A 66,946-nucleotide genomic window follows, 5' to 3' on the forward strand; every position below is an offset into this window, starting at 1 on the left:
TCCCCCTGCCACCATGTGAACAAGCCTGAGCTAGATATTGGAGACTGAGAAACCACGTGGAGAGAGGCCCGGCCATCCTACCAATTCCAGCTGAGGCACCGTGTTGGGTGATGAGGCCGTCCTGGACCATTCACCGCCAGCCAAAGCATTCAGATTCACAGAATTGTAAGACATAATATATGTGTAGTTTTGGGGGTGGTTTGTTGTACAATCAAAGCTAATTCACTCATTCTTTAGATAATTTTTAAAGCATATTGATAACTATCTGGTTGTTTCCAGTCATTGTGCCTTTGTCTCAGTTTTCATTTACTCCTTGGTCCTTTTATTTTTTTTCCAATGAAAAAAAAATTTTAAAGATTTTATTTATTTTTAGAGAGAAGAGAAGGGAGGTAGAAAGAGAAGGAAACACCAGTGTATGGTTGCCTCTTGCACACCCCCCAGTGGGGACTTGACCTGCAACCCAGGCACTGCCCTGACTGAGAATCGAACCAGCAACCCTTAGGTTTGCAGGGCTGGCACTCAATCAACTGAGCTACACCAGCCAGGGCCATAGAAAAAAAAATTAATAGCTAAAAACATATGTTTACAGGGTGATCAATAAAAGACTTTTAAGCATAAAATTGTATCACATTAAGATACAATTTTATGGGAAGTGAAATGGAAAAAATGAATTAAAGGCAAAAATTTAGTACATTTTCTGGCTATTAAAGAAGAGCTTTTGTTTGTTTGTTTCTGAAAGTATATTCTTTTCCCATTACCATTTAGTCCCCCAATACCTGCCCCCTACAATCCCCACACTGGTGTCCATGTCCATGAGTCCTTTTTCCTTTTTCTCAGTCCCTGTACCTCCTAACCTCCCCCACCCTTAGCTGTCATCCTACTCTCTTATGAATCTGACTTTATTTTGCTTGTTAGTTCAGTTTGTTCATTAGATTCCACATATGAAATCCTTGATCCTTTTCGAATGTAAACTCAGGAAAAAAATTCCCTCCAAACAAGCTTGAATGTTTCCTATTACTACAAAAGGAAAACCACAAAACACACTATGTGTATGTGTGTGTTACTGGGAAGTTTACAGCCAAAATGTATTAGTGTTCAGTTCAGAAAGTATGCTGATAAAATTCTCAACTTCCTAATAAAATTATCTTTGCCTTCTACCTGGCAAAGACTACCTTTTAATCTTTATTTTAATTATGCTATATTACTATATATACATCTATTGTAGCCACTTAGAATCATTTCTGAAAATAGACATGTTAAAATTATGAATAGTCTCCTACCTAAACTCAACCTTCTAGCCCCTCACCATGTCACATGTCTCTCTAGGAATGTGACCCATGAAGCTCTCCTTCAGGGCCTTTCCCAGATTTAGAGCCAGATGGCAGCCAAGATAAGAAGCAGCTTGGGTGAGGGCATCTGGGATGTTTTGGAGTGGAGGCTAGCTGACCAAGAGGTTATGTCCAAAACTGGGATTAGTTTCTCTCTAGAGTAGTAAAGGGATGGGCAATGGAGTTTAGAAGCCTTCATTCACATGCTTGCTCTGACATTTATCAACTCACTGCACTTAATTCCCCCATCTACTTTAAGAGGATGGTTATAGTACATGTACATGGCACAGAGTAAACAGTGAAAAAAATGTTAGCTTGTCTGCACTGGTGTGGCTCAGTGGGTTGAATATTGTCCCACAAACCAAAACGTCACTGGTTTGATTCTCAGGCAAGACACATGCCTGGATTATGGTCCAGGTCCCCAGTTCAGGGCATGCGAGAAGCAACCAATTGATGTTTCTCTCACACATCAATGTTTCTCTCCTCTTTCTCTTTCCCTTCCCCATTTCTCTAAAAATAAATAAAGTCTTCAAAAAAAAAGTTAGCTTTTTACTAGTTACCCTGTAATATTTTTCTCCTTCCCCATAAACCTGGCCACTTAACCTCCACACCACCCTGGGGTCCCAGCCCCCAAACCCTCTGGCTTCTACCACTGAGATACGGGGCACTATCTGTCCTGCTCTGGCTGTTCCTTCACACTGTTGATATATCCTGGGCTGCCTGGCTGGCCACGTTGTCCACATGATGAGGGACTCCATGCTATGGCAGTAATGGGACTATCTGTGTGACACTGCCTGTGAGTGGCCATGACAGGATGGCAGGACAGCTGGAGCCTCATGAAGAAAAAGGTGAACAGGGAGGGCTTTGAAAGATACCCCTTCATTTGCATAAGTGGACAGGATGCTGGAACTCCTCAGATGATGGGCAGGAACAGACAGTTAAAACCTCGACAAGGAGTCAGAACTGGGCAACAGGTAACAGACACTCAGGTAAATCAGAATAATAGAATGTATTAATTTCGTGGCATTTATAGACAAAACCTCTGAGCTCTGGAGCATTCAGAGAAGTACCTTGCACAGTTTCTGCTCTCAAGGAGAACCATGGGGAGAGGGCATTTCCAGAAAAAAATGACCAACACCAGGCATTACCTAATGTTAAGTGGATAATATAGAGACTGCACTACAAGAGTTTAAACTAGGGTTGGAAAAATCAGGGAGGGTTTTCTGTAGATCAGCTGAGCTGGCTTGGATGGTGGAGAAAAGAGGGGAGACAGCTGGGAGACAGCTGGGAGACAACAGGAAGAAAGGCCTGCAGGAGAAAAGGAGGCTGTGGACTTGTCTGGAAGGAAGCAGACAGTCCGGCCAAACCAGAGCAGACTTTGACTTGAAAAGGACCAGGAGAGACAGTTTGGGTTATTCTGCAGGTAATGTGGAGTCACTGAATATTTTATAAGTAGAGGAATCTACTCATACAGTTGAAGTTTTCCAGAGTTTTCACCAAAAAAGAACCTTGAAAGAAACATCTAAGAGCACACCCTAGGCCCAGCCTCCTAATATCTTGAGCACTGCTTTGCTTCTATTATCAGCCCTCTTTCCACACCATCCTCACTGTCTCTAAGGGATCATTTCTGCCAGTGCTTATATCCTTTCAGGAGTCGTCTTGCTGCAACTGAAAACACAGTCCAAGCAGCTTAGGCAGGAAAGGAGTTGATCAGCCAGTCCAGGTGACTGATGAGTTAGGCAGTGGGTCTGACTTTCAGGCTCAAACTTGTTGTCAGGCCCCACCGGTGTGCCTCATTTCGTTAGGTGTTGTCCTGCAAAGTGAAAGGTTGCAGGTTTGACTCCCTTTGACTCCTGTGCCTGTGGGTCTGGTCTGGCTTTGGTCCCAAAGACAATGTTTCCTCCCACCTTCCCTTCCCCTCTCTCTAAAAATAAATAAAATCTTTAAAAAAAAACAACAAAAAACCAACTTTTCATCAGGTCTTTTTTTCTTAACTGCTCATTTTACCCCTTTTGTTTAGTTTCATTCTCAGTCTCCATTTGGTGGCCCCAGCAGCAGCTGGTGGTCCTGACAAGGTGGAAAGATGATCCATTCTCCCATGTCAGTCTTACAGGACAAAACTAGACTCTTTTCCACTAGCTCTAGCAAAAACCCTAAGATTACCAAGACTGGACTAGTTTAGGTGACTTGCCCGTCCTGGAGACAGTGTGGCCAAAGAGATGTGTTGCCCTGAAATGACCAGGCCTAAGTCATGAGCAGAATGCCTATGTTCTGGAAAGTCAGTCAGGACTGGAATTACATTTGTTCAAGGTAGGAGTTCATAGCTCTAAACAACCCTACTTCTCCTCTCCTGTCCTCCATACTGGAGGACAGTGGATCTATCTACATGCCACATACCAGACAGGGCCCCTGATGGCTATGGAGACCCTCTGGGGACATTGTACTGCTCTGGCAGGCCCACAGCTGGCCCCTGTATACTCTTCACACACCAATGGCCTCTACACTCCGAGGTCTGGGACCTGGCTAGGGGCCTCCACACCATGATCTTGCTGGTGCCCACTTTACTACCTTCCCTGCATCCATCTTCATCTGATGACTGGCAGGGATCTCAACAGCTGTGGTTGTATTCTTGTGTTCATCACGTTAGTCAACACTGCTGTGAGTCTGTGAATGGCAGAGACTGGGTCTCTCTCCAGGTGAACCGGCTCCTCCGAGTTGCCTTTGCTGACCTCTGTGTGGCCTTTATAGACACCTGGGAGATGACCTCAAGCCTACCCCTGCCCAATAGCATCCTTTTTATTTGCTGTCCCAGTACCTGGAATACCCCTCTCCCAGATCCTTATACAGCCACCTTTCTCCTCATTCAATTCACTGATTAAACATTATCTCCCTGACCATTCTCCCACCCCACAGCCCTAACCCCTTTTCAGCCTACTTTTTTCTTATATCACTAACCACAACCTGTAATTATTTGGTTTACTACTATTTCTGTTGTCGTTTACTCCTTTTTCAATAGAATGTAATATCCACGAGGGACAGGGAGTTTAACTTGTTCACAGTTGTAGCCCAGTAACCTAGAGCAATGCTTGACACACTGCAGGAGTTAAAGTATGTATTGAATGAATTAATGAATGAATAAAGTCAGGTGACTACGGTGTTACTTCTACTCCCTGCACCTTTTCTCAACAACCTGCATCCCATGAGAAATAGGCAACTGGCCAAAAAGTGTCTCTCTCTGCTTTTGCTGATTACATCTACATGACTGTCATTATTCATGCTTCATATTTACATTAGGGCAGTACGACTTTCAATGTAGTTTCCTATTTTTATTTGGGACAACTCTTCCAAGAACACTCTCCCATTTTATTAATGAAGCCCCCAGAGGTGGCACGCATTTTGATCCAGTCCTTGGTACTAGTTCGCAAAAAGTGATATTGGTGAGAGCACCCTATCCTCGCTGGAAAACCAGCCTCCCGGCTCTGGCTGACTAGGGTCCTCCATATCCTAGACGTGAGTTCTTTGGCTGGGGAGTTGGAGGGCCCAGTCTCTCCCAGAGCTTATCCCTGCATTGTGGGATCCTCATTTCCGACCATGGGACCCTGCCAGCTGTTCCCTGGACCCTTTGTTTCTGGGTTCCAGGCTTCCCTGACCACCCTGAAGGGGGCTCCGTGACCAGGCACGACCACGTCGGCAGTGCCTAGGATTCTCTTCCGGCTCCGCTCCTGAGCCACTGGGTCTTCACTCAGGGCCTGCCACGAGTCCCCATCCCCATCGCGTTCAAACACATCGCCCACCACCGCTACGGTGCCCAGAGTCGTGCCCGCCACCACCACGCTCACGTCCCGCTGGCCCCCATGGCCTGGCGTGGCCCACACCTCGAGTCCTGGCCCCAGCCTTAGAGGCTGTTCCTCACTTAGCCCGTGGGGGAGGTAGCGGCCCCCGGGAAGGCAGAAGTCGTGCGAGACCAACAGAGCTGCTCCTGGAAACAGCCCCAGGTTCCCGATATGATCCGAGTGTCCGTGGGTCCCCACCACCAAAGTCACGTCTGCGGGGGCCACGCCCTGCCCTGCCAGGGCCCCGAGGAGCGCCTCCCGAGACCAGGGGCCTCCAGTGTCGACGAGGATGGGGCCACGAGCTGCCTCCTCCAGCGTGGTCTTCGCCTTGCCGCCCTCGGGTGGGGGCTGTCGGTGGCTGACCTGGCCCCGGGCCCGGGGCAGGACAAGGGTCACAGAGCCATCGGCGCGCACAGTGTCACCAACCCCTTCGGGTTCTGCGTAGCCCTGCAGTAGAACCACAACGGAGTAGGGGTCGCCAGGCACCCGCAGAGGTGGCTCCCCATGCAGCGGCTCTGTTCTCACTAGACCGCTCATGACCGGAGAGGAACGAGCTGGGGAAAGAAAGTGGGGCTGTGTAACACTAGCCAGGCCCTTGGGGTTTCCCACACGTCTGACCGCCCCCAAGTGGCATCTCCGAGACTCGGTTCTTTCCCACCCCCTCGCACTCTTAAGGTGCTATCGCCCTCAAACCCCTTCCGAAGATGGTATCTCCCAACCTTTTCTTCCACCTGACACTGCGCGCCCTTCAATGTCTTCAGCCCCTGCCTTGCTCCTCTTGCATGGTAGGTCCACTCATCACCCTCCAAAGGAGGTCTTTTAGTTCCTTCACTGCAGCCGAAGCTACTACCTCCAACCCAATTTTACACCTCTTAGATCTTGCCTCATTCTGGGGAAAGAATGGAAATCAGCAAAGCGCGGGATTTTGGCCTTTCCGAGCTGCCGTAAGCCCCAGTACGGTGGCCGAGAGGACACCACAGTGAATTTTATTCCTAGCGCATTTTCTGGCACACGCGGACAGGGGCAACACAGATCCAAGACTAGGAACTGTGCTCAGCCCGAGTATCCCTGCCAGCTTCTTTGGGCTACATTACAAAGCACCATTAGCTCCTAACAGGACAGAGGCCAACAGCCTTATTCTCCGGAAGGGGCGCTGCCACATCAGCTGGCTAGGAAGAGTGCACCGCAGTTGTTTGAAACTTCAGACTCAGCTTTTTCTTTTTTTAAGTTTACTAGCGCTATAGAAAATGTGGCACCTGTGACTATGTAGTAGGTTCTCGGTGAAATTAATATGAAGTAAACCAAGTACCCCACCTAACATCAGCTTTACCCCATCCCCATCCTTGGTCAGTTTGTTGGCATGTAGCCTCCTGGACGCTGGTGGTGTATGTATATAAGTCGTAGATGATGCCCTTTTGGCTTCCTTGCTGTAAGGGTCTAAAAAAGGCAAAGTGCCCTTCCCAAGGCCCACAACTCCTATGTCATTGTTGATCTCTGGGTAGGTTGGGAGTAGTAGAAGTATTTAAAGGGAAAAGCCTTCAACACTGTCTCCACACACACCTACAATTAAGGGGCTAGAAGGCAGGCAGAGGGCTCATCTGTTGGGGTAACGTGATCACCTACTGTTCACACCTCTCTCCCCATAGCCAAACCATGCAGTACCATCAGGATCCTAGCTGAGACCAGATGAGAGAGAACAATTACAAGCTCTGGGGTGGGTCACACACACACACACACACACACCCTTAAAGCTGTAGAGCAGGGAGAGCTCAGACTTCAGAGTGTTCTTTATGACCCCTGTTTTTTGTGGATACTCAAAAGCAAGGGTCAAAGATCCTCTGGGTCATGCTTGGGGTGGCCTGGTATGTTAGTCATCTCTTCTTCCTTTTCCTTCTCTTCCTCCTCTTGATCTTGCTCCTTCTCCCCTCCTGTCTTTTCTTGCCCATCTGTGATCTTCTCATTTCCAGTCCAAGTTTCCTGTAGACATGCTAGGTTGGGTGATAGAAAACAATTTAGACACTGGTCCTGGGGGTAGAGGATTTTGTAGCCTGGCAGGAAAGGAGCCAGCCCCGACACTTACCAGTTTCAGCAGCTGGGAGCACATGACCTTCACAGAGAAAACGCTGTAGGGGCTGCTCCTGATGGTGGAAGTACCAGTCTCCCACGACGTCTTCAAACTCCTCCAGCATTGTTTCACACTGGGCAAGTGGAAGGGTCAGAAGGGTATCTGCTCTGCTGGGCTTTGGAAACCCTCCTCTTTGCTCTTTACTCCCTGTCTCCCGAGCCCACCTTGGAGAAGCAGGTAGCCAGGAAGTTAAACTTGGCCTACTAGATGTGCGATCCTCATTCATTCAATAAACATTTGTTAGCACCTACTCTATGGAGTAGGTTATTAAACTCTGAGTCTCAGCTTCTGGTCTATCAGATGGGAAATGGGAATCAGGTTGTTGTGAGTGTAAAATGAGGCAGCAGCTGAAATGTGTGTGGCCCTGAATTTGTACATAGTAGGTACTCAATAAGTGGTAGTGCATATTATTAGCCTCCATTATTACTTCTTGATATGCTCCTGGGTGCACCTCAGTCAATGAGTCCTCATTCTGCCCCCTTCTCCCTGCTCAGAGCTATACTTCTCTATGATCTAGCCCCCTTTTGAGTTCTCTTCTCACCACCCTGGGCTGTATCTTATCCTACCTGCTTCTTGAGGAAAGTGACCTCCACACTGGGCTCGTCCCACAGTTCCAGAGGGATCCCCAGATCCACCTTCACCCCCTTCTGCACCAGGCCTTTCAGTGTTGCCATGGTCTCACTCTGCCCCTGAGAGATGAGAATTTGGAATCAGCCCGGTCCACACCCCCACTTCCTCCTTCCCATATCTGCCACATCAATTTTGTAAACTACTGGAGACTGAGAGGTGAGTTTCATGAAGGTGAGATGAGGGAATCTAAAGATGAGAAGGGGACACTCTAGAGCTGGGGAAGATAGGCCCCAGAGGATACAGGTCTGAGAAGTGGAATCCTGCCCTGGGGAAGAGTCTGACCTTGGCATATCTCAGTGAGCCCTTGCGTTCAGCATGAACACTATAATCCAGGATCTGCTCACATACATTCTCCAGGGCCTCTTCTAGCCTTGTCTCTCTGTGGGAAGAGGGGAAACAAAGATTCCCTGAATACTGTACAAGCTCCCAGAGCTTTTTGGGGGCTGGAAGGTGGAGGAGCACCAAGAAGGACTCACGAAATGCTGTAAGGGACATTTCTCTTCCTCTTGCCTGTGTCCAGCACCTGCCCCAGTTCCAGCACCTCTCCAGATCGGCTAGTACGTCTCAGCACTTCCTGTAGCTCCAGGCTCAGCAGCTTACACACTAGATATCCAAGGGGATGTGAGAGATAAACATGCCAGCAACTCATTCAGCAAATGAACAAAGGCAGCAGAGCGTGGTGGTTACAAGTGCAGACTCTGGAGCCAGCCTGGCAGGTTTGCAGTCCTGACTCAGCCACTTAGTAGCTATGTAACAATCCTGCTGTGCCTTGATTTCTTCACCTATAAAATGGAGATAATAATAGTATCACCTCATAGGGGTGTGGTGAGGATTAAACTAAGTCTATGCAAAACCCTTAGTTAGTATAGTGCCTGTACATAGTAAGCACTACATAAGTCTTTACTGTTGTTTTGCAATTATTTGTTGAGCTCTTTCTGGATGAACAACAGCAATACAGAAAGCATTAAGACCCAACATCCCTATCCATGGGCCATTGCCAATGTAGGTGGGGACAGATAAAAAGATGGCAATATGGTGTGACAGATCCTATACTAGGGGGTTTAAGACAAAAAGACAATCTCATTAGGAAATGCAAAATTCACTCAATGGTTACATATTGACTTCCTGCTAGCCTGAGATTTTCTTAAGGATGAGCACTGCATCTGTTTCACCACTGTCTTTCCAGCACCTAGCATGTGACATGGCACATTATGGGTCCCAAGAAAGGGACTGGCCTATACTGAAGTGCCAAGTGAATTAAACACAGGAGCAAGTAACAAAAATGCTTAAAATGTACCAGGCACTATGCAAAGACCTGGGAGACCCAGGTATTCTCTTTCCCTGCAAAGGCTTACAAGACAGTGGGAGGTGACAGATAAGAAAGACTTCCAAAGGAGGTAACAGTTAAACTGGATCTTGAAGAACCACATGCAGAAGGGAAAGGGTTATTCCAGGCAAAGGAAAAATAACCTGCAAAGGCACAGAGATGTAAGAGGATACGACAGGTTCACTGACCACTGAGAAAGTTCAGTGTGATTCAAGCATGAGCACTTTGGGAATGGGAGTTGGGTTAGGGAAATGTAAAGGGTGCATAAAACAAAGATACATTTGCTCTGCCCTAAAAACATGTTGGCTGTATTCTGATTACTGCAGGAGACCTGCACAGATGTTAAAATAAGGACTGACAAGATTGGGTCTTGTTTAGAAAAATTGACAGAGGTGTAGGGAGAACCGTGAGGACGCAAGTGAAAGGAGAGGAGAAATTAGGACCAAGTCTTGAGGAATAGTGATACTGAAATTCAGGTTAAGAGAAAAAGAATCCCGGGAAGAAATTAAAGTCAGGAAAGCAACAAACTAGGGAACCAGAGCACTCAATGGCCACCTTTTAAGTGCCTTCTCCCAGCTGGGCTCCGCACATAATAATGCAGCCACAGAAGATGCCTCTTGCTGTAAAATCCATACCGTACACACCCTTTGAAAAGCCTGCGTGGCCTACTCTTTCATTTATGAGCTTCAAAAGCTGATTTACTCATCCCTGAACCCCCTCAGAAGGGCGCAGGACCTATAATTTGGGAGTGTCTGTGCCGAGGTGGGGCAAAAGAAGTCCACAAGGTATGAGCCTCACACACCGCTCCTGCAGGATCTCCAGATTTAGGTCTAGTGACATGGGGAAAACACACACACACACACACACACACACACACACACACACACACACACTGAAGATGCTCAGTAGAGTGGGTGGCCCAGCGCATATCCCCTGAACTACAATTCCCACAAACCACAGGAGCCCAAGCCAGTCAGAAAAGGCGGGCTCTCTCAGTATGTCTCGTGGGAATTGTAGTGCCATAGTTTGGGGTAATGCTATAGGGTCCCTCCCTTCATCCCATTCGGTTTCCCTCAGGTCTTCAAGGAGAGCGAGTAACCAACCCATCAAGGTCAATTTGGTCCGGCCCAGACAAAGGAGGTGGAGCAGAGGGATGCTAATAGGGACTACTCCCTTCAGATACCTTCGCATTTGCTGGGCAAGCGTTCTGTGTCATCGTCTTCCTTCGGCGTCCCAGGCGAAGCTGGGACGTACACAGTCAAAAAGGAAAGCAACATTCCCAACCGCACAGGTCCCATGACAAGGTGCAGTCCACAACCAACACCCCTCGCCTTCAAACCAACTTGGGGAAGGGAGCGGGCCCTTTTAATTCCGAGGGAGTAGGCGGCAACTTTAACCCAGCAAGGGAGGCGCACGCGCAGTGCCGGCCCCAAAAGGCGTGGGGCTACCGAGAGCTCAGGCCTTTCCCCGCCTCGGTTTTGTGGCGCCTCCCGAAGGTCCTGGCCGCCGGGTAGAGAAGGAATAAGCAGAAGTAATTGCAGCAAAAGTGCTTGCTCCTTACACATACATTGAAACAGTGTTTTTATATCGTTTGAGGCCGTGAATCTAGAGGACTTATTCCGGCTCCGAGAAGGGGTAGTGATCACTCCCAGTCTCTGCCAGGACCTGCTCCTGGAAGGGGCGGGGCCAACATGGCGCCGAGCGCCGGGTGAGCGGCGCTTTGGCGGCGGTGAGAGTTTCTTCCTGCGCCCGGCGCTTCCCTGGCAGGGGAGGGTCGAGTGGTACACGGACTAGACCCCTTGACGGGCCTGTGTGGGGACCCGGAGGAGGACGGTTGGTTGTATGTCCGTACGCGTGGGAACTCTGTGTTTGCATTGGAGGGATGTTGGGGGATGAAGTGGGCTCTGCTCTTTTCGCGCTGGTCCCATTACCTAGGGACCTTCGACCCATTAACCTGTCGGGGGAACTACACACGTATAGCTCAAGTTAACCTTCTCCTGCGAAGTCTTTCTGCCGACTCCACTGATCTGAGGGGCTGTTTTCTGGCAGAGGGTACCGCAGGGTGTTGAAGGATTAGTAGGAGTTCTGCAGGACACTGGGACACGATTGCTTGTATACCCGGCTTCAGGCACAGAGTATGTGTTGAATAAATGTGTTCCCTGCAACTGAGATTTACAAAAGAGAGGGAGAACTGGGATAGTTTGAGAAGAACCAACTTCTCTTTCTCCATCTTCTCACCCCTCCAGCACGACCCCACCCGCCCCCACCTACACCCCACAGTCAACCCTAAACACTTTTGACATTAGTTTTCCTAATGCCAGCTTCAAGCGTGCTACTTTCCTATTGTCCGCCAAGCAGATTCCAAGCTTGGGTTCTTGTTCCTTTTGATACTTGTAGTATGGAATATGTATTGAGCACCTACATCTCTAAACCTCAGTTCATTCATTTATTCAACAGATATGTATTGAGTATCTACAGTGTCTCAGGCAACAGTCAGCAGTCTTTGAATACATCAGTGAACATAACTGACAAAGATCTCTGTCAACACGGTGCAGGACGGGGAGATGTGGTGATAAACGATAAGAAATGGTTATATATGTTAGATGTTAAAAGCCATGGATGGGGAAGAGTGGGGGTGGAGTGTGGTATTAAATAGGATGGTGGGAATAGGCAGCTAGGTTGACACCTGGGGAAGAGCATTCCAAGCAGAAGGAACAGCAAAGGCCATAAAGCAAGAGCATGCCTGTAAGGTTTGAACAGCAAGGAGGACAATGGGGCTGGATCAAGTTGGAAGAATGAAGCAAAGGAGATCAGAGATGTAATGCAGAGGACCTTGTAGACCATAATAAGAATTTTACTCAGTTGTGAATGGGGAGCCATTATGGGGTTTGAGCAGAGAAATTACCCAATTTGATTTATAACTGGACAGAATCACTCTGGTTGCTCTGTTGGAAGTAGATGTAAAGAGCAAAGTTGAAAGCAGGAAGAGCTTATCAGGGGGCTATTGAAGTTATCTGGGTGACAGATGATGGGGACCTGCAGTGAGAATGAAGGAATCAGGTTGCATCACCTAGTGGATTTGATGTGAGGGTTCACATAAAGAATGAGCTCCTGGATGGAGGATGTCTCTATGAAGACAAGGAAGACAGAGGCTGGAGCAGGTGAGGGGGTAAGAGATCAGGGGTTCAGTTTTAGTGGAGATTAAACAGTTTGATATACAAGCCTGAAGCGAAGAAGAGCACTCTGGGTTGGGGATATAAATTTGGCTGTCATCAGCCTATAAGCAATATTGAAAACAGAGGTCACCAAGTGAATACGTGTAGTTAGAGAAGAAAACTAAGACTGAGCCCAGGATTTTCCAACATTAAGCAGGTGAAAAGAAGAGGAAGAACCAGTATTGGAAACAGAGGTAACAGCCATTGAGGTAGGTGGAAAGCCAGGTTTTCCTGGTTGGTGCCACAGTGGAGTGAAAGTTTTCAGAAGGTAGTAGTCAGCTATGCTATGTGCTGCTTTGAGGTTAAAGAAGACAACAGAGAATGGGCTTTGGATTTGGCGATGTGACCTTGAGAGGTTTCAGGGACCTAGTGGGGTTAAAAGCCTGATTGGAGTAGGTTCCAGAGAGATGAAAAGAATTAGAAACAAGTTTAGGAAAACTTTTTCAGGGAGTTTTATTGCAAGGAGGAGCCAAAATATGGGGTATGTCATGTAGAGGAAATGAAAAGATTTTTTAAAATGTATAATTTGATGAAATACATATAACATAAAACTCGCTATCTTAAACCATTTTTAAATGTAGTTTAGTGGCATTAAATACATTCACATTGTGTAACCATCACCACCAACCAGCTCCAGAATTCATGGTTTTTGTTTTGTTTTTTTAATTTATTTTTAGAGTGAGTGAGAGGAACATCAATGTGTGGTTGCCTGTTGCGCACCCCTCCACCAGGGACTGATCTGCAACCCAGGCATGTGCCCTGACTGGGAATCAAATCAGCAACCATTAGGTTTGCAGGCTGGCTCTCAATCCACTGAGCCACATCAGCCAGGGCCAGAATTCTTCGTATTACAAAGCTGAAATTCTATACCTATTAAACAATAGCTCCCCATCACCCTTCCTCCAGCCCCTGGCAACCACCATTCTACTTTCTGACTTGAGTTTGACTACTTTATAAGACCCTCACACAAGTGGATTCATATATTTGTTCTTTTGTGACTGGTTTATTTCACTCAGTATAATGTCCTTAGGGTTCATCTGTGTTGTGGCATGTGTCAGAATTTCCTTCCTTTTTAAGGCTGAATAATATTTCATTGTGTATATATATATTACTTTTTTTAAGATAGGAGAAATAACAGCATTTTGTAAGCTGATGGAAAATGATCTAGTAGGTTGAGAAACTAATGACGCAGGGAGATGGGAGAAATGCTGGAGCAATACTGGAGGTGGCAATATATATATGAACATTTTTTCTATAGTAACCGGTGCTGCTTGGTGGGTAGATGTGGTGGGAGTCTGTAGGTCCCTTCTGATGGCTGAACGTGAGGAAGGAGAAAATGTGGCACAAAGGACAGAGGGAGATTGAGTGCATTGAGGTATAATGTGCTTGTCTGGCAGCATTGAGGGCCCATTTGAAGTTTATGGCCATGTATTTAAAGTGGGAATCAGTCATGAAGGTTGTGGGTTTTTCTCATCACATTGAACTATACAGGTATATAGGCTCAGGGTGGGAGAGTTGTAGTTAACCAATATTGTATTTGTGTCAGTCATGAATGATGATGCAAAAAGGGGCAAGAAAGATGAAGGTATGAGGGAAAGATCTTAGGAAAAAAGTGTTTTCCACATTTCACAGAGAAGAAACCGAAACCAGAGAAAATTTAAGTAATCCGCCCAAGTAAACAACCAGGTAGTGCTAGGTCTGGGATTTAAATTAAGGGCTGAGATCGTTCCACCATACCTCACTTGTACAGTGCCTGGCATAGAATCACAGCTCAGTAAGTTATGTTGAATTGGATGGGATTGCTACCTCCTTGTGTACCCAGCACCGACTCATGTGGGGATGGACAGAAGACACCCAGGAGTTCCTTCCCTCCTCATATCCTTATTGTCCTCCATTTGTTGTGGTCTCTACTGACCAGGTAGCCCCTTTTCTTTGGGTCTAACATTTCATTTTATTTCTTCTGCCCACCCCAACCCTCTGCCAGGATTTGCATCTCTCCACCCTGGGGCACCATCCTTTGGGGGAGGGCGGAGGGGCTCTAGAATGGCTGAGGAAAAGAAGCTGAAGCTCAGCAATACTGTGCTGCCCTCGGAGTCAATGAAAGTGGTGGCTGAGTCAATGGGCATTGCCCAGATTCAGGAGGAAACCTGCCAGCTGCTGACAGATGAGGTCAGCTACCGCATCAAGGAGATTGCACAGGTAACCTGGCCCCTCTGCCCAGCCCAGTATTGTACTGAGGATGATGCCCAGGCCCCCTTCTTCCTCAGGATCTCAGGCTGACATTTGTTCTCCCACCTACAGGATGCCTTAAAGTTCATGCACATGGGGAAGCGGCAGAAGCTCACCACAAGTGACATTGACTACGCGCTGAAGCTAAAGAATGTTGAGGTGATTGGAACACACATGACTGAGATGGGAGGGTGGGTGAGAGCAGTCGTCTCAGATACTGCATTTGCCTTCAGTCATGCCTCTGTGGGCTCCCTTCTTATCTTGGTGTCTCTCTCTCTCTCTCCTGATATAGCCACTCTATGGCTTCCATGCTCAAGAGTTCATTCCTTTCCGGTTCGCCTCTGGTGGCGGCCGGGAGCTTTACTTCTATGAAGAGAAGGAGGTTGACCTGAGTGATATCATCAATACCCCTCTGCCCCGGGTGCCCCTGGATGTCTGCCTCAAAGGTTGGGGGAAAGGAGAGCAGGGTGGCGGGGGAGGAGGGAAAGGAGGAGCAATGCTTATAGGCTTGAGGAAGTTCACAAGGATGAAACCCTCAGTGTAAGATTCCTGGTGAGTTGCAGGAGTGGGAACAGAAATGGAAGCATATTCTGTAGTGTGGAGTGGCTCCCTAATGTCCATGTCCAGCAGTTCAACTTGACACCTTCCTTTCTCACAGCTCATTGGTTGAGCATTGAAGGCTGCCAGCCAGCTATCCCAGAGAATCCGCCCCCAGGTAACCCCCTGTTCAGACCCCACCCCTCTCTATCTCACTCTCCCTTCTTCCTCTACATCTACCACTCTCGTCACTCCTGTTGTGACTACTTTCCCACCAGCTCCCAAAGAGCAGCAGAAGGCTGAGGCCACAGAACCCCTGAAGTCAGCAAAACCAGGCCAGGAGGAAGATGGACCCTTGAAAGGCAAAGGTCAAGGGGCCACACCAGCTGATGGCAAAGGTCAGTACTGCTGGGCCAGTACTCTTCTGGCTCTTGCCCCAAAGCCAGATGGTCATGTCTGAAGTAGGTGAGGTCAGGCTGAGAGCTCAGGTCAGACCACCCCAGAAGGGATCAGCCAACCTAAGGGAAACTGGGTCTCCCTGGGTAGGGAAGTGGAGGAGGGTCAAGATTTGTCTGGTACCAAGGCCTCTTCTGGAGCTTTCTTTTTCAAACCCATCTTGCTATTCCACACAGGGAAAGAGAAGAAGGCACCACCCCTGCTGGAGGGGGGCCCTTTGCGACTAAAACCCCGAAGTATCCACGAATTATCTGTGGAGCAGCAGCTGTACTACAAGGAGATCACTGAAGCCTGTGTGGGGTCATGTGAAGCCAAGAGAGCAGTGGGTCCCACCATCCTGCCATAACCCCAAGACTCCTTCTCTTGGGGATTCCACAAATTCTCCCATGGTATCTGCCCCCACCTCACTCATTCCCCTCCTCCCACAGGAAGCCCTTCAGAGCATCGCAACAGACCCAGGGCTCTATCAGATGCTGCCACGATTCAGCACCTTCATCTCAGAGGGGGTGAGAGGATTCAGGAAGGCCAGGCCCTAGGATGAGGTTCCAGGGGGTGAGGAGGTGGCAGGGGGTGCTCATCTAAAGGGTTTCCCTGCCCTATCACTTCTTCCTGCAGGTCCGTGTGAACGTGGTGCAGAACAACCTGGCCCTGCTTATCTATTTGATGCGCATGGTGAAGGCACTGATGGATAACCCTACACTGTATCTAGAAAAATATGTGAGTGGCCTTGCCCACCCACCTCTCATCCCAGGGTTTGGACACCTCACTGCTACCAACAGGAAGCTATTTATCAGTTAGCTGACTCGCCACTTCTCCCTTAGGTGCATGAATTGATTCCAGCTGTGATGACCTGCATTGTGAGCAGACAGCTGTGCCTGCGGCCAGATGTGGACAACCACTGGGCACTCCGAGACTTTGCTGCCCGCCTAGTGGCCCAGATCTGCAAGCATTTTAGCACAACCACTAACAACATCCAGTCCCGGATCACTAAGACCTTCACCAAGGTGAGCCAGGAGAACAAAGAGCACAGGCCCTTTTACATCTCCACTTCAGGGCTGTTGACAGGACAGTGAGAGCTCTACCCACACCGGTGGTGAGTCAGTTGTGGCTGAGGAAAATGACACTAAAAACAAGGGGCAAAAGTGACACTGAGAACAAAGGGCAGGGGGACTACAATTTGAGCCACATGTATCTGTAATGTCTTAATGATCTATAAGGAAAGTGTATTTATGAAAAACTTGGGCCCTTACCAATTACCCTTCCAGCCCTATTATCTGGATTTATTTTCTGTCCCCTTACAGAGCTGGGTGGACGAGAAGACTCCATGGACTACACGTTATGGCTCCATCGCAGGCCTGGCGGAGCTGGGACATGATGTCAGGCCCTGGGAGAAGCACTGGGGGAGGGAGGCATCATGAAGTCATAGTGGGCAACAACCCCCTCCTTGCATCTGCTTGGGAGATCCTGTGGTGACCCCAGGGCCCCAGCTTCTCCCTTCCTTTTAAACAGGTGATTAAGACTCTGATTCTGCCACGGCTGCAGCAGGAGGGGGAGCGGATACGCAGTGTCCTGGATGGCCCTGTGTTGAGCAACATTGACCGAATTGGAGCTGACCACGTGCAGAGCCTCCTCCTGGTGACCAGAGCCCCTGTTCTCTCCCTGCTTCTTCCCACTAATCCTCTCCCCACCCCCCAACACACATAGGTACAATGTTTAGCAAGCATGTGGTATTGTTTATTCACTTATCCTATCTGTGCCTCATACGTTCAGAGCACACCTCAGAGCACAATGCTATTTTGCAGCTGTAAAGACTGAGGCACAAAGGAGTTAAGTAAGAAATAAGAGGTCTTAACTTTCAATCTGTGATTACTAGACTGCACTGCCCCTGATGCTTCTGCATCACTATGGCCCATTCTGTGTAAGGCAAATGCCTACACGCACCAAAACTACCCCTCAGATATTACCAGGGAATTCAGCATATTCTCTGTTCACACCAGTTGGTGTTTGTGTCTTTTTACAAAGAAAAAACACAGCATTCCTTGTACACACTGCTTTCCAAGCAATTTGGCCTCCAATAAGAACATACTGAAATGATGTATAATATCCTTTTTTGTGCCTTCACCACACTTCTGAGAGTCCCAGCCCTCTTTCTACCTGGCTTTGTTTTTGCCTTCTCTCTGCAGAAGCACTGTGCCCCTGTTCTAGCAAAGCTGCGCCCTCCACCTGACAATCAGGATGCCTACAGGGCAGAATTTGGGTCCCTCGGACCCCTCCTCTGTTCCCATGTGGTAAAGGCCCGGGCCCAAGCTGCGCTGCAGGCTCAGCAGGTCAACAGGACCACTCTGACCATCACTCAGGTCAGTGACAGTGCCGGGAGGAGAAGGGCAACCCAATGGAGAGGAGAAATAAGGTAAAATGAACAAAAATGAAGGGTGGGGGGTGGGGACAGAGCCCTGGTTTGTATCAGGGTGGGAATCACAAGCAAAAATTGTGTAAAACCCAGGGCCCTCTGACTCAAAGTCTTGGAGGGAGCTAGGCCCCCAACCCCAGTGAGGCCCACTGAGGGCCAAGAAAAGTCCTTCTTTTTCTTATGTTATTTTCTTGTCTCTTCTTCCTACAGCCCCGGCCCACACTGACCCTCTCGCAGGCCCCTCAGCCTGGCCCTCGGACCCCTGGCTTGCTGAAGGTCCCTGGCTCCATTGCATTGCCTGTCCAGACGCTGGTGTCTGCACGAGCTGCTGCCCCACCTCAGCCTTCCCCTCCTCCAACCAAGTTTATTGTAATGTCATCGTCCTCCAGCGCCTCATCTACCCAACAGGTACTTGGAGCCCTGTGGGGCCAGAGATGGTGGGGAGTATGTCACCATGCCATCCGGAGGTGCCTGGGATTACCTTAGAGCACTCTGTGGGGCCCCAGAGTAGAGGCGAGTCACCTGTGGGCCCAAACACAGGAAGTGCTAGAAGGAGCACTTCCCAGGGGCCCACAAGGCTGTAGCTTTTCCCCCGAGCTAAATCAGAGAATTATTTGGTTGGACCAAGTGAGGTATTCCTCCAGGCCTGGGGAGCAGGGAGGACACAACGCAACAGGCATGGCTTTTCGGTTCTTCTCCCAGGTCCTGTCCCTCAGCACTTCAGCCCCTGGCTCAGGCTCCACTACCACCTCTCCTGTTACTACCACAGTCCCCAGTGTGCAGCCCATTGTCAAGCTGGTCTCCACTGCCACAGCTGCACCCCCCAGCACTGCTCCCTCTGTTCCTGGCAGTGTCCAGAAGTACATAGTGGTCTCTCTTCCCCCAACAGGGGATGGCAAAGGAGGCCCCACCTCCCATCCTTCCCCAGCCCCATCCCAATCATCAGCCCCCTCCCCACTTGGGAGCAGTGCCCTATGTGGGGGAAAACAGGAAGCTGGAGATAGTCCTCCTCCAGCTCCAGGGACTCCAAAAGCTAATGGCTCCCAGCCCCCTGGATCTAGCTCTCCTCAGCCTGTACCTTGACACTGTCACACATCTGCCAACGTTCTCTCCTCCAGATTCCCTCTCTACACACACACACTGGGTGGAAGGAAGTAATCACCTGCTTCCCTCACCTTAACTTTCTTTATAGATATTGTACAGCCAGCTCCTCAGAATAAAAGTTTGATTTATAAATTCTGATTCATCTCAGTCCTTCCTGCGTCCAATACCATAGGAGGGTCTAACCTATTGAGTCCTCATGGTCTCTAGGACTTGGGATTCTTTCAGCCAGACCCATGGCCACAGGCCAGAAAGCTGAAAAAGGCAGTGTCATCCTTCTCCTGAACCACAGGCCACTGCCTTTGCTGCCTGTGTTCTTGTTTGGGGAGCCTCAGATCCGAATGACATAAGCATCACTGTGGCTTAGGTGTCGTACCCACTTGTGGGGGTTGGCGCTGCCGCAAGGTGTGAATGCCAGCCTGAGGAAGCGAACCTGGAGGCCGGAGCACGTGTGCCGGGGAAGTTCAAAAGAGAGGCTTGCAGGGCCGAGCCCCAGAGGTGGTGCTGAGGTGGAGTGCCCTTGACCAGGAGGCCCAGGCAGACCTGGGACTTCCATCTGTGAGGGACAGAGGTAGAGGAAGGAGTGCTGAAGGCACAGAGAGGAAGGTGGGTAGGGAAGACAAAGGGCCAGGAAGGTGACCATACTGGTGGGAACAATGCAACAACTACATTAGGAGGGATGAGTCTGGGGGCTAAAAATGGAGGTGGGAGAAGAGGGCCTTAGAGAATCAGCAGCTGATACCTGGAAAAGGCCTGAGAGCTGAGAGCCTCCTTGCACCCGAGGCAGGTCCCAGCGAAGTGCTCCATCCCCCAGCTCTGCCTTCTGTTCTGGGCTACTCAGCTCCTGAGACAGGCTGGAGTTTGGAAAAGCGCTAGGCTCAGCTGCCTCAGGAGCAGCCCAGTTCCACCCTCACAGTGCCATCCTGTCGTTCAGGGAAGCCGGTAAAACCACCCAACACCCCACAATGCACACACACTAACCTGACCACCCCTCTTGGCAGGGGAAGGTGCAGCCTGATGTTGAGAGCCTGGCTGCAAACACAAAAGGAACAGAGTCAGCCTCAGAAAGGTAGTAACTTGTCTCCATTCTTATCACAGCTGGAATTCAACACAAGTGCCACCCAATCCCATTCCCAAACCCTTAAGCCTCTAATTAAACCTATTCCAAGGCTGGTGGCTGTATCTGAAGGCAGAAGCAACAGGTACCTGGGCCCTGTCCCCTACTACCCATAGTCGAACTAGTCTTGGCTACCCCACTCATACCTCTTTGGCGGCAGGTCACATCGTAACTTCAGGTAAACATGGAGCCTGGGTGAAAAGGTACAATACCGTTACTCTGGCCATACCCCACTGCCATTTCACCATTCCCCACTGAAGGCCCCCATGTATGTGCTGAAGGAAAGAGAGAAGAACTAAAATCTACCCAATTGCACTAGTCATTAGTGTTTATGGGGCTGAGTCCACTTGAGGGGAGGGGGCCTTTTTCTAATTTGTACCCTATACCACTAACTACCATCCTCCACAATAAATCTTGGGAACATATATCTATTGGCTTGGGTTCCAGAGAAATTCTGGAATAAGAAAAATGGTCTGACCTGCCTGTGCTTCGGTCCCACTGCACAGAGGGAAAAAGCCGGAAGGGGAGCGGGGAAGGGAGGTCATCTGAAAGTTGGTACCGCATCACAGTCAGCTGAGATGAGGGAGGAATGGAGGTCAGTTTGGTCCCCTCAAACAAGAACTGCTTCCCTTCCCTTGGGTAGATGGAATAAACTAGGCCAGCCCATTCTGACCTCTCCCTGAGGTGGCTGCAAGCGGAGTATTCGATGAGACTCAAACTCGTCCAGATACACCGAGCTGTGAAATGAGACCTCATCTACCCGAATTCCTGGCCCATAACCTAGAAAGAGAGAAAGACTCTTTTACTAACCCGTATTTGGGAGAGAAGAGCAAGGGTGTTGTGGGGATCTATCTCTAATTTCTCTTCACGAAACTTCTGGTAGTGGCCTGAATGTAGGGCGAGAAAGACCCACTTGCACCTCACCTCTCAGTTCTGACTTTCCCACACAAAATTCTTCTGTCAAACCAATGCGCATCTCTGTCAAAGAAAAGGACATCAGAAAAGGCCAACAAATACCACCATACACACCACCAAGGAGCCTGTCCCAAACCCAACTGTGGGTCCAACCCACAGACTTCTCACCAGAGCCACTGGGAAGAAAGCTCTTGAGTCGGATCTCTCCTTGCACATCCACCTTCAGCAGTGAGCCCTGAGAGTAGCAGGGAAGTTAATGCCCAGAGGTGACCTCCCAACATGTTTCCCAGATACTATCTACCCTCAGCTCCAGGGCTGGGGACCCAAACTTACATTAGATGCTATCAGTACAGACAGTCTCTCAACCACATCCAAAAACACTTCATTCTTTTGGCTCTGAAAAAGAGAGGGGATTTGGGTAGTTGCAGGCTAAATAGCCTGTATTCTAAAGTGGACAAGGCAGTGGAGGCTAGGGCCCTGGGGTGGGAACACAAGGTAAGGGAAGGGATTGGATTATCCAAATCTAGGAGAGATAGAAAGATATGCAGGGATCTTGGATTCTGGAGTCCCCTAAAAAAAAATCAGAGGGTCTAAACCTGTTTAGCCCTCCCTCACCTGGTCAGAACGGCTGGAGAGGACGGGTCGGCTGGCTGCACTGCTGGGGGCCACTTTGCTCTGTTGTGTCTCTGCCCCAAACTGGAAAACAGGGAAAGTAATCAGCACTCAAGGTCTAACAACCCCTGCCAACCCTTCTCCCCTGCTCTCCCCCCCAACCCCTGATCCTCTTTCCCTCCACTGACCAAGCCAACACTGCTGAGATCAAAGAGGCTGAAGGGCTTGCTGACCACAGCTTCAGTCTGGATGAAGTTCCTCAGCATCTCTGTGGATGTAGTCTGTATGTAGCCATAATCCTAGGGATGGGGGAAGGACAGTCTGGGTGGCCAGTAAAGAGGTGAAAAGGAGTGGACTCAGCCTTCCAGTCAGAGAATAGATCTTCAGGGAATAGGTACAATGAGGGAAACAGTTGAGCCTTACCAATACTTCATCCAGGAGTTCATAGACAAGAGCCACGTTGCGGGAGATGGTCCCCTCACCCAGGGAGCCACAGTAATCGCCTAAGAGAGTGGCTAACCTAAGAAAAAAGAACGGGCTGTGTATCTCTTCCTCTTCTCAGACCCCCACACCCAGCTGCCCAACCCTGCCCTCCTCACCGAGAAAGCAGCTCTAGGAGGCTGAAGGGAGAAATGTTTTCCGAAGTTGTCACCACCAAATAGAGACCGCTGTGTCTGATGTGAATAAAATGACGGTCATCGTGGTGCTGAGGCAAACGTAGAGCGGGGAGGGGAAGGGAATGTGTCAGAAAGAGAGTTCTGGTTAAGGTCCCAGGAGACTTGGTCTGATATCCTCATTCCCCTTGCTCCTAGCAGTACAACTTAGAACTAGAAACCTCCCTAGGACGCAGTTGCCCCAAGTTTAAGTGTAATCAATGATAATACCTACCCCAGAGGTGCTGAGAATTGAGATGTGCGAGTTGTGCTGCTATATCGTTAGCGTTCAGTAAACTTTCCTCAGTACTAACTGGAGGAATGTACCCACTCCAAGGGGAAGCTCTCAAGGACGCAGCCCTGAGAAGGCCCCCCCCTTACGAGTACCACTCCTAACCCTTCGTGGTTACCATGACAACCGGTGACTCTTCTCCGGGCAGTCCCGTCAGCTTCCGGTAAAAGAGCTCGGCCACATCCCGGCCCCCACTGTCACCGCGGACTGACGGGTTGAAGGACAGCTAAGGAGCTGGCAACCCAGGCTGGCTCTGGGACACTACTCCCGCCCAGCCCGTCCCCCCTGAACCCGTGGGTCAAGGATACAGTCCTTGTAGATGAGTGGGTCCCCCTTGGAGGACAGAATGAAGAACTGGGAAATCATGGCAGTTCTGCGGAATAGTCTAGGAGACAAAAGTTGGGCCAGCCCCGCCCGGCGGCCCCGGAACAAAAGGACGCGTTTAGGTAGGCCCTTTAAGAGTGCTTCTCCTTGTACGCGGGAAACCCAGCGACTGCCTAGCCTCGCCCAACCCCGTCACTCAGCCCAGGCGCCGTGTGATTGGCCGAGACTGGAACCCGCGGCGAGAGGGAGGGACAGAGAGCCTCCTTTCGGATTGGTCCGCACGTAGCGGCGCCGGTCACGTGTTGGGCGACGTTTCGCGCCAATTTCGGTTGGTCAGCCGCAGTCCACCGCGCGAACGTTCGCAGCTACCGGGGAGTGAGAACGTGGAGCCCGCCAACTGCTGCCGCACGGTTCTCAGCAGCAATGGCACTTAAAGACTACGCACTGGAGAAAGGTGAGGGTCTGCAAGCCTAGGAGGGGAGTCCTACGCGGGAAATCTCCTGGCCAACATCCTGCAGGCCGGGTTTTTCTGCGCGCGAGGTCGGAGCCCGGGTCCGGAGGCAGACGGCTCCTAGGAAGCGCGCAGAGACACGAGGTCGGAGAAGAGCTGGTGATTGTGTCCGAGAAAGGAGTGGGGGTCGTCGCGAGGGGACAGGCTGTTAGCTTAAGTGGAAGAGGTCACGCCTAGCAAGGATTTGCATCTCGGGATTCTGTGTAGGGCATAGGGTCGGGTACTCCCGACCTCGATATCGATATCTTCCGCACTCTCCGACATTCCAAGTGCCCGCGTCCCCCGGAGCTGCCGAAGCCCTGGGGGAGGGCTGGCTCACACTGCTGCGCGCGGGGATTGGCCATTTTAGGCCAACCTATAAGCGGAAGTGGCGGCGGGCGGAAGTTGCGCGACGCTTCTGGTAGAATGTGGTGTGTAAACAGTGTCCTTCCGCGCGATAGTCTCGGAGAGAGGTCCGAAGGGTAGGGGCGTGCCTGGAATTGGGGGTTTTAACGCGAGTCCGAGAGGAAGTATAGAGAGGTAGTGGGAGACACGGAGTGGCCTCTGGACCAGCTGTCCGATCGCGGGACCGGCTCCCGCCCTGGGCGGAGGAATCCCAGGGTGTGAGGCGGCAGCATCTGGGCCCATGTGCTTCTTTGTTTACTAAGAGCGGAAGCAGTGGCGGGAGAGGGGGTGGGTTGGAGGATGGGATTAGTGGGCGAGATTTAGGGGACCGAAAGAGAAGGGGCAGTTTTACTTACGGAAGAAGAGAGGAGGACCTTGAGGCTTGAGTTTGCTGTGGGAGTGGGAGACTTTTGGGAAAGAACATTGAGATTTCTAATGAAGGCAGAGACTGGAATTCCCCTAGAGGGGAGGGTATTGGTTAATACTCTCAACTGCAAGGTGCCCCTAATTCTTCTCTAGATTAAAACAGACTTGTAAAAGGAGTTCTACCGAGTTTGGGGAGTGTTATATAGAGTGATTTAAATTTTCGTGTAACTAATTCACTTAAATGTAAGTGAGTTTCTTTGATTTCTGTGAAAGGAGTTTGCAGTAAGATATCTAGAAGAAAGCGTTGATCCTCATGATTTTACATTTACATTACAGAAAAGGTGAAGAAATTTCTACAAGAGTTTTACCAGGATGATGAGCTTGGCAAGAAGCAGTTCAAGTATGGGAATCAATTGGTAAGTCTAAGGTTAGAGGGAATGGGGTGGCCTGGCTTATTTCAACAAGTACATTTGTCTTTAAGTGACACGTTTAGTGTGGTATCTGAATATAATACTATATGATAATTAAGGTTTTTAGGAGTTGAAAGATTGTTTTTCTGGGGCTAAGGAGCAAGTGTTGTGCTCACACTGGTCTTTCTCCCTCTGGAGGCCTGAAATCGGTGTCCTGAGCTCACAGTGATGGGTCCATGCAGGTAAACAGTACTGAGCACGGTATACCGGACTCTGAGGTCTTGGCTATTCCTCACCCCAGGTTCAACTGGCTCATCGGGAACAAGTGGCAATGTACATAGACCTAGATGATGTGGCCGAGGAGGACCCTGAGTTGGTGGATTCAATTTGTGAGAACACCAAGCGCTATGCAAGGCTCTTTGCTGATTGTGTTCAAGAGCTGCTGCCTCAGTACAAGGAGAGGGAGGTGAGTGCAAGGAAATGCAAGGCAAGGAACTTAGATTTCTGTCAGGAAGCTTCTCAGATATTAATGTTTTCTGAGCTGGCAGGAGGAGGGGGCAGTGATTTCTGCCTGATGTTTTTTATGCCCCAGCCTGCCACGCATTATTTCCATCTTTCTCCTTCTACCTGTAGGTGGTAAATAAAGATGTTCTGGATGTTTACATTGAGCACCGACTGATGATGGAGCAGCGGAGCCGAGACCCTGGGGCAGCCCGAAGCCCCCAGAACCAGTACCCTCCTGAACTCATGCGTAGATTGTGAGTGGTCTCGGTAGGGAAGGGAATGGGAGTTGGTTCTCTCCAGAACCTTGCTAATGACTGTTTTCTCCCTTAGTGAGCTGTACTTTCAAGGCCCAAGCAGTAATAAGCCTCGTGTGATCCGGGAAGTACGGGCCGACTCGGTGGGGAAATTGGTAACTGTGCGTGGAATTGTCACTCGTGTTTCTGAAGTCAAACCCAGAATGGTGGTGGCCACTTACACTTGTGACCAGTGTGGGGCAGAGACCTACCAGCCGGTAAGTATGAAGTAAGGAACAGGAGCAGAGTTAACTTTGTTAGTGGTTTTTGTAAGAATTTTGTCTGTTGATATTTATCTGTAATGTTCATTGTAAAACATTTGGCTTTATTTGTCTTCCATTGTTTTTTTTGGTACATGGTGGTCTTTCCATTTGTGGTTTTTCTTGCCTGTCAGTGGTTTCCCAGAGTAGTTCAGGATGTTTTTGACATGTCCATGAAGATGAAATGTGATCCAAGTGACTGATCTTAGTGGATCATTTTATTATGGTTTCTTTTGATGTTTTCTTACATCCTAGATCCAGTCTCCTACTTTCATGCCTCTGATTATGTGTCCAAGCCAAGAGTGCCAGACCAACCGCTCAGGAGGACGGCTGTATCTGCAGACACGTGGCTCCAAATTCATCAAATTCCAGGAGATGAAGATGCAAGAACATGTGAGTTTGGGGTATGTTGTCTAGGAAAGGTGGGACTTAGGAGTCATTTTGAATACTGTAGCTACTCATGGAATAGAAGAAAGAAAGGACGGAAGAAGGGAGAGCTGAGACAGAAATCTACAACAGGAGGGAGGTTTAACTGAATCTTTGAGCTGGGAAGAGGTGAAGGAGATCTCTGTTTCCGTCCTCTAACTGGCTTGCCTGAAGCTGGGCAGTCCAAGATGTAGAAAAGTGGAGTGCTTAGGTGGGAGCTTAGATCCTGGTAGGGCCTTATGTTCTTTTTCCTTGCCTGTGCACCCTTATCCTCCACAGAGTGACCAAGTGCCTGTGGGAAATATTCCTCGCAGCATCACGGTGTTGGTAGAAGGAGAGAACACTCGGATTGCCCAGCCCGGGGACCACATTAGTGTCACTGGTATCTTCTTGCCAATCTTGCGTTCTGAGTTTCGACAGGTGGTACAGGTGAGAGAGTCTGCAATGAGGAGGAAATAGTCTCTTTTCCTCCTTGCCTACTCACCCACCATACTTGCAGAGGAAACTACTAACAGCAAAACAAAATAGAACAAAAAGTTTTATCAGGAATCCCTGAATGAATTGTGTGGATAGAAAAAGGCCATTCATATCCTGGTCTTTTTCTGTTCAAGGGTTTACTTTCAGAAACTTACCTGGAAGCCCATCGGATTGTGAAGATGAGTAAGAGTGAGGATGATGAGTCTGGGTCTGGAGAGCTGAGCAGGGAGGAGCTGAGGCAAATTGCAGGTGAGAGGTTGGGGGAAAGACCAGCAATGTTTCTTCCTAGTACTTTTTTTTTTTTCCTAATTTTCACTTTTCCTCAGAGGAGGATTTCTATGAAAAGCTGGCAGCCTCCATTGCTCCAGAGATATATGGGCATGAAGATGTAAAGAAGGCACTGTTACTCCTGCTGGTGGGGGGTGTGGACCAGTCTCCCCGGGGCATGAAAATCAGGGGTAAGAGGGAATGAAGGGGAGGCTGGGGGTAAGGGAAGGCATTTGGAAGAATGAATGAATGGAAGACAAGAACTGGTATCCCTGTAGATCACAAAATTTGTAAAAGTTGGCCCCTTGGCTTCATGGACACAGGGAGGGATCAGAAGTAATGATATCCTAGGTATGGGAACAGGGGCAGACTTCTTAGGTATCTTTATCTATTGTTGGGTAACTTGCATTGAAATTAGTTGCAGGGGTTTCCTTTCTTTCCAGGCAACATCAACATATGCCTGATGGGGGATCCTGGTGTGGCTAAGTCTCAGCTCTTGTCTTACATTGATCGTCTGGCACCCCGCAGTAAGTAATCAATCGCTCTGGGAGAGGTAGATGTAGAAGACAGGGATAGGGTCACCATGTTTATTCTCTTTTTAGGGGGTTTGGAAGGTGGAAGGTTGGGAAAGGGAGGTAATTGTTGGCACTGGCACTCCATAGATCTTTACCCAGGAAGGCTTGGATGGGTAAGTAGAGTAGATCAGTGCCAGCTTCACCTCACTGTCTCCATTACTTGTCCTTTGCACTCTTGCTTCTTTTCCTCTTCCTAAACATGTCTGTTTATTTCCTCCCTTCCTGTCCCTGCCATTCAGGTCAGTACACGACAGGTCGAGGCTCTTCTGGAGTGGGGCTCACAGCAGCTGTGCTGAGAGACTCTGTGACTGGAGAACTGACCTTAGAGGGTGGGGCCCTTGTGCTGGCTGACCAAGGTGTGTGCTGCATTGATGAATTTGACAAGATGGCCGAGGCTGACCGCACAGCCATCCATGAGGTCATGGAACAACAGACTATCTCCATTGCCAAGGCAGGCATTCTAACCACACTCAATGCCCGCTGTTCCATCCTGGCTGCCGCCAACCCGGCCTATGGGCGCTATAACCCTCGTCGCAGCCTGGAACAGAACATACAGCTTCCAGCTGCGCTCCTCTCCCGATTTGACCTCCTCTGGCTGATCCAGGACCGCCCTGACCGAGACAATGACCTACGGTGAATAAATCTGAACACTCAAGGAGACATCCCTTAGGAAGACAATCTGGAGGGAGGGAAGAGATTGGAAAGCCCTCAGATTCTTTGCTCATGAAAACTACTCCAAGGTTCTTAGGGAAATGGTGGGTCTGGGCTGAAATACCATTAAGGATTTCCTGGGAAAGTTGTCCCTGCTATGCTATGATGAGATGGAGCCAAGGAAAGAAGACAGAGAGTTGGGGCACAGGGTGTGTAGCACCAAAAAGAGTATGTCTCCTTGCCTCCACTATTCCCAGGTTGGCCCAGCATATCACCTATGTGCACCAGCACAGTCGGCAGCCTCCTGCCCAGTTTGAACCTTTGGACATGAAGCTTATGAGGTAGGAGAGCTGAGTAAAGAACAGGTGTGCTTTACTAGTTACCTTGTGTGACTGTCTTGGGTCTTATGTTTTCTCCTGAGAAGTTTTTAGTCTTAAGGTCTATGTCTGTTTTACTATCACTCTGCCCCTTTCTGTGTCTTAGATCTGAGGATACTGAGTTTTAGGTTCCCCCCAGCCTGTCCACACAAGAACACACACCAGAACCAATCTTTCACATCACTAGCCTGTCTCAGGTGAGGCAGGCTCAAATTTTAGGCAAAGCTGAGTCCTGCTTCAAGGATACTTGATGCCACTGTGTTCTCCACTGGTCTGTGCAAAGGTTCCCAGTGGTTTTTCAAGGTTTTTTCTCTATTACCCATTCTCTTTAAGTAAACAGTTGTGTTAAAGCAAATAAAATACATTCCTTTTATCCATACCATGTTCAGTGCCAGATGGATGTCTTACACAAAGACCATTGACCTTAAAAGTTGGAAATAATTTGAAATGCACCACGAAATACATCAGTGATGTGCAAGCCACATAGATATCCGCTTTTTTTTTCTAATTAAAAGTTCCCCTCTGACTCCTAGAGTTTCATTAAATGGGAAACATACTCTTCTCTATCTCCCTTTTTTTCTTCCCACAAACCACTTCTCTTGCAGACGATACATAGCTATGTGCCGGGAGAAGCAGCCCACAGTGCCAGAGTCTCTGGCTGACTATATCACAGCAGCATATGTGGAGATGAGGCGAGAGGCTTGGGCTAGTAAGGATGCCACGTATACCTCGGCCAGGACTCTGCTAGCTATTCTGCGACTGTCTACTGCTCTGGTGAGTGCCCAGTTCCTGTTCTGCTGGAGGGTTAACTGTTTTGACATACTGGACAGCCTGCCTTCATGTCCTTTTCTCGTTGCCTCCTCCCTTCCACTCAGGCCCTGCTGGGGCTAAAGTGCTGACAGTGCAGATAGTGGTCCTGTCCATGCTACCGCACTGTGGGTACTTGCTGCTCCAGCAGGGCACGCACAGCGTCCACGGAGGGAAAGGCCTTCTCCCTGCTTCTCAAACCTGACTGCAAGGATGGGTGGGATGAATTTCACTATGTCCTTGATTCTGTGCTAGAAACCTTCATTCTGTCCTTACATCTTGGACCTGAGTCCTGGGGGCTCCAAAGTGCTGTTCGTGCAGGTAGTGTGATTATCTGACCTACTGCTGAGCTAGCACTTCCAGAGCCCCAGGGACACAACCTCTATGCCAATCGCCTTCTAGGCTGAGCTCCCCAAGCTCCATCTGTCATGGTGGGAGCCCACTGGAATTCAGAAGGGTCTAGTCTCCCTCGCAGGACAGCTGAACACCGGGACTGGCCAGTGTTGAGAGGCGGAGACTTGGGCAATTGCTGGACGCTGCCCTGGGCATTGCACTTGTCTCGGTCTGACAGTGCCGGCCCCACACTGCGGATGTTTGTGGGGAGGGTAGGGGACCTCCACTTGGTTTTTGTTAGTAGGCAACACAGAAAGGGGTTCCCTGACTGTGCTACTCTCCTCCTTCTGTTCCCATCTGTCCCTACCTTCCCCTTAGGCACGACTGCGAATGGTGGACACAGTGGAAAAAGAAGATGTGAATGAAGCCATAAGGCTAATGGAGATGTCAAAAGACTCACTTCTGAGTGACAAGGGACAAACAGCTAGGTGAGTGGTTAATGGAGAAGGAAATCAGGAGTCACCTTCACTTGCATGAGCAGGCCACTTTGGTTTCTGTAACACCTATACGGTGGTGGTCTGTTGAATGATCTTGTTTGTACCCTGACCTTAACCCACACTTTTTTTTCTTCTTCCAGAACCCAGAGACCAGCAGATGTGATATTTGCCACTGTCCGTGAGTTGGTCTCAGAGGGCGGAAGTGTCCGGTTTTCTGAGGCAGAGCAGCGCTGCATATCTCGTGGTTTCACACCTGCCCAGTTCCAGGCAGCTCTAGATGAGTATGAGGAGTTAAACGTATGGCAGGTCAATACCGCCCGGACTCGGATAACTTTTGTCTGATCCCAGCCCACTTGAGACTCTGGGGTCTACTCTGCATACCGTGCTTAAGCCCCTCTCCCCCTTCCTTTAAAGGTCAAACAGTGCCTTTGAGAGGAAAGGAAGATCCCATCTTTTTCCTAAACTGCACTTGTTTTGTTCATTATTTTGGCCAATAAAGTGTTTATAGATTGGTGCTGTTAAAATGAGGTATTATATGTGTTCTAGAATCATAATCTTGTTCTACTTGTTGTCTTTCATCCACTCAATAAGTACACTGAGTACCTGCCAGGCACCAATATAGACATGGAATGCAGTGAAGCACAGGAATCCCACTACACAGAGACTGGTTTCCCTGGATCTCTCAGTTGTACTCAATGTATATTGGGTGTACTGCAATGTGACATTCAGGTTCTGAGGACACAGTGTCAGTATGTAGTAACATAAGGGTCTCTTCCAGCTAACTCCCCATTCCTACTTTCTGAAATGCCTCCAGTAGACATCTCATTACACCTCTGTAGTCCTCCAACTCCTACTTGAATTTTATTGAGAGGGTAATTGAAATCAGGGACCTGGAGGAAGGCATGTGGAAATGAAATGCCTGACACAAGTAACTGCATAGAACAGTACCCATGATGACACCACCTGGCCTCATCTCTGAAGTACAGACACTAGTACCTGTGCCTCAAGGCTGAGGTGCCTGTGGGTCAGGCACATAACTAGGTGTAGCAGGCACTCAAAATTTAGCAGCAATTGGAAAACCTGTTAGCAAATACTCAGTTCCCACAGGATCAAGGCTTTCATTTTGTCCATGACAGAAATGTGTTTAATATCCCTCTCCCTCCCACTGTGTGTGTGAAAAACAAGTTAAAGCTTGGGAAAGTAGTCCTTTATAGGGAGACATTAAAACAGATTGCTTAGATGGAAGCAGGCAGCCTTCTGCTGTGTGAAGACGGTCCATCTAACCACACATGGGGTCAAATGGCAGTAAGCTCCCAACCACTGAAAAGTGTTGAGAACAGCTGGTAATAAAGGGGGACTCACGCCTCTTGGAGCAAGGCTGGAACCAAGGGCTTCCTCCACTGAGATCCAAGTTGAAAAACTTGTGTGGTACCTCTAATACAGGACAGAGCCACTGGAAGGGGTGCTGAGGGACTGCTCCCCTTTTATTAATGACAGGTTTCTCTAAAGGGAGTATAGTACCCCTCCCTCTGAGGCAGTTGTCTGACTCCTGTGCATCATCTCTTCAAGTACCCTCTCAGAAGAACAGCCCTCGCATCCGCCTGCCAATGCCTTGTCGATCATAGAGGACGTTGAACTTGTTCACGAACTGGTTCATGGTGTTGCACGTTTTGGTGATGGTGCCAAGGTAGGCCATGAGCCCCACATCATTGCATTGCTGGGAGGGAACAGAAAGAACCAGTTCCCCAAGGGATCTGGGTCCCTCACAGTATGCCCAAGGAACAGCTGAGTCCCATGTCCTGCATTCAGAAACAACACCATTAAGCCCCACCTCCCCATCCTGGGTTTTACACTCACATCATAAAAGTCTGTCTTGAACTTGTCTGTGCTCAGTACTGGAAGACAGTGACACAGTGCATAGGCCTCACGCAGAATCTCATGGTTAAAGGGGACCTCTCCTGAAGGCACAAAAAGGCTAATTTAATGTGGATGCCATCACTTCCCCAGGTGAGAGGAAAAGTGTCAGGAGGCCCCTATCCTACCTGCTTCAGAGGCCTTGACATACTCCAAGATGAGCTTGACGCGGCTGTGCAGCATCTTGATGGCGCTATGCTGTGCTATCAGGTGTTCAGCCACTGCAGGGGGACAGGGGCAGGCCACAGTTGAGCAGGCTTGGGACCACATCTGCCACCCCCACTTCCAAGGAAAACCTTCTAGCCTCAGTTACCAGTGGAGTTCTCTCCACTGCCTGTTGCTGTCATTCGAGCCACATGGTCTACACCAATGCGTTCAGCTTCCTCTGTGGCCAGAGTATAGGTCAGTTCAGCAAACAGCATTGTGGCCTGTGGAGCACATAGGGAGAGTCAAAAGCAGGAAACACCAGGGGTAGGATCTGAGGGTTGAAAGATAGGAAATTACCTCTCCATTGATTATATCGATGACAGACTCAAAAACGCTGACAGGAAGCTATAAAGAGATGGAGAACAGCTCTTACATCAAATGTGTCTGAACCTATACTATGTGGCAAAAATTGGACTTAGCCTTTTCACTTTAAATTTTCTCATCTAATAAATGCAGTGATACAGAAATATTGTCCCCATTTTACACATGAGGAAAATGCAAATTAAATGACTAACTCAAAGTCACACAGCTGGAAAGTGGCAGAAGGAAGATTCAACTCAACAGAAATGTACATAAAAGGGGATGAGGATAAAAGATAAGTATAGTGACAAGCATGACAAAGTGAGCATGGACGGGGTCAGTGTACTCACATCCGTGTGCTTGGTCATAGGGTTCAACTTAAGAAAAAGGGGGCTCTCAATTATCTCACACACCTGGAAGAGGAAGAGGATGGACACGATGTCAATGCCCGTCTTTCTTCCTCTCATTCTCTATTCTCTGCCTAGCATGCACATATGTGAGCATGTATACCTGCTTATGGACGTGGATGTCGGAGGGGTCAGGTGGTCCCCCTGTGGTATACCAACCCAGAAACTCCAGCTCCTTGAATACCTGTTTAACTGGAGAGGAAGGGGCCAAAGTATTTCTTTAAACAATCCTTCCTTAATTTGCAGCCCCTGGTGTATTTTCACCAGCTTCTCCCCTTTCACCTATAATCCTGACTCAGTTTAGAATCCCTTCTATCATCTCATCCTTTTACTTTCTTTGGGCGGAATACTTGAATGTGTTCTTTTTCTGAGATATCTTCAGCTACTCCCTCTTCACTTTTCCACCTTACTCATTCCATGTCCTGTTTATTTGTCCCAACCCCATCCGTCTTCCCCACATCTATTTTCTCCCACTCCTCTGCCCACTTCTATTCCCCTCTCACACTGCTCCTCCTTGGTGTAATAATATTCTTTGTCAATGATAATCTTCTCTTCCACGGTGTGTGACAGCAGTTCAAAGGAGTTCATCACCTCGATATTTCGGCCCTCCTGCTTCCCGATCAGAGCCCCAATCACTGGGAAGAGAAGGATACATAAGAGGCGAGGATAAAGAATCCAAAAATTTCCCTTATCATTATATCCTGAGGGTCTGAGATCAATGTGAACCAACAACTGGGGCGAGGAAGAAAAAAAGACCACTATTTGGGGGAGATGACCAGAAAAGATTGCATAATTAGGTTTAACACTCACCCTGCACAGGCCGCCCTTCCTGGGAGCGCATGCGAATCCAATGGTCTGAGATGTTCAGAATCACGAGGGGATGAAGAGCGACTGAAACACTCCCAGTCACTCCGGAGGCCATGACGCTGGGAACTACTAAGGGTTGACGAAAAGAACAGCGGGTGAGAGTCCGGGGCCCACATCCCGCCCGGCAAAGCCCGTCCTATACATCCCTCCTGCAAGTTATCCCAGGGTGCAATGTTCCGTCCGCCCTCCTGACTTCTTCCATGATTCAGGAAAGCGGCCCTGATGCACCCTGAAGGCAGTCTCCAGCAGCCGTTCCCGCGGAGCCAGTTACCTGCCGCATCCACCTCCATCCCGCTGCTCCCGCCCGTCCCGTTCGCCGCAGCTGCCGCCGCCGCCGCCGCCGCCATTTTCCCCGCGCCCGCCGGCCTGGGCCCCGCCCCCTCTCGGCTTCCGTCCGGCAGCAGTGCATGCGCAATGCGGCCGGGGCGTGCATCTAGTCTGACGCCTTGGCCCCGCCCCCCGCCCCCCGCCCCCCCCCCCCGCAGCGCTTCCCGCCTGGCCTTGGCTGGCACACCCCTGTCCCCAGCCAGCAGCGAAAGCTCAAGGCTCGCACCACCCCGAAGCCCACAGGTTTTCGTAGGCCCTGACCTGGCCTCTTGTTTGCAGCCGGCCTTGAATAAATACGTGACCGCACCCGCCCCAATCTTTTCTTCTTCGTTAGTATTATTGTAATGACTGACTAATTACTAAGTATATTGCAGAATGAATAAAATGTTATGTATTGCCCTCAGAATAAAATCCAAGTTGCTACCCGCGGCCAGCAAGGCCCGATGTAATCCAGTCCCTGCCTGCCATTTGGCCTTGACCTTTATTTTTCTGGTCTCCGGCCCTATGTTTCAGCCACACTGGCTTTCACTTGTCTTCACACGCCTGCTCCCACTTAAGGGCCTTCTGTTGTGTTCATTGTAACCTGATGACCAATTTAGGTACCTTACTCTTGGGTACCTAAATAATTTATTTTTATTTTGTAGGATTTTATTTATTTTTAGACAGAGGGGAAGGGAGGGAAAAAGAAAAGGGGAGAAACATCAATGCGTGGTTGCCTCTTGTACGCCCCACACACTGGGGACCTGGCCTGCAACCCAGGCATGTGCCCTGACTGGGAATTGAACCCTCGACCCTTTGGTTTATAGGCTGGCACTCCATCCACTTAGCCACACCAGCCACACGGCAAGGGTACCTAAATAATTTTTTTAATAAATGAATGAATATCTGGGGTGGAGCCTGGTCTTGAGTGGCTCACTGCATGCCCTGTCTTTCCTTCTTCTGAATACTGATATTACCTTCAGTATTAGGAACATCCTCAGCATTTTGTAACACCTCCCATCCTCCCCATGGTCTCCAACTCCATGAATCTCACCTCTGGCAAAGAAACCACTCCCACCCTCTCCCCACTCCTACGTGCAATCAAGTTGTGCACACTGCCCCTCACCTTGCTGCCCCAACATATCTGGCTGGCTCTTTTAAGATGTGCCTATTCTTAACCCAAAGTGTAAGTTCTATACAGTAGGTAGAATTCTATTTCTTAACCCTGTGGAGCCTACTCTGGTGCTCAGAACTAGCAGATACAGGGAGATGTTTTCTAGTGATAATGGTGACTTATGTGGATCAAGCAAACTTTCTATTTAGGATCCTGGATAAAGGGAAGTTGAAGAGCCAGCAACCCTCAAAGGAAGGAGTCTGAGAAATCCTGCAGGGAGAGACGTCTTCTGGCCAAGGGGAAGTAAAGAGTTTGTCTCATTCTAATTGTCTGAAAAACCCGTCAGCCAGCTGAAATGTTTCCAGAAGAAAAACATATATGCCTTACTTCTCTTAGGAGTGTAATGCTTCTCAGCTAGACTGAAAGCTAAAATAAGCACAGAATTATTCTTTCATTAATAAAGGTCATGGTTTGTGTTGCTGTTTCACACATTAAAGCACTCCTTTGTCTTTTTGTTGTTCCAAATGCTTTTGAAACACTGTTCACATAATTACACAAGTCATAAAACAGTGGTTACTGTGAAATTCAAGAATCGTTTTGGAATTGAATCAGTTGATGTACATGCTTTGGAAGTAATCTCACTGAGCATTTCTTAAAAGTGCATTGTATTTAAAAATTACCAAGAAAAACTCAAGTTTGGCATTGTGTTAAGACAACTATCTCACTGTTCTCTTTCTACCTTCCAACAAAACTATTTGTAAATATAATGCATCTCTTTGTTGTTGTGTTAACTTTTCCTTCCACAGGGTAGAGGTAACTGGGCTGGTGGGGAATATTAGTTCAGAGAGTCTGCAAAGAAAAGATATTGAGGACTGAAGTGAGGACTGTCCAGTAAATAACCAAACTGGGTAACTGGGTCACCAATTGCTTTGAGTCTGTGGTGTTGTCAAGAATTTTACTCTTGCTCTGGCTGGTGTGGCTTAGTGGATTGAGTGCCAGCCCGTGAACCAAAGGGTCACTGGTTCAATTCCCAGTCAGGGCACATGCCCAGGTTGCAGACCAGGTCCTTAGTGTAGGGTGCATGAGAGGCAACCACACATTGATGTTTCTCTCCCTCTTTTCTCCCTCTCTTCCCCACTCTAAAAATAAACAAATAATCTTTTTTAAAAATTTATTTATTTATTTATTTATTTTTAGAGAGGGAAGGGAGGGAGAAAGAGAGAGAGAGAAACATCAATGTGCAGTTGCTGGGGGCCATGGCCTGCAACCCAGGCACATGCCCTGACTGGGAATCGAACCTGTGATGCTTTGGTTCTCAGCCTGCACTCAATCCACTGAGCTATGCCAGCCAGGGCCAAATAAAAATCTTAAAAAAAAAAACAATTCTAGTGTGGCTCATTTGGTTGAGTGTCATCCCGCAAAGAGTAAGGTCTCCAATTTAATTAGAGCACATGCCTGAGTTGCAGGGTTCAGTCCCTTGTCTGGGTGCACACAAGAAGTGACTAACTGATGTTTTTCTCCCTCCCTTCCCACCTCTCTAAAAATAAATAAAGAACATCTTAAGAAAAAAAAAGACATTCTATTCTTTGGGGTCAGGTGTTACCCATCCAGGCACCATTCATTTACTTAACAGAAACATATTTAAGAGTCCCTACCATGCAGCAAGCACAATTCTAGGTGCTAGGAATACAGCACTGAACAAAACAAAGTTCTGAGTTCATGAAGCTTACATTCTAGTTGTAAGAAACAGGCAGTAAACACACATCAGAATATTAAGGGAGATTGAAGGGATGGACTTTTATATGGAAGGGAAGACCAAATGGAGTAAGGGAGCAAGATATAGAGATACCTGGAGGAAAGAGTATTCCAGAGGGAGTAATTGCAAAGGTCGTCAGGCAGGAAACTGTTTTCTGTGTTCTAGGAATAATGAGAAAGTCAATGACCAGAGCTGAGTGAGTGAGTGAGGGAGGGAGAAAGTAATAGGAGATGAAATCAGAGCAGAGATAGAGTCTTTGGGGACATTATCAGGGCTTTGGCTTTTAGTCTGAATAGAGGCATGACGTGATTTGACTGGAAAGGCTGTAAAGGGTCACCCAGGTTGGTGCATGGAGGTTGGATGATAGGGACCATAGAAGGATGGAAGTGGACCTATTATTCTACTCCAAGCGATAGATGACCACAGCTTGGGCCTGGGCAATAGAGGTAGAGGTGGGAGATGACTCAGGCCTGCAGCTATTTATATGCCCCAGTGCAGCATTGGAAAAATGTCCCTAGGTCTGACCAGTGTCACCCAGTTTGTTGGGCATTATCCTGCAAAGCAAAGGGTCACTGGTTCGATTCCTGGTCAGGGCACATGCCTGGGTTTACCCTGGTTGGGGCACATGTGAGAGACATCCAATCATGTTTCTTTCTCACCTAGATGTTTCTCTCCCTCTCTTTCTCTCTCCCTTCCCCTTTCTCTAAAAATAAATAAATAAAATCTTTAAAAAAGAAAAAAAGAAAGAAAAAGAGTCCCTAGCCTGGCAACTATAGTATTGATACTGTGTGGCATATTTGAAAGTTGCCAAGAGAGCAAATCTCATAAATTCTAAAACAGAGAGAGAGAGGGAGAGAGGGGGGCGGGGGGAGAGAGAGAGAAAGGGAGAAGGAAGGAAGGAAGGAAGGAAGGAAGGAAGGAAAGAAAGAAAGAAAGAAAGAAAGAAAGAAAGAAAGAAAGAAAGAAAGAAAGAAAGAAAGATAGATCCCTTCTGGAGCTCAGGCTGGATTTCTATCCCCACATGCCCCTTCACCTAGCTGCCCTGCATAGGGCACAGCCTGCAAGTTCTGATTGAATTCAGGATACATTTCAAAGTAGAGTCAATGGGATTTGTTGACTGAAGAATGTTTGGGCCTCAGGAGGAACACATGAATTTCTTACAGTTAGTGTGAAACAAGGTTGTCCTGGTCTCTGAGTCGTGTTGACATGCATATGGAAGAGGGGGTTGTTCACTTGAGGAATTTCAAGACTGGCAAACCCAGTGGAGGTCAGATTGCCAGCCAGAGGTGCTGCCTAACTCAGGCAGACTGTAGGGGGGCTTGCCATGCTATGGTGGCAGTGCCTCTAGACAATAGTGTTAAGTGTCATCCTGCCTCCTGCGTCTGAGGTGTTCCCTTCAGATGCTGGGTTATTGCTCTCCTTCCACAGACAGAATTGGTATGTCACATCCCAGTAGCTATAACTTCTCCTTTTCTTCAATTATTCCCTATGTGTACCCAGACCTTTGTCTGCAAGGCCCCAGTGTGAGTGAGAGAGAGCATTTTTACAAAATTTACAAAGACCCATTATGCCCTCCACTTTGACACCTCTATTTGTTCCCTATTATCTCTAGCTTTTGGAACTACATTCCTTGGCTCACGGCCTCTTCCTCATCTTCTAATCCAGTGCTTTTAGCAACATCTTTGTCCCTCTTTTCCTATTATCACATTGACTTCTGTAGCAAAATCTACCCCTGCCACCCTCTCACACGTACAATGTACTTGGGATTACAGTTAGTGCCCACTGGGCTAATCCAAGGTAATCTTCCCATTTGAAAACCCTTAATTATATCTGCAAAGTCCCTTTTGTCACATAAAGTAACATTCACAGATTCCAAGGATTAGGACCTGTTTATCTTTGGGGGCCATTGTTCAGCCTGCCACAGCATATACGGGCAACTGTAAGGGATTCGGAGAGCAATGCCCTCAATCAAGTGATCTAGAACCACGTAAGTCCAACAAGAGAATCCTGGTGGCTGGACCAGAACTGAATTGGCATTCCCCAGGCTCCCCTGTGGCTTGGCTGTACCAGAGGGTCTACTAAGTACGCTGTTCTGGGGTAGCCATTATAGGGGGGAAAAGAAGTATAATTCCAAGGAATAGTTACGGCAGAATCTTTAATTTTCAAAATAAGTCTAGAGAGCTTCCTCACTCCTTTCATTTTTGTCCCTACCCAAGAAGAAATGGCTGACCAAGAGGAGACAAATGCTTCAGAGGGATGGCCACATTCAGTGATCAGGCTGGCTTATTAAGGTGTGTGGACCAGGAGGAGGTAGAAGAGGTCAAGGAGGTACAGCTGATTTTGGAGAAGGCCATTCCAGTGCTTGGCAACCAGATGCTGTCCATGATAAGGAGTGCAGACTGCTTAAAACTTTGACTCTTGGCACTTTCTTGGGTGGCTTTTTTGGCAAAAAGCACACCAATGTCAGACTGTTGATGGTCCACAAAGCCTAAAACACAACACAGGTTAGTTTCAAGAGCCATCATGATGTGGCCTGAGTCAGGGGATCAGACTGGAACAGGGACACTAGCACCAAGAGAACCCCTAGAGGTTGTCAAAGTTTCAATGAAGTCAGTTTAGGATGAATAGGAGGGAGCTTCTGGGCAGTGCAGGCTTGATCAGCAGCTTGATGCCAGTCAGTTTTATCAGCGACCTGGTGCTCACCATGGGCATCCACATGAGTGACCCAACAGTCAGAGCCAAGGAGTTCACTGCTCCAAAGTGTGTGTCTTCATAATTCTATACCTGTAATCCTCCAAGTGGTGAACCAAGCTGTCGTGCTCAAGTCAGTAAAATGTAATGCGGCTCATCCAGGGGAGCACTTGCCAGCTGTGTAATGAGAACGGTTGTGAGTTCTGCCCAGTGCTTTCAGTTTTACACAGCTGGCCATGAGGCTGGAAAATAGCAGTCATCCAATGGACCCCATCAGGTTTTACCTTAGTGAAGCCATCAGCTAGCCAAGCCCAGGCATTTAGGGGAACCTCTGAGACTTGACGGCTCCACCGAGCCATGTCTTTGCTTCAGGTGGTTTCTCCCAAAGCAGTAGCTGCCACTGTTTCATGTAAAACCTCTCTAGGTCTAGGCTGACTGCGCTCTTAAAAATACCATTTCTATTTGACTAGTGAGGCCTTTTAGGCTCGTCCCAGCTTTTTAATCATGCGGTTCAACCCGATTTACTATTTACGCCAAAAGGCGCTAACAGGCTGGAAAATTACAAATCCTCCTGGGTCTGGAGTTCTTCAGCAGCAGGTGTAATTGATGGCTGCGTCCGGCAGGTGACGCTGTTGCATTGAGAAACGGCCTCTATGCAAAATTGTCAGCACCCGGCAGTTTTTGGCACCTGAGTCACTCTTGTGCCCAGCAATTTGTCCTTACTGTTGGCCGATCTGGAGTATGGCAGGAACAAGGCACGGCAGCTGGGTCATGAGCCCAGCCCAGAGGAGATGCAGACCACAGGCTTATGCAGCGCTGGCCAAAAACGACTGTATATAGACACCCTGGCCTTGCACAGAGGGGCAGTGTCCCACCAGACTTATGAATACTCCCTCCAAGCCCACCTTGATGAGTACTAGTGGCCTTTTATTGGACTGGGGCTGGACAGGCCTCCTGAATCAATTGTGTTTGGCAGTGCTCCCTGTGGCAGGAGGAACAGATGCACTGGCCTGCGGTAGCTCTCAGAATCCCCATCCCAGGTGCTGGCTTTGAGCAGGTTCCTATAACCCACAATGGGCTAGTCATCTGAGGGTAGTCCACATCGTGTGGGCACTTTCTGCAAAACATCATAACCACCTTCACATACACACACACGGGCACCACGCATGCATGCTCTTTATCCAGCAGAATGAGCTGAGAAATAATAAGGTGTCCACATTTCATTTATGCCTGGAGGTAGTCAGAAGAGTTTAATGTATAAATAAACTATCAGTAGTTTTTTTAACTGATTAAGGTTCTGTGGGGGTACAAAGATAAATTGGTCCATATGACTCTCCCCTAAGAGTTAGAATCTAGAAAAAGAGAAAGAATTGTGTTTGGGTGTGTAGAAACTAGCATACCTTGAGCTAATCCCAGCACATTTTCTTGTCCTCCATGTCCTCATCCTGGGAATTTAATCAGTTGCCAAATGCTCTTGTTCTTAGCTCTATAAAATCTCCCATACCAATCATCCCCTTCCTGTTTCTGGCAATACCCTAAAGCCTTCTGGGCCATCATTGTTAGTGGATAGCCTGCTGTGCCATTGGGAATGCCAAAGCTGTCTCTGCTCACCTGTAACTGGTCCTGGCACCTGGTGGAAACCCCATTCTCCACAACCTTGATTCCTCCACTCTCACTCTGCCTCCTGCTAAACAGAAATTCCAGGCTCTCTGGTATGATTTAACCTCAACTTCCTGATCTCTAACCTAACCTAGAAGGCATATACATCTATATCCATCTCCTCACCTACAGTTGTAAAGGGTGAAACTTACCTGTAGTTTCACCAAAACATCTTGTAGGAACCAGTTGTGACTCAGTGGTTTAGAGGCATGCACTGTAGATTGAGCAGTAGCAGTGGAGACAAATGAATGGGCTGCAGTCAAGTGCTGGCCACTGGGAGATGACTTGCCAAATCCCACCACCCACACGAAGCGGAGAGACTTTGGGTTCTAGCCCAGACATAGCTTCACATTAATATAATGTGCCATTGTTATGGGAGAAACTCCCAGAAACTTGGTTCTTCTCACCAGTGCAGTAAAGAATTACAGATCAGCGAGTCTTTTAGCGTGCAAGCAGGGTTTATTGGTGATTCATTCTCATGAAAGAGAAGGGGGAGCGGTGCTGAAAGGCAAAGGTTCAGGGCAAAGCAGGGTAAGGGCAGCGAAAGTAAGGCTGACCAAAGACTGAGGTGGCAAGCGCAGGCGTGGTGAGAGCTGGAGTGGTAAGCACGGAAAGCCAAGAGAGCGAAGAGCATCAAGCCAGAGTCCTTTATTCTGAGGGCTTCTATAGTTGGCAGGATTTGGAGGAAGAAGTTACATATTGATTGACAGGTAAAGGTGGAGCAGCTTTTGGTGGTGGGGTGGCATGAATGCCCAAAGACATTCATAGGCTGCTTCCTTTGGGCACTGTGGGCCCTTTCTGGCCTTTCAGGCCTTGGGATGAAAGCAGTTTCAAAGGCTTTCTTTCCCAGATAGTGGAGATGATTCACAGAATCTCAAGGACTGCCCTCCTCCCGGGTCAGCGTGGTGTTTCCTGTGCTGTTGGAACACCTGGCAGTATGGCCGGCCCAGGCTCAGGACTGCCGAGTTAGTGGGGGAGACGTGCCTCCCGCCTCCTCCCTGCCTTGGTTTGCTATCTCACCCATCTAACACCATGACAGGGGCTTTGGCTATTTCACCAAAATTAAAAATTTTATTCACATAAACCCATATGACTTTTGGCCATAACTGAAAATAACTATCTGACAAGTGAGTTGACCTCACCTGCCAGCCAGCCCAGAACACAGCACCCACATCACAGCCGAGGCCTTCCCACCCTGGGGCCCCCAATTGGAACTACTCCTGGATATTGAAGTGTATTATTTCCTCCCTTTCTCTAACCCCTCAAGGGAGTCTCCATTATAAATAAGAAGGTGTGCCTGAGTGCCTATTTTGCCTCCAAACATATCCTAGGGTCCTGTGTGCATGCCCATTTGTAAGGGGGGGGCTGTGTGAAGAGAGGAAAATAGAACAGAACAACAGAAGAGAAAACTGGGTCAGATCCCTTAGAGAACAACTTCTTTCTTACAGTTTCACAAGCCCTAACTCCGATTTGGACTGTGGCTTTGGATTCGAAAGCTCTCTGGAAACCTACATCACCCCCTCCCTACTTTTCACGAGTTAGTCTTGAAAGGCTGAATTATAAGAGCCCATGAGGTACTGGATCACAGTGCTAACAACTCATCAGCACCAAGAAGCTCAGATCACTGGGTAGGAAGCACCCTGAGATGCCCGAGCTGCTGTTGTTATGGGAATGTACCTTGTGAAGTGAAGATCCAAAAAATCCTCACAGTTCTGACCAAAAGGTAAGGATTAAGAGACCTCTCTTATTCGTGTGATGCACAGAATTCCATTCCACACAGAATCTTAGGGCACTTCGTTTAAAGGTAAAAGAGAACTATAGAATTATGCATCTGTTTCCAGTAATAACTAAAAATGAGCTGGAAGGTGCCTCTAATTCAGGTTGGGATCAAGTGAATCCCTGATTGCAATGTTCACACCACAGAGCCATAAAAGAAGGATGTTGGGATGTCCCATCTGTCTTTTTCTCCAGCCTGCTACCTCTCTCCAAGTCTGGGATTCCTGAGTACTTAAATGTATATTCTCTCAGGTCCTATACTGGGATATTGGGTAGGAGGGGCCAGCTCATGGGGAGAAATTGACCTGGTAGTGAGGGTTCCAGAGTATAAGGCTGGAACACAGGTACTTGCCTCATGGCTGGCCTTGGAGCTAACATAGCATCTTGCCCTCAGAACCATAACTCTTGCAAGCCAGCTGTCCTCTCCACAATGTGTCACTTAGTGAAGGCAGCTACTAACCAAATGGTTTCATCTTGTTCAATTCACTTATCTGCCTGTATCAGCTCTTTTTTTCCCCTACATCCAGAGTGCTGGACTTCCCTTGAGTGGTAGAAATGGGACACTTGCAAGTCAGTTGTTTCTTAGGCATGGGGCTGTCACTTGGCATAAAGTGGCTGAGGAATGTGGTTGAATCTCTCCTACAGGAGGCAATGACATTATTCCCAAAGCCATGCTTGGAGTGTGTTTGTTGAAGCTGTAATCAGCTACAGCAGCCTACTTCTGCAGCCAGGGTGCACTTTTCCATACTCACCAGTTGTTTGAGGGAAGACAGCCATCCCAAACTAAACTTGGAGAGAGAGCTTTTCATCCTAATCCCAACTGGGGATGATTTTGTCCTTCAGAAGACTTTTGGTACTGTCTTGCGACATTTTTGGTTGTCAAACTGGAGGTGGGTGTTACTGGCATCTAGTGAGTAGAGACCAGGGATGCTGCTAAACATCCTACCATGCACAGGATAGCACTCCACAACAAAGAATTAAATAGCCCCAAATCTTAGCATCAGCTCTTTTGGTGCACACACACACAACTTTCCCAGGGCTCAAGCTGGCTCAGGTGGCTTGCAGAGGACCAGTTCCAGTATTTGCTGCCTTAGAGAAATTGGAACCCTCTTCCTCCTTTCCCAGTGGCCCTGTCTCTCTTTAGCATTTCTAGGTTTATTTCAGAGGTCCAGTGCCCTTTCCTGTTACTGAGACCTTGAAAGACTTAACTTGGAACTATCTCAGGAAACAGGGAAGGATAGGGGATCAGAGCTTCTTATGCAAACTGATTAATGTCCTCCCCTGCACCTAGCAACATGGGACAGTAGAGCTTTGGTAAACTACAGACAAAGGGAGCCCATATTTACAAAACCTAGGGAGACCACTGAGCAAAGATCAGTAATTCATGGGGATTTTCTCTCCCTAAGTGGCACCTCTGTTGCTGAAGACAAATGATAAAACAAATGATAACACAAGTGGTTTTTTAAAAATTATTTATTTCTTTTTAGAGGGAGGGCAAAAGAGAAGGAGAGAAACATTAATATGTGGTAGCCTCTCACATGGCCACCACTGGAAACATGGCCCGCAACCCAGGCATGTGCCCCGCCTGGGAACTGAGTCAGTGACTGTTTGGTTCACAGACCATGCTCAATCCACTGAGCTACACCAGCCAGGACCATTCAGTAGAATCTTATTCAACCTTAAAAAGAAGGAAATTCCGACACATGCTACAACATGGATGAAACTTTTGGACATAATGCTAAGTGAGATAAGCCAGTCACAAAAGGACAGATACCGTCCACCTATATGACACAGTCAGAGTAGTCAAACTGAGAGCAGAATGGTGGTTGCCAGATGCAGTGGGGTGGAAGGGGTGGGTGGGGGAATGGGGAGCTGTTCAATGAGTGCAGAGTTTCCAGGTGGGAAGGTGATGATGGTAGTGTCATGGTTGTATAACTGTGCAAATGTGTCACCACAGTTGTAGGCTGCTGGCTGTACTTATCTTTTCATTTTGATTACAGGAAAAAAAAAAACAGAAAAGAAAGAAGAGGGCTACAATAACAAAAACTGGCCAGAGTCAGCCTGAACCAAGATGGCACTGGATCTGATCTTTAAGAGACCCTGAACTTCAGTATATACTTTTTTTCACTCTTTTTTCCCATTTATTTTTTTTAATTATCTTTTTATTATGCTATTACAGTTGTCCCATTTTCCCCCTTCACTCCCCTCCACCCTGCACACCCCTCCCACCTACATTCCCCCCTTTAGTTCATATCCATGTGTCGTACTTAAAAGTTTTTGCCTTCTACATTTCCCATACTATTCTTACCCTCCCCCTGTCTTTTCTACCTACCATCTATGCTACTTATTCTCTGTACCTTTTTCCCCTCTCTGCTCCTCCTGCTCCCCTGTTGATAACCCTCCATGTGTTCTCCATTTCTGTGGTTCTGTTCCTATTCTAGTTGTTTGCTTAGTTTGTGTTTGTTTTTGTTTTAGGTGTGGTTGTTAATTATTGTGAGTTGGCTGTCATTTTACTGTACATGTTTTTTTATCTCCTTTTTCCTAGATAAGTCCCTTTAACATTTTATATAATAAGTGCTTAATGATGATGAACTCCTTTAACTTGACCTTATCTGAGAAGCACTTCATCTGCCCTTCCATTCTAAATAATAGGTTTGCTGGATAGAGCAATTTTGGATGTAGGTCCTTGCCTTTCATGACTTGGAAGACTTCTTTCCAGCCCCTTCTTGCCTGCAAGGTTTCTGTTGAGAAATCAGCTGACAGACTTCTGGGCACTCCTTTGTAGGTAACTGTCTCATTTTGTCTTGCTGCTTTTAAGATTCTCTCCTCATCTTTAATCTTAGGTAATGTAATTATGGTGTGCCTTGGTGTGTTCCTTCTTGGGTCCAACTTCTTTGGGACTGTCTGAGCTTCCTGGACTTGCTAGAAATCTATTTCCTTTACCAGATTGGGGAAGTTCTCCTTTATTATTTGTTCAAATAAGTTTTCCACTTGTTGCTCTTCCTCTTCTCCTTCTGGAACCCCTATAATTCAGACATTGGAACGTTTAAAGATGTCCTGGAGATTCCTAAGCCTCTCCTCATTTTTTCAAATTCTTGTTTCTTCATTCTTTCCTGTTTGGATATTTCTTTCTTCCTTCTGGTCCACTCCATTGATTTGAGTCCCAGTTTCCTGCCCATCACTATTGGTTCCCTGTACATTTTCCTTTATTTCACTTAGCGTGGCCTTCATTTTTTCATCTAATTTGTGACCAAATTCAACCAATTCTGTGAGCATCCTGATCACCAGTGTTTTAAACTGTGCACCTGATAGGTTGGCTATCTCTTGGTTGCTTCATTGCATTTTTTTCTGGAGCTTTGATCTGTTCTTTCATTTGGGCCATTTTTTTTGTCTTGTCACACCTGTTATGTAGTGATGGGTGGAGCCTTAAGTGTTCACCAGGGCGGGGCAACCCATGTCTCTTTGTCTTGGTGTGGTTTGCAGGGCAGGGGTCCAAGAGGGAACAGTGGTGCTTGCTATGCTCTCTGCCAGGTTTCAGTCACTTTCCCTGCTTCCTGCAAGCAAATTGGGCCCTTCTGGTGCTGATTCCCATGTGGGCAGGTTTGTGTACATCCTGGGACCCTGTGGGTCTCTCCAGCAAACTCTCCTGTGAGGCTGGAATATCTCCCTGTGCCTCAACCCCCCACAGGTGTTTTCAATTGGTGTTTTGAGGCTTTATTTCCCCACATTGGGACCCTGGGTTGGTGGTCTGTCTCGCTCCCCATTTTGGCCTGGTTTATCCGCGTGCAAATGTGGGACTGGGTGTGCGGCGCCCCTCTACAATCCACCGCCTTGCTGGGGCTGCCAGCTGCCACTTTGCACACCTGTGGTCCACCAGCCACCCTGCCTCAAACCCTCTCTGTCCCGGCTCCCTGACTCCACCCTCTGACTGGTCTGGATGATTGTGTCTACTTTAACTCCTTGGTTGTCAGACTTCCATACAATTCAATTTTCTGTCAGTACTGGTTGTTTTTTTGTTTTTAAATTGTTGTTGTCCTTATTTGGGTTGTGTGAGGAGGCAGAGTGTGTCTACCTAAGCCTACACCTTGGCCAGAAGTGCTTTTTTTACTATTTTAAAGTAGATTTTATTTACTTATCTTATAGGGAAGGGAAGGAGAAAAAGAGGAAAAGAACCATCGATGTGTGAGAGAAACATTGATCAGTTGGTTCCCCTTTGCATCTTGACCAGGGAACAAACCCACAACCCAAACATCTGCCCCAACCAGGAATCTTTCACTTTGCCAGAGGACTCCCAACCAGCTGAGCCACACCAGTCAGGACTGTTATTTACTTTTCAATAAGTTTAAGTCCTTGAGGGTACAGCATTACATGGATTCTGTGTCCAATGGCCTTAACAGGAAGGTTGCTTTGGAAGTTAGCATGCACCACACCACTGTTCCCATGAGCATGAGTTACCTTTCCCCAGATTACTCTGGCTTGTTCTGTTCACCACCAGGAGTCACTGTGTTATTCTTCACTTTGTACACATAAGCACATCTCTTGCCTAGACAGAAACAGTTTCATCTCAAGCATAAACACCTTCAATTTTAAGAAGAGCTGTGTGCTCCCTCTGGTTTCACATACCCCATTTACAGCTGGCAAAAATGGCCTTTGACCACAGCCTTTCAGACATATTTGTCCTTGTAGAAGTCCTGTTCCTGGCAGGCTCCACAGGCTTCAAGATGAAGTTCAGTATATACTGATTATAATACATTAGCATGCCAAATGACACATCTGCTGGTACCAGGACAGATCCCACTCTGATCATATAAGGAAAGAAAAGGGGTAGCACCCCAATTCAGGAAAGAGACCAACCTATAAACTAATGCATATCCCTCCCGCCATTATGTTGCCACCATAATCACCCCCAGACTTCTCTAGAAGGAGTTGATTTGTGAGTCTGACTCCTGCTTCTTTATTCTCTGGCCATTGAATAAGAGCGAGACAAAGAAATATGGCCCAAATGAAAGAACAGATCAAAACTCCAAAAAAAGAAGTAAATGACAAGGAGTTAGAAAACATATCAGATGCAGAGTTCAAAACACTGGTAATTAGGATGTTCATAGAAATGATTGAGTGTGTGATTGCAAAATAAAGGAAGAAGTGAAGGCTATACAAAGTGAAATAAAGAAAAATATACAGGGAACCAACAGTGAAGGGAAAGAAACTGGGACTCAAATCAATGATTTGGAACAGAAGCAAGAAATAAACATTCAACTGGAACAGAAAGAAAAACTCAAAAAAAAATGAGGAGAAGCTTAGGAACCTCTGGGACAAATTTAAACATTCCAACATCCAAATCATAAGGGTGCCAGAAGGAGAAGAGGAAGCACAAGAAATGGAAAACTTCTTTGAAAAAATAATAAAGGAGAAATTCCCTTCTGGCAAAGGAAATAGACATGCAAGTCCAGGAAGCTGAGAGAGTCCCAAAGAAGTTGGATCCAAAGAGAAACACACAAAGACACCTCATGATTAAATTACCTAAGATTGGTGGAAAGAAGGGAAAGGGTCTAGTAAAAGAGCATGTATGAATGAGGCATGGACATGGACAACAGTGTGGGAATCGACTGTGGGAATGGGGGTAGGTGGGTGGGGAAGGCCAAAGGGGGAAATTGGGACAACTGTAAGAGAACAACAATAAAAAAAATCTTTAAAAAATAAAATAAAAATCAGTTACCCAAGATTAATGATAAGGAGAGAATCTTAAAAGCAGCAAGAGAAAATAAGAGAATTATCTACATAAGGTTTTCCTTAAGACTATCAGCTATCTCAAAAGAGACTTTACAGGCAAGAAAGGGCTGGAAAGAAGTATTCAAAGTTATGAAGAGCAAAGAACTACATCCAAGGTTACTCTATCCAGCAAAGCTATCATTTAGAATGGAAGGGCAGGCAAAGTGCTTTCCAGATAAGGTAAAGATAAAAAAATTGATCATCACCAAGCCCTTATTATATAAAATGTTAAAGGGATTTATGTAAGAAAAAGAAGATAATCGAAACTCTGAATAGTAAAATGACAACAAACTCACAACTATCAACAACTGAGCCTAAAATGAAAAAGAAAAAAACAAAAAACTAAGCAAACAACTAGAACAGGAACAGTATCACAGAAGCAGAGATCACAAGGGGGAATATCAGTGGGGAGGGAGAGGGGAGAATTGAGGAAAAGGTACAGGGAAAAAGAAGCATAAATGACAGGTACAAAATAGATGGGGGTGGGTTAAGAATAGTACAGGAAATGGAGAAGCTGAAGAACTTATACGTACGACCCATGGACATACCCTTAAGGTGGGGGGCAACACTGATGGGAGGTGGGATAAGGGCAAAAGGGAATAAAGGGGAGAAAATAATAGGACAACTGTAACAGTATAATAAATAAAATATACTAAAAAATGGCCCAAACAGGAAGTTTGTTGTCATATATATTCTACTTGAATAAAATTTTTAAAAATCTCTCTTAGGAGGTCACAGGAGCAATGTGGACATGATTTCAGTGCTGCGGATGGGCTTCACTGGGGCTACAGATGTTATTGGAAATTCACCAGTTTTTTACTAATGTCCTGTTTCTGACCAGAATCCTCATTGCAGTTTAGAGTGATGTCTCCTGTTACCTCCAGCCTTTCATATTTCCTTAATCTCTCCTTGTCTTTCATGGCCTTAGTGAAAGTTTTTCTTTTTGTAATTCCCATGAAGAATTTTTTTGTAATTCCTATTAAATTTTCTCAATCAAACTATGACAATTTAGAAAAATCTCTTAGGGTCACTTAGGCAGGATATTTTATATATATAGTCTGTCTATACATATATTTTCCAATGGCTGGAAAATGTCCAGCCATTGTTAATGTAACAAGAATGGTTTGCATGACATCGATATAACCTGACAGCCAAGGAGAGTGGACTGGAATGTGCATGTGTGAACAGTGACAACTTCACTGTACTAGTCAGTGGGGTGGTAGATGCCATTGAGTGAGCTTGTGTGCTCTGTGGCCATCACATTCAAAATGACTGAGTGAGTAGAACAATGAATCTGCATCAAATTTTCCTTTAAACTTGAACATTCCTTCGCAGAAACTATTTGGATGATTCAGAAGTCTTTTGGGGAGGATGCAATGAGTGATTGGCAGATTCATCACAACAATGTGCCCACTCATGCATCACATCTCGGGCAGAGTTTTTGGTGGAACATTAAATCACCCAGATGACTCATCTCCCTTACAGCCCAGATTTGGCACCCTGAAACTCCTGGCTTTTCCCAAAACGAAAATCACCTTTGAAAGGGAAAAGATTTCAGGCCATCAATGAGATTCAGGAATATACAACATGGGCAGCTGATGGCAACTGGGAGAACTGTGTGAGGTCCCAAGGTGCCTACATTGAAGGGGACTGAGGCATCATTGTCCTATGTATAATGTTTCTTGTATCTTCTTCAATAAATGTTTCTATTTTTCATATTACATGGCTGGATAACTTCTGGATAAGGTCCAGAAAAAAAATATTTATAAAGGGTCTGGCAGAAGTAAAGCCTACTTGAGTTTGGTTGGTAGGGTAATAATATGCATGTAATCATTTATAGTTTTAATTTGAACATTTCACCTAAAATATCATATAGTGTGCTTGAGTGCGATATTGTTATGTTACAGAATTATGTGTTTATGATTGTGTGAGAAAAGATTTTGTAGTAAAAAAGAGGATTTATTTGTGCCAGGCCCTGTATATTGGACAGGAAGAATTTCATTAAATATTTGCTTGCTTATTTGCTAGTTATTGAGTAGTTGTTACTGAATGCCTGCTAAATATCCAGCAGTGTTCTGGATTCTGGAAGACTACAGTGGTAAATACAACAATGTCCCTACTCTTAGGCACTAGTAAGGGCTGGAGGAGGGCAAATACTGATAATGAAAAAGTACACAAAATAATTTCAGTCACTAACATGGAAATATTTTTAATTGGCTAGAAAATTTTATTTTATTTTTTAGAAGATATTATTTATTTATTTTTAGAGAGGGGAAGGGAGGGAGAAAGAGAGGGAAACATCAATGTGTGGTTGCCTCTCATGCACCCCCACTGGGGACCTGGCTGGCAACCCAGGCATGTGCCCTGACTGGTAATTGAATCATCGACCCTTTGGTTTGCAGGCTGACACTCAATCCACTGAACCACACCAGACAGGGCTAAAATTTTATTTTATATGGTCAGATTCAAGAGCCTTTTTAAGTGGCGACCTTCTTTTACTATTGTTTACTGAAGTATAACATATAAACATCAAAATGCATAAATCCCAAGTGTACAACTCATGTATATTGAGATAAAAATTCATATATATATATTTAATATATACACACACACATATGTATAATCTGTCCAGAAGTTAACCAGCCATGTAATATGAAAAAATAGAAACATTTATTGAAGAAGATACAAGAAACATTATACATAGGACAATGATGCCTCAGTCCCCTTCAATGTAGGCACCTTGGGACCTCACACAGTTCTCCCAGTTGCCATCAGCTGCCCTGTTGTATATTCCTGAATCTCATTGATGGCCTGAAATCTTTTCCCTTTCAAAGGTGATTTTCGTTTTGGGAAAAGCCAGGAGTTTCAGGGTGCCAAATCTGGGCTGTAAGGGAGATGAGTCATCTGGGTGATTTAATGTTCCACCAAAAAACTCTGCCCGAGATGTGATGCATGGGTGGGCACATTGTTGTGATGAATCTGCCAATCGTTCATTGCATCCTCCCCAAAAGACTTCTGAATCATTCAAATACTGTATTTATTTGGACTATAAGATGCACTGTTTTCTCCCCAAATCTGGGAGGACAATGGGGTGAGTCTTATAGTCCAAATGTGGCTTACCTGGCTCACTGGGGGTGGGGTGGTGGAGTGGGGTCACAAGTTATTAAATATTTTACCACATTTTTTGCTTCAAAATTTTTTTTCTTATTTTCCTCCTCTAAAACCTAGGTGCATCTTATGGTCCGTTGCATCTTATAGTCGTAAAAATATAGTACTCATACTCACTCCCTCTGAGCTCCAGCACCAGAGTAGCAGCTTGAAAGGCACTTGTAGCATACAGGGAGGAACTGAAGTATCTAGCATCAGGGCAAGAGCTGGGGGACAGTTTTCTCCCAGACAGAAAGGAGGGCAAAGGCCATTGTTCCTTTTCTGAACCCTCTTCCCACAGAATGACAGAGCCGGCAGGTGGAAGCCATATCTAAGACTCCATCAACCTGGCTCACATCATTTGTTCCATCCTGGGGAATCCCTGAGGCTCTGCCCCACCCAACTCACAGCCTACCCAAGCTGTTACCAGTGTCTTTTCCATATGAATGGCTGATCTCTGCTCAGTCTTCACATCTTTCTAAAGCCTCTCAAACAAGCAACAACCAGCCTCATTGAGCTCTCAGCCCTAGCAGCACCCAGCTTTAGATCAGAGTTTGGCTTTGCCTGGAAAACTCCAAGCCCAGCACAAGCAGCAGCCATCTGCAGACTGCTTTGTAGCTCATGCTGGGTGGCTCCAGGCAGAACATAGATGGGGGCTGACCTTGGCCTGCACCACCCAGGAAAGCCCAGAGCCTGTGCACCCAGTGGACAGCTACAGACCATGTCGGAACACAACCACCCTGCCCCTGCACAGCTGATCCTCCACAGAGGGTGGAGGTTGGTGGTAAGTGGTGACAACCAGTGCTTGCAACTGAATGGCCTGAGTAAATCCCTCCCATTAGCCTGTCTACAGCAATCAAGACTTAACTACAAGAGGAGTGTGTACTCATACCGTACAGAGAGCAAATTGGGTAATAGGGGAAGCTGTGCCACTCTACCCTATGGGACACCTACTACATTATACCACACTACCAATATGGGGAGTCATAGCAGCTCTGACCTAATACATAGGAACAAACACAGGGAGACTGCTGATATGAGGAAACAAAGAAATATGGCCCAAATGAAAGAACAGAATAAAACTCCAGTAAAGGACTAAACAAAATGGAGATGAGCAATTTATCAACTGCACAATTCAAAACACTGGATATGAGGATGCTCAAGAAACTTAATGCGGACCTCACCAACCTAAAAAAGACCCAGACAAATGAAGGATATACTAATGGAAATAAACAACAATTTAGAGGGAATCAACAGTAGAGTGGATGAAGCCAAGAATAAAAGCAATGATATGTGACATAAGGAAACAAAAAATAACCAATCAGAACAAGAAGAAAAAAGAATCCCCACCCCCCAAAATGAGGATAGTGTAAGGAGCCTCTGGGACAACTTTAAGTGTACCAACATTTGCATCATAGCAGTGCCATAAAGAGAAGAGAAAGAGCAAGAAATTTGAAATCTGTTTAAAGAATGAAAGAAAACTTCCCTAACTTGGTGAAGGAAATAGACATGCAAGTCCAGGAAGCACAGAGTCCCATGCAAGATGGATGCAAAGAGCCTCACTCCAAGACACAGCATAATTAAAATGCCAAAGGTTAAAGATAAAGAAAGAATCTTAAAATTAGCAAGCAAAAAGCAGTTAATTACCTATAGGGGAGTTCCCATACAATTGTCAGCTGATTTCTCAAAAGAAAGTTTTCAGGCTAGAAGGGATTGGCAAGAAATAGTCAAAGTCAGGAAAAGCAGGGACCTACAGCCAAGATTGCTCTACCCAGCAAAGCTATCATTTAGAATCAAAGGTCAGATAAAGAGCTTCCCAGACTAGAAAAAACTAAAGGAGTTCACCATAACCAAGCCATTATTATATGAAATGTTAAAAGAACTTATTTAAGAAAAAGAGCAATACTATGACCAATAAAATGGCAATAAATACATACCTATTAACAATTGAATCTAAAAAACAAACTAAGCCAACAAATAGAACAGACAGAATTATGGATATGGAGAATGTTTTGATGGTTGGTAGATGGAAGGGGGTTACGAGGAAATGAGCGAAGAGGTGAGGAGGATATAGAAGTACAAATTGGTAGTCACAGAATACCCACAATTTAGGAAATGGAGTAGCCAAAGAACTTACAGGAATGACTCATGGACATGAACAAAGGTGTGAGGATTGCCTGAGGGAGTGGGGGTATTGGGTTGAGGGGAGCAAAGGAGGAAAAATTGGGACAACTGTAACAGCATAATAAATAAAGTATAATTTAAAAGAAAAAAGTAAATAAACTTTTGTAGCATCTGGCCTAGATCTAAGCAGGAAGACAAGAAACTCCAGACAGTGGGAAACTGTGCAAGATAAACAGTACTTTTCCTTAAATAAATCCCAAAGAAGAAAAATTAATTCAGAGATGCTATTGGCTTGTGAAATTATAATTTCCGCAGCAAATCTGTACTAACTAAATCACGGGCAACAATGGAATCAGTCTCTGAATATTACTTTTGCTGCCTCCCTAAAACAAAAATAAAAAAAGACTGTATCACTTCTGGAAGTCTAACCTCCTCACAGAGCCCTGTTCTTGATCACTTTTTCTTAACACATACCATATTTCACTAGAATTGGTTATTCAAATTATTGTCCTTAGACTGAAGTCACTGAGAGAAAGGTCTGTTGCATTCGCAGAGGTGAGAGGCTGTACACTAAATATTGGATAAAGTAAAAGTTGGGACCAAATTCGAGACAGAGCTCTGAGGGGGATCAAGAGGGCTCTTGTTACTCAGGAGATCAGAAGAGTTTGTTTTGTATATAATCTGTAAGAACAGGGTTCCATCAGTGAAGGCATAAAAGTGAGTAAAGATGAGTGAACCACTAAACCTTGCTGCTCATTTCATACATTCATCACACCAATAGGTTTTCCCCTGTTTTGTTTGTTTGTTTTTGGATCAGTAACTTCTCCAAGTTTTTCTCTCTCATCCCTTGTACAGATTTGTCCTCACCTGTACTCTCTGATGGGTTGTAATGTATTCTTGAGATTTTAGTAATTTAAGGGGGCTATTTTACATGACACTGTTGAGGAGGGGGACATTCTTCCTGCTACCCTTGTTGAGTTCTTACAACTGGACTAATAATAAAATCAACACAGGTCAGATTAGCAGGAGAAAAACCAATTTAAAATGTGGGCATGGGAGAGCATAAATAATGCTCAGAGAATTGATAGACCAGACATCTTTTCATACTTTTAGACAAAGATAAGTTTGTGAAGAATCAACAGGACAGGTTTGGATGCTCGTTGGTGAGGAATCTAATCTAAACAAAGTATGGATTTGGGTAGTAAATTAGTAACAAGGTTTTTTTACCTTAAGCTTCTACCCTTGAGCCCCACTCCTGGATTCCCTAACTCAAGGGTGTCTTTCCCCTTTGGAGCAAGAAGGGCACTTTTCACAATGGAGATTTTTCTCCTGATTTCAGGAGGACGCAGAGAGGTCAGAGCGTTCTTCTTGCATTGTTAGTTTTTTAAGTAACTTTAAATCAACATAATCATGGCCCTGCCTGGCATAGGTCAGTGGATTGAGCCGAACCAAAGTGTCGCAGGTTCAATTCCCAGTCAGGGCACATTCCTGGGTTGCAGGCCACCGCCCCCAGCAACCTCATATTGATGTTTCTTTCTCTTTCTCCCTCCCTTCCCTCTCTAAAAAAAAAATAATAATAAATAAAATCTTTTTAAAAATCAACATAATCAATATAGTGTTGCTCAATATTTTGTGGCAGCCTGCCCTGGTCCCGGATAATACCAACAGAAAACTTTAGAAACATAAACTTGGTTTATTTGGAAATTCAAGGCTGAATTTTTTATAATGATGAATTCTTCCAAAATTTACTACTACAGCTCGGCTAGGGGCCGGGTCGCTCACGCACTGAGCGCTCTCCTCTGCCATTGGCTGCCACTCAGGAGATCGTGCGTGGATCTAGAGCCAGTAGACCCTGTTTCTCCCACGCCCTACCGCGCCCCCTTTCGCGCACTGTGCCAGGCCCGCTGCGCTTGAGCATGCGCTCTGAGACGGAAATGAGTGGGATCCCAACCCGCTCGGCCAGCAGGGGGCGCGGCGCGGCGGGCGGGGGTGTGAGGTCCCGCTGTCCCGTCAGCGTTTGGGCCGTTTGCCAGCGCCACGCGACCGAGACCAGGAGTCAGTAAACCACCGAGAGGCGGAGACCTCCCATTTTCCTAGAGAGAGCAGGTGGGAGCGGCGCAGGGGGTAGGGGCACCGGCGCGAGTTGAGTGGCAAAAGGAAAAAAAAAGGGACCGACCCGGAAGCGAAACGGAGGGAGCTTCCGTTCTTTGTTCTGTCCCTGGTGTGTGGGTCTGTGACAGTGTCCAACGGGGCCTGGTCCGTGTCCAGGCCCCTCAAGTCTTCCGTCCCTGCCCCTAGGGTGAGTCCGGCCGCCCTCGGGGCTCGCGGTGAGACGGAGTCCGTGATCGCCCGGAAAGGGGGTGGTGTCCGTGCTGCTGCGGCCCGTGGGAACCTCAGGCCCTCCTGGAGCAGGGTGCTGAAGGCACCGCTCGCTCCCTCGCAGCTGGTCCCGGACTCGGTTTTTCCGGGGACGCTCCTTCACCTGCGTGAGAGGGAGAAAGGGGCTGCGGTTCTGGTTTTACGAGTTAGCGCCCAGCAAGAGCACTTAAAAGTTCCACTGTGGCTGTGGAAGGGTCCCTCTCTTTGAAACAGTTGATGACAGCCACCCTAACTTGGTAGTTCTCCGAGACTCTTTTAGTTGAGGTTCACACAGTTACTCGCATCCACGGTAGGCGGGTAGGTTTGTTTTTACTTACCTGGGTGTTTAGGGTCAGAGGATGAGTTCTTCGAAGTGTGCGCAGTTAGAGCTATGTCTGGGAGGGAGTGCAAACTTAGTTACGGGAATAATCCACAGGCGCCCAGTAAATCGAGTCGTTTACGGGGAGTGGTACAACTGTTTGTATTCCATTTGCAACTGTATTGATCCCTGATTTGATCCGGGTTTTTGGTGGGATTGAACACAGACCCGGTGTTTGTGAAACACCTCTGAAGGGCATGTTTAAACTGTACCAGAGGATTAGCAGGATGATGAACCTGAGATGTATGGACTATTAGAGAAATTATAGTTATTTATCCCCAAGAAGAAAAGTTTATGGAGAGAGGGCATCATTTGGCTTTGGAGAGTTGTGTGGGAGATTCTGTCGTTGAAGCTCCATAGGTTACTAGGTCTCTGTGAGGTGAAGTTCTAAGGGAGTGGATTTTCAGTTTACCATCTCCTTGTGGCTAAACTGTGCAGCAATGGAACAGACTCCTTGCTGAAGTATTGAGAGTATCTAGCAAGTAAGCCGACATTGTTTGCAACTTGAGAAGGGATCTTAACATGGAATGGGAGTGTGACCTGGAGAACTTGCAGTTCCTTTCAGCTTTCTTCAGGATGCAACACAAGTACCAGTTGTTGTGGTCTTAATTGGTATTTGTTAGCGTACATCTCTTTTTCCCCTTATCTATAAATATTTAGATTAGAAGTGAAGTTTACATGAATATTTTAAATTCCTTTTTCTTCTTTTCCCTTAATCATACAGCATTGGCATCAACTAAAGTCAGAATTCCTGGGAACTTGAACAGAATCTCCTCCTAAGTGCTACTTTGGCCTTCTCGAGATAACTCCTAAGAAGGTAGGAAAGGATCCAGCAGGTAAAGCTTTCTATGACTCATTTTCACTATCAGGTCATTTTCCTCAGTGCCCAGAAGCTGCTTGAGGGAGAGGGGTTGGCATTTGAGCAGGGGAAGGGCCCAGCCTGCACCTGAAGCTGTAGGAGTACAATGGAGAGTTTTCTTTCTATGAGAAACATTGTTTACTGATCCAGACACTGGGTACTTGTTCTCAACAATATGCCTTTGAGTTACAGCTTTGGTTAACCCAGCTGTGAGGAGGGAGCATTGCTTTTTTCCTCTGAAAATCAGAGTCTGATTTTTCCTTTCGAAGGACAGTTTGGATTGAGAGCTGATTTGTTGTGGGTATCTGCTTATAAACAGTCCTGGAAATTGTAAAGATGTTGATAGGAACAAAGAGATGGCTGGCAGCGGTCCCCAGCCTTTTTGGCACCCTGGACTGATTTCGTGGAAGACAATTTTTCCATGGACCAGGTAGCTGGGGATGGTTTGGGGATGATTCACGCACATTACATTCAAGCTCACCTCCTGCTGTGTGATCTGTTACCTAACAGGTCTGGAGTTTGGGGACCCCTGGTTCAAAGGGACCCAGCTGGGAGAGTGATGGTGGCAAGAGGGTACATTACCCACCTTGAACTGGTGGGCCTGGGTCAGTCATGCCTGATTCAGTGCTTTTCACTGTGTAATGGTGTTGGTGGTGAGCATTTTATACCCTTTTGTTGCCCAAAGACTAGAGTTCTCTGAACTCTCAGTGGCTCTCGGACTAGGCCCCTCCCCTTTTTATGTCTCCTGTGAATACAACAGTCTGTGATGGTGAAGTAAATACCATTTGCATTCCTGGTTTTTTACTCCTTTTAGTAGTGCCTTGTAATATAGTTGGCACTCAACAGATGTTTGTTATATGAGCAAATAAATAGGTAAAGAGAGGGAGGTAGACAACATCCAGGATTTTTTTTTTTCTTTGTTCTTGCCTAAGTGTAAGGGTGCTGTGGTGGCTGCTGCATCTGTTCTAGATCTGTTGATTCTTGCCATAATGTTCAGTGAAGTGAAAACTTCTATTTGAGATCCAAACCTTAGTCTAGGTGTTAATGTTATGTTTTATTCACTAGAACCACAGAAAACAGATCTCTTTTGATTTGTAGCATCTGGGAAGCCAGGACATTAATAGGGATAAAAACAAAGTAATTAGTAATCTTGTGCTTTTTAGACAGTATTGGTCCCTGCTTCAGGGACTTATATTCTGACCTAAGGCAACATATTAGGAGAGAAGGGAGATAAAAAGAAAGTTGGCTGTCACCTTCTCAGTGAGAGGATACATAGCAACTGGGACTAGTCTTTCAGATCTGGGTGAATGTATATACCCAGTCCCTGTCATGAGACTCACAAGGACCACAGAAATGGCCCAAGTTCCTCGACAATATCCCACCTTTGACTGGGACAGGAAGGAGAAAACAATTTTAGAAAGAAAGAGGAGGATGAATTTATCTTATTTAATTTAATAGAACTGTTTGTCCTAGCTCTGTGAGACTAGGGTTGTCTCCGCAGGTTTTTAACATGAGAGACATGGAACTCAGTCAGTTTCTCTAAGCTCCATTATTTGGGTGTTATTGCATGGCTCCTTTTTCTCTAGGGATAACACCTAAATTTAATGTAACAGCTAGAAACCTAGTAAGTTTTTTCTCCCACCAATTCTAATGTTTATGAGGGTTGTTTTTCTCCTCTATAAAAAAATAACTTTCTCTATGATCCCAGTTTTTAAAAAGATTTTATTTATTTATTTTTAGAGAAAAGAAGGGAGGGAGAGAGGGAGAGAAACATCAACATGTGAGAGAAACATCAATTGGTCGCCTCTCACATTCCCCCAGCTGGAGACCTGGCCCAGAACCCAGGAATAAGCCCTGACTGAGAATCAAACTGGCAATGGTTTGATTCTCAGGCCAGCCCTCAATCCACTGAGCACTGAATATTTGAGCCACACCAGCAAGGGCCCAAATATTCTTCAAAGTTGGTATGGTGCATACATACATACTTTGCAGTCTCTGTGTGCACTCTCTTTTCACTTTGATATTTTTCATTTCAATAGTTATTTACTATTTCATTCTGTTAACATTATTATTTGGCACTGATATTCTCTGATTTTTGTTGTTAAAAATATCCCTCAGTGTCTGTGGGGAGCCAAAAGTGGGATATTATTGAGGAACTTGGGCCCTTTAGTGATCCTCATGTAACCTCATTATAGTGAGTGGAAGTATATATATTTACCAGGGTCTTAAAGACTAATCCCCATTACTACATTTCCTCTCATTGTTCTTGGGTACTAACTAAAATGCTAGTGAGGTGTTTTATTTTGTTTGTTTTTGTTTTTATGAATCTTGAACTTTCGTTTCTGCAGTGCTTCCTTATTCTCATTCAAAACCTGCTTCTGGCTGAGTGTTGGAGACCAGAGACAGGTGCTTTTGGCCTTACCCATGGAAACTCAGGCTGATCACGCATCTCAGGAACCTCAGGCCCTGCTTGAGAGTGGTAAGGAATGGGGGGTTCATTCATTCATTTATTCAGTCATTCAGCAGTCATCTATTGAAATCTCAGGTACCAGGCAAATTGCTAGAATCCAGACATGATTAAGACATAGTTCTTGCCATTCAATAACTCACAGCTGAGTGTGTATTAACATACAGCTTGATAGGTTTTATAGCTGAGGCATTTTCAAGGGCTGTGGGTTCCTTGTGCAAGATGAAGAAAACTGGGACACACCAAATTCCATTTTCTAGGGGCTTATTAACAGCCAAGTTCATAGTCCTGGTTTTGCTCTTTAGGACTACATGCTTAGAGGATACTCTTGGGAATTGTTTTGTAGGTCACGGGCAAAAGATAAAATTAAAAAAAAAAAATAGGTAGGAAGCCATGAAAGTATTTGTATTTTGCTTCCATAGACTGCTTTCATGACTAGAGCCAGTTTGATTCCTACTGCTATTATTCCCTTAGGAGGAAAAGCATTTAAGAAGCTTTTTCATCTGGGTGATTCTGCAGCATCTAGTATCTAGGGATTTCAAGTTTCTATGGAATAAATACACTAACCTAAAAATTACAAAAAAAGGTAGGTGATCAGGAAAAAATCTGGGCAATACAGCTAACTGATAAGGACTTGTATCCAGATTACAGAAAAACTCTTGCAACTCAGGAAGACAACCCACTTTTTAAAATGGAAACATTTAAATAAACACTTCACAAAAAAAGATATACAAATGCTCAATAAGCACATGAAAAGATGTTTGATGTTGTTCATTAGGGAAATGCAATCCAAAACAATGGTGAGATACCACTAAACATATAATAGATTGGCTAAAATTTAAAAGATATACCATACCAGGACCCTGGCTCGTGTAGCTCAGTGGATTGAGCGCCAGCCTGCGAACCAAAGGGTTGCTGGTTTGATTCCCAGTCAGAACACGTGCCTGGGTTGCAGGCCAGGTCCCAGTATGGGGTGCGCAAGAGGCAACCACACATGGCTGTTTCTTTCCCTTTCTTTCTCCTTCCCTTTCCCTCTCTCTAAAAGTGGATAAATAAAATCTTTTAAAAAATAAATAAAAGATATACCATACCAAATGTTGGTAAGGATTCAGAGGAACTAGAACTCTCATATAGTGCTGGTAGAAATGTAAAATTGGACAAATACTTTGGAAAACTGTTCGTCATTTTTAAAAATGTTAAACTTACATACCCATATGATCCAGCCATTCCAGTCCTAGCCAGAGGTGATAAGAAAACCAAAGGAAGGAAAGGAAAGGGGGAGGGAAGGAAAGAGGGAAAGGAAGGGGATGGGGGAAGGGAAGGAAAGAAAGGGGATTAAGTACAGAAACAAGAAACACCTACAGAGTTGAGATTTGTACATTTGATCTGGGGATGGAGAATAGCTATGAGTGTTATGTCTTTAGTCAGGGTTGGGGTGAAGCTTCTAGTTTTCCTCTGGTCTAAGAGAACTTCATACAGTAGTTTGAGTTCAGAGATATGGAAAATGATGAAAGGAATATGAGCAGGACAGCCTTTGTTTCTGGCCAAGCCTGGGATAATGGACAAGAACACATTCATCACTAACAACAGACTGGGCACATTTCATTGAGAGTAGAGTGACTGGATAGAAAGAAAGGGAGCAGGGGCAGAATAGAGAGCAAGATTCAACATAATTTTAGACATCTCTCTTTAGGATGGGCCCACAATGAATGTGCCTATTATAAGCACCTTTTGTAGCTATAGAGGAAATGAACTTAAAAATGTCAGAGGGAATAGGTCCTAGGTTGTCCCAGCACCCTGTGAGTTCTCTGTAGGTTGGGAGGCCAGACAGCAGCAGACTTACTCATAGACCCTTTAATGTCCCCAGCTCTTCCTTCCTCAAAAGTTCCTCCATTTTCCAACAAGGAAAGTCTGGGGGACGAGATGTTGGCAGCCGCACTCCTAAAGGCCAAGTCCCAGGTAAGCTCTGGTTCCCCTTATCTTCTTTTTCTTTCCCATTTTGTGGACATTTTGGTTCAGCAACATCCCAGTTCAGTGCCCCAACCATGATTCCCTCCATCAGGACTGTGGTCTTTTCCTACTGAGTAATGGACCTTACTTTCTTTCTTGGATTCTCCCCTCTGTTGACCCTAATCTCCTTTCCTCAACTTCCCAAATATGCTTTATTTAACCCCATCCCCAATTATTTTTTTGGTGCTGTCAGTCCTCACCCTGAAATTGCATGCAGGAATGTGTTGTTTCAGGAGTTGGTGACATTTGAGGATGTAGCTGTGTACTTTATCCGGAAGGAGTGGAAGCGTTTGGAACCTGCTCAGAGAAATCTCTACAGAGACGTGATGCTGGAGAACTATGGGAATGTGTTCTCGCTGGGTAAGGAGTTATGCTTTCTCAATAAAACTCTCTTGGCATTTCTTTGCTTCCTTGTTTGCTAGTAACAATTGAGTCAGAGGAAATAATTAATTAAGGATTGCCTTAGTCTCAGAAAATTGTAATAATAATAATAATAATAATAATAATAATAATAGTAACTCCCATTTGTATAGTAACTTGTAGTTTATAACAAAGTTTCATATATATTCTCTCATTTAAGCCTCACAGTAACACAGCATTTGAGGGACTAGAATTATCCTCCTCATTTTATAGTTGAGGAAAGAGAGGTCAGATCTGAAATGCTTTACACATGGTCCTACAGCTGGTGAGTGGTGGAACTCTAGCCCTGGTTTTTGAAGTCCAAATATGGTACTTTTTTTCCATGTTATTTTTAGAATTTAACATATAATCCAGAGACTTTTCCAAAAGATTAGCATATTGGGATCCCAGAACATGTGAGGTACTGCTGTGTGCCCAAGTGAACATCTGGAACTCCATCTCCTCCCCTTCTCTGTTGGGCTACCTTAAGGGACTTGTTGCTTTGTTCATGACGTAGTGCAACTGCTGCTCTTGTAGACATTTTAACTTGTTATAGGGAACAATTCCCTTCTTAGCCTTTAGTCTGTGGACTGTTAATTCCTCGTCTTTCACTTTTAACAGTGAGAACATATTCTTCAGCAATGCCAGAGGGTCTTCCTAACTCCATTTGAGACCTCCCTGACATTTCCTTTCTGACCCCAGCAGGTCCTGGGTCTGGGATTGAGCTCTGTGACTGCTTGATATGAACAGGATAAACCTTGTCCAGTGTCGTTCCCCATGAGCAGGATCCTTATTCCTGTATTTTGACATGATCTCTGGGCTGAGGAAGAGCCAAGAGTTCTGGGTTTGAGGGGAATTGAGAAGAGAGAGCTTCTGAGAGGTGCCTGTTCAAGTGAAGGAGAAACAGCTATTTCTGTCCCTAATATTCATTGCCCTATATTTACTTTTTAAAATATTGACAAACTAAAAAAATGCTAACATCTAGACCCTTTGTATTTGTACTCTGTGCTTGAAGTTCCCTTTAAACATCCCAGGACAGTGAAACTAGAGAAGTCACATATGGAAATTGTTTACATATCGTCACATCATAGTGTAGCCTTCTAGGCCTAGGGACCAGAGATGGACTAACTCTGTCTCTTGCCTCTTTCCATGCATTTGGCATATGTGGCACAGCTACAAACATGAATGTTCTTTTCGCTTGGGGCTGTAGGGGGTCACTAGTGACCTCGACCTTGGTGCTCCTTTGTGCTCTGCTACTGTTTCTCATCACCTTCCCCCCCTTTTCTTAAACAGTTCTAGTAATCACCATCTCCCAAATTATATCTACAGTCTTTAACCTCTCTGAGGACTTTGTCACTTCATCGAGCATGCCTTTCTTCTTTTATTCTTGGTTCCCTGTCCCTGCCTGATCCACCCTGTCCTTACAATCCAGCTTTTTCTACTTCCAGCTGTTTTCTCAGTTTTGCTTCCTGCCTTTCTCCTTCCCTGTTCCCTCTTCTCTTATGCTGCTTTAGCTACACATAGCCTGGGCAGATAAGAGGCATGCGCGTGATTATGCTGTCCTCTGGTTTTGATTCTTTCTTTCACAAGGAACAAGTGATGTTTGTATTTTGTATTATGCCAGATGGTGAGACCAGAACTGAGCATGATCAAGAAATTTCTGAAGATACAGGATCACATGAGGTGCTATTGGGAAGATTCCAAAAGGATATTTCTCAGGGTCTTAAGCTTGAAGAAGCCTATGAAAAAGAAGTCAATCTAAAGAGGCAGCTGGGGAACTCCTCTGGAAAAAGACTGAATAAGAAGATACAAGAATTTGGTCAAGTGACAGTTGAGGAAAAGCTAACCCCCATGGGAGAGAGAAGTCAGAAATATAATGATTTTGGGAACAGCTTCACTGTGAGTTCCAACCTTATTCCACATCAGAGACTTCCTGTGGGAGACAGACCCCATAAGTGTGATGAATGTAGCAAGAGCTTTAATCGAACTTCAGACCTTATTCAACATCAGAGAATCCACACTGGGGAAAAGCCCTATGAATGTAGTGAATGTGGGAAGGCCTTCAGCCAGAGCTCACATCTGATTCAGCATCAGAGAATCCACACTGGAGAGAAACCTTATGAATGTAATGATTGTGGGAAGACCTTCAGTTGTAGCTCTGCTCTCATTCTACATCGAAGGATCCACACTGGAGAGAAACCTTATGAATGTAATGAGTGTGGGAAAACCTTTAGCTGGAGCTCCACCCTTACTCATCATCAGAGAATCCACACTGGCGAGAAACCGTATGCTTGTAACGAATGTGGGAAGGCCTTCAGTAGGAGCTCCACCCTCATTCATCACCAGAGAATCCACACTGGAGAGAAGCCCTATGAATGTAATGAGTGTGGGAAGGCTTTCAGCCAGAGCTCACACCTCTATCAGCACCAGAGAATCCACACTGGAGAGAAGCCCTATGAATGTATGGAATGTGGAGGGAAGTTTACTTACAGTTCAGGCCTTATTCAGCATCAAAGAATCCACACAGGGGAGAATCCCTATGAATGTAGTGAGTGTGGGAAAGCCTTTAGGTATAGCTCAGCTCTTGTTCGCCATCAGAGAATTCACACTGGAGAGAAGCCTTTGAACGTAATGGGAATGAGCAAAAGTTCTCTCAGAGTTACTGAATTAAATATCAGAGAGTCTACATGAAAGAAAGCCACACACCTGTTTTTATCACTTCCTCTGAGTCTAAAGAGTTCCTGCCTTACTATAAAAATATGAACAACTTAGGATGTGTCCCTTCTGATGCAAACATTTCACTTTAGAGAATGGGGTTAATTGGGCCAATCATCCTGGCACAGTGATTAGCAACCTAGTCAGTTTCCCATGGAATAGTACCAGCCTTGAAAAATTATGAGGCAAGCAGCAGATTGATTGTTGGGAATAGAGGGATGCTCTGGGACCAATCACCTTCACTATGGAAGGGATTTTGCACTAGACAATATTTCTCACACCAAGGGAGCCTTTCTTACTAAGGTGGGCATGGAAGCACAGTAGGAAAATTCTAAGGATTCCTCTAGTTGGAGTCAGTACAGTCAGCATAGAAGGCAGTGGCAAGAATGTTCTGGGTCCTGTTACTTGCTAAGAAAGGGAAAAGGAGGCTGTATTTGAAAGCCCCTGTTCCTAATCCAGCTTTAAGTTTTGATAAGAAAATTTGGTGCTGAGGGATTTATTTGATTGGGGGAAAAGGGGTGGGGCAGGCAAGAGAAGTTTTCTATGGTGACTATCCTTTATGGCTCTTGGAGCAGCAAGACCAAGTTTCCAAAAGCTGTCCGGCATTTTTGTTGGAGAACCCCTTGTCATTCCCTGTTGCGATATGAATAATTGGGAAATCCATCTAATCAGCGAGTCTAACATGAGGAAGTGGATCAAAAGCATTTCGAATAGCTTCTGCTTCCTCCATATGATAAAAGTGATTTAATCCAAACCCCTAGTGACTAAGGATGCTGTTACAGAGCTCACTTAACCAGCTTGCCCTGCCCTCTGTCACCTATGATCTATGACACCTGACCTGAGCAGCTAGCCTCTTCTGCCCCACCTCTGACTTCAACAGCAGAGTATGAATTCACACAGCAAAGCCTAGAGAAGGAAGGCTCTGACCAGAGCCTGGTGGTAGGGCTCCTGCTGGGTTAGGATGGAGCTCCTGAGTTTTCTCAGCTTGAAGGGATGACCTTTGATTATGTTTTCCCAATCTTGCTCATCCTGTAGCATAAATGAAGTGCACTATTAAACAGAATAGATTTTCAGAAGGAGAGATTGAGTGTGTTTTTGTGCAGGAGTAAAATTTAAACAGGAAACATCAGTGATTGTAAATGGAGTCATTAAAAATTAATCTTGAAAAAATTTTTTACAACCATTTCTCTCTTAGTCACAAACATGTCACCTCTTTCCCTCTAGACTCTGATCACATTCTTCTAGTTACTGCCCCAGACTATTCAATCATTTATACAATCATTCCCACCTTTACACCCTTATGTAGAGTGTTTTGTGCTGCATATCATTCAGTGTGGTATGGTATTTAAAACCAACAACTTAAACTAGAAAGGTGTTACTGGGTATAGGGTTCCTGACAAGCGTGTACTCGGATATTGAGTACAATGGGCATATTTAGGTTCCTTAGTTTGGCTGTTGGTGGGAGGATGTTACAGTCATG

General features: G+C 46.4%; 8 protein-coding genes and 1 pseudogene across 21 annotated transcripts in view; 4 read left to right on the forward strand and 5 right to left on the reverse strand.

Annotated features, from left to right (window-relative positions):
• LOC123806311 (paired immunoglobulin-like type 2 receptor alpha) overlaps positions 1-264 on the forward strand; it is a 17,022-nt gene extending 16,758 nt beyond the window's left edge. Inside the window, exon 7 of the mRNA XM_045819347.1 lies at positions 1-264. This exon is cut by the window's left edge and continues 1,166 nt beyond it. The gene's annotated coding sequence lies outside the window, so the exon portion shown is untranslated.
• A 4,375-nt stretch (positions 265-4,639) lies between these two features.
• MBLAC1 (metallo-beta-lactamase domain containing 1) lies at positions 4,640-6,787 on the reverse strand. Of its 2 annotated transcripts, none has more exons than XM_045819277.1 (2): positions 6,045-6,787; positions 4,640-5,715 (listed from the first exon to the last, which is right to left on the reverse strand). In XM_045819277.1, the coding sequence occupies exon 2, from the start codon at positions 5,696-5,698 to the stop codon at positions 4,886-4,888; it is 813 nt and encodes a 270-aa protein (XP_045675233.1). In that variant the 5' UTR covers positions 5,699-5,715; positions 6,045-6,787; the 3' UTR covers positions 4,640-4,885. The 2 variants fall into 2 exon arrangements, with proteins under 2 accessions (XP_045675233.1, XP_045675232.1); XM_045819276.1 differs by having other exon boundaries at positions 5,881-6,787.
• Positions 6,788-6,930: 143 nt separating this feature from the next.
• On the reverse strand, positions 6,931-10,653 carry CNPY4 (canopy FGF signaling regulator 4). The gene is made up of 6 exons (XM_045819278.1): positions 10,427-10,653; positions 8,393-8,519; positions 8,199-8,295; positions 7,853-7,975; positions 7,242-7,359; positions 6,931-7,149 (listed from the first exon to the last, which is right to left on the reverse strand). The coding sequence occupies exons 1-6, from the start codon at positions 10,539-10,541 to the stop codon at positions 6,989-6,991; spliced, it is 741 nt and encodes a 246-aa protein (XP_045675234.1). The 5' UTR covers positions 10,542-10,653; the 3' UTR covers positions 6,931-6,988.
• Positions 10,654-10,701: 48 nt separating this feature from the next.
• Positions 10,702-19,326, forward strand: TAF6 (TATA-box binding protein associated factor 6). Of its 6 annotated transcripts, none has more exons than XM_045819274.1 (15): positions 10,702-10,774; positions 14,443-14,657; positions 14,760-14,846; positions 14,980-15,133; positions 15,346-15,402; positions 15,503-15,622; positions 15,857-16,002; positions 16,109-16,186; positions 16,296-16,397; positions 16,502-16,684; positions 16,982-17,056; positions 17,190-17,315; positions 17,864-18,037; positions 18,301-18,498; positions 18,793-19,326. In XM_045819274.1, the coding sequence occupies exons 2-15, from the start codon at positions 14,502-14,504 to the stop codon at positions 19,171-19,173; spliced, it is 2,037 nt and encodes a 678-aa protein (XP_045675230.1). In that variant the 5' UTR covers positions 10,702-10,774; positions 14,443-14,501; the 3' UTR covers positions 19,174-19,326. The 6 variants fall into 6 exon arrangements, with proteins under 6 accessions (XP_045675230.1, XP_045675229.1, XP_045675225.1 ...); XM_045819273.1 differs by lacking the exon at positions 10,702-10,774 and adding an exon at positions 10,808-10,951; XM_045819269.1 differs by lacking the exon at positions 10,702-10,774 and adding an exon at positions 10,818-10,972.
• A 138-nt stretch (positions 19,327-19,464) lies between these two features.
• On the reverse strand, positions 19,465-23,285 carry AP4M1 (adaptor related protein complex 4 subunit mu 1). Its single transcript, XM_045819275.1, has 15 exons — positions 23,089-23,285; positions 22,899-22,987; positions 22,435-22,541; positions 22,259-22,355; positions 22,024-22,134; positions 21,839-21,919; positions 21,557-21,619; positions 21,392-21,458; positions 21,233-21,286; positions 20,982-21,088; positions 20,787-20,881; positions 20,455-20,499; positions 20,173-20,223; positions 19,934-20,045; positions 19,465-19,747 (listed from the first exon to the last, which is right to left on the reverse strand). The coding sequence occupies exons 1-15, from the start codon at positions 23,144-23,146 to the stop codon at positions 19,523-19,525; spliced, it is 1,362 nt and encodes a 453-aa protein (XP_045675231.1). The 5' UTR covers positions 23,147-23,285; the 3' UTR covers positions 19,465-19,522.
• Positions 23,286-23,414: 129 nt separating this feature from the next.
• On the forward strand, positions 23,415-30,766 carry MCM7 (minichromosome maintenance complex component 7). 4 transcript variants are annotated; one of them, XM_045819675.1, is made up of 15 exons: positions 23,415-23,558; positions 24,702-24,781; positions 25,077-25,241; positions 25,409-25,533; positions 25,610-25,790; positions 26,088-26,225; positions 26,538-26,687; positions 26,870-26,984; positions 27,062-27,193; positions 27,446-27,529; positions 27,817-28,210; positions 28,486-28,569; positions 29,211-29,379; positions 30,124-30,233; positions 30,383-30,766. In XM_045819675.1, the coding sequence occupies exons 1-15, from the start codon at positions 23,528-23,530 to the stop codon at positions 30,582-30,584; spliced, it is 2,160 nt and encodes a 719-aa protein (XP_045675631.1). In that variant the 5' UTR covers positions 23,415-23,527; the 3' UTR covers positions 30,585-30,766. The 4 variants fall into 4 exon arrangements, with proteins under 4 accessions (XP_045675631.1, XP_045675634.1, XP_045675633.1 ...); XM_045819678.1 differs by lacking the exon at positions 23,415-23,558 and adding an exon at positions 24,044-24,067; XM_045819677.1 differs by lacking the exon at positions 23,415-23,558 and adding an exon at positions 24,053-24,076.
• A 934-nt stretch (positions 30,767-31,700) lies between these two features.
• Positions 31,701-34,330, reverse strand: COPS6 (COP9 signalosome subunit 6). 2 transcript variants are annotated; one of them, XM_045819505.1, is made up of 10 exons: positions 34,209-34,330; positions 33,881-34,006; positions 33,574-33,705; positions 33,174-33,262; positions 33,014-33,076; positions 32,661-32,708; positions 32,470-32,584; positions 32,285-32,377; positions 32,100-32,200; positions 31,701-31,959 (listed from the first exon to the last, which is right to left on the reverse strand). In XM_045819505.1, exons 1-10 carry the CDS (start codon positions 34,282-34,284, stop codon positions 31,819-31,821), a joined length of 984 nt encoding a protein of 327 aa, XP_045675461.1. In that variant the 5' UTR covers positions 34,285-34,330; the 3' UTR covers positions 31,701-31,818. The 2 variants fall into 2 exon arrangements, with proteins under 2 accessions (XP_045675461.1, XP_045675462.1); XM_045819506.1 differs by lacking the exon at positions 33,014-33,076.
• A 13,235-nt stretch (positions 34,331-47,565) lies between these two features.
• On the reverse strand, positions 47,566-47,911 carry LOC123806312 (annotated as a pseudogene).
• An 8,335-nt stretch (positions 47,912-56,246) lies between these two features.
• On the forward strand, positions 56,247-66,606 carry ZNF3 (zinc finger protein 3). 4 transcript variants are annotated; one of them, XM_045819704.1, is made up of 6 exons: positions 56,247-56,385; positions 57,741-57,852; positions 60,224-60,354; positions 62,210-62,301; positions 62,586-62,712; positions 64,376-66,606. In XM_045819704.1, exons 3-6 carry the CDS (start codon positions 60,300-60,302, stop codon positions 65,440-65,442), a joined length of 1,341 nt encoding a protein of 446 aa, XP_045675660.1. In that variant the 5' UTR covers positions 56,247-56,385; positions 57,741-57,852; positions 60,224-60,299; the 3' UTR covers positions 65,443-66,606. The 4 variants fall into 4 exon arrangements, with proteins under 4 accessions (XP_045675660.1, XP_045675659.1, XP_045675657.1 ...); XM_045819703.1 differs by having other exon boundaries at positions 57,741-57,833; XM_045819701.1 differs by lacking the exon at positions 56,247-56,385 and adding an exon at positions 56,440-56,578.
• The last annotated feature ends 340 nt before the right edge of the window (positions 66,607-66,946 follow it).

This window comes from Phyllostomus hastatus, unplaced genomic scaffold (assembly GCF_019186645.2).
Source record: "Phyllostomus hastatus isolate PE091 unplaced genomic scaffold, TTU_PhHast_1.1 phas_scaffold_385, whole genome shotgun sequence".
Classification (NCBI taxonomy): domain Eukaryota; kingdom Metazoa; phylum Chordata; class Mammalia; order Chiroptera; family Phyllostomidae; genus Phyllostomus; species Phyllostomus hastatus.

Coding starts and splice junctions, on each gene's coding strand:
- ZNF3 (XM_045819704.1), top strand. CDS start 60,300: ATGGAAACTCAGGCTGATCACGCATCTCAGGAACCTCAGGCCCTGCTT. Junction 60,355..62,209: donor TCAGGCCCTGCTTGAGAGTG/GTAAGGAATGGG, acceptor TAATGTCCCCAG/CTCTTCCTTCCTCAAAAGTT. Junction 62,713..64,375: donor TGGGAATGTGTTCTCGCTGG/GTAAGGAGTTAT, acceptor GTATTATGCCAG/ATGGTGAGACCAGAACTGAG.
- AP4M1 (XM_045819275.1), bottom strand. CDS start 23,146: ATGATTTCCCAGTTCTTCATTCTGTCCTCCAAGGGGGACCCACTCATC. Junction 21,459..21,556: donor CTGTACTGATAGCATCTAAT/GTAAGTTTGGGT, acceptor TGCTACTCTCAG/GGCTCACTGCTGAAGGTGGA. Junction 20,500..20,786: donor TGGGACCGAAGCACAGGCAG/GTCAGACCATTT, acceptor CTTTTCACCCAG/GCTCCATGTTTACCTGAAGT.
- CNPY4 (XM_045819278.1), bottom strand. CDS start 10,541: ATGGGACCTGTGCGGTTGGGAATGTTGCTTTCCTTTTTGACTGTGTAC. Junction 7,360..7,852: donor TCACTTTCCTCAAGAAGCAG/GTAGGATAAGAT, acceptor CCACTTGCCCAG/TGTGAAACAATGCTGGAGGA. Junction 7,150..7,241: donor GCTCCCAGCTGCTGAAACTG/GTAAGTGTCGGG, acceptor CACCCAACCTAG/CATGTCTACAGGAAACTTGG.
- COPS6 (XM_045819505.1), bottom strand. CDS start 34,284: ATGGCGGCGGCGGCGGCGGCGGCAGCTGCGGCGAACGGGACGGGCGGG. Junction 33,706..33,880: donor GGAAGGGCGGCCTGTGCAGG/GTGAGTGTTAAA, acceptor TTCTCTTCCCAG/TGATTGGGGCTCTGATCGGG. Junction 31,960..32,099: donor TCAAGACAGACTTTTATGAT/GTGAGTGTAAAA, acceptor GTTCCCTCCCAG/CAATGCAATGATGTGGGGCT.
- MCM7 (XM_045819675.1), top strand. CDS start 23,528: ATGGCACTTAAAGACTACGCACTGGAGAAAG. Junction 25,242..25,408: donor CTCAGTACAAGGAGAGGGAG/GTGAGTGCAAGG, acceptor TTCTACCTGTAG/GTGGTAAATAAAGATGTTCT. Junction 25,534..25,609: donor CCTGAACTCATGCGTAGATT/GTGAGTGGTCTC, acceptor TTTCTCCCTTAG/TGAGCTGTACTTTCAAGGCC.
- TAF6 (XM_045819274.1), top strand. CDS start 14,502: ATGGCTGAGGAAAAGAAGCTGAAGCTCAGCAATACTGTGCTGCCCTCG. Junction 14,847..14,979: donor TGAAGCTAAAGAATGTTGAG/GTGATTGGAACA, acceptor CTCCTGATATAG/CCACTCTATGGCTTCCATGC. Junction 18,038..18,300: donor CCACTCTGACCATCACTCAG/GTCAGTGACAGT, acceptor TTCTTCCTACAG/CCCCGGCCCACACTGACCCT.
- MBLAC1 (XM_045819277.1), bottom strand. CDS start 5,698: ATGAGCGGTCTAGTGAGAACAGAGCCGCTGCATGGGGAGCCACCTCTG.